Source organism: Symphalangus syndactylus, chromosome 15 (assembly GCF_028878055.3).
Source record: "Symphalangus syndactylus isolate Jambi chromosome 15, NHGRI_mSymSyn1-v2.1_pri, whole genome shotgun sequence".
NCBI classification, from domain to species: Eukaryota; Metazoa; Chordata; class Mammalia; order Primates; family Hylobatidae; genus Symphalangus; species Symphalangus syndactylus.
This window is the reverse complement of record NC_072437.2, coordinates 62,768,415-62,840,503: the sequence shown is the minus strand read 5'-3', so window position 1 is coordinate 62,840,503 and position 72,089 is coordinate 62,768,415. Positions and strand designations below refer to the sequence as shown.

Here is a 72,089-nt window from a genome sequence, read left to right as displayed (position 1 = left end):
TCTTTGTGAGGTGCCTTCATATCCTTTCTTGATGAAATAGGCACAATGGTTAATATCCATTGGAAGCTTACTATGCTAATATCTCTGTGATAAATTTTCCTGATATATTTTGTATTTATCCCTTCAACAGTGCTGAGAAGTTTAGTGTGATTATTCCTCCCCAGCCCTTTTCTTTGCAGAGAAGCCAATGAGCTCAGAGAGTTTATACGATGTGCTCAAAGTTACACAGCTAATAAAATGGCAGCATATGAATTTGAAGGCTATTTTATCTGAGTTAGGAGACAGTACCTCTTTGATAGACAGATTCTTTATATACCAATATCAAACGTCTTTCTTTAACCCATTTATGCCTTAGGTTGCAATTTTTTGAATTTTTGCAATCATACGTTGGCGATGACCTTGAGCAGTAGGATATAAATAACTCCCACATCCTTAGCGTTCAAAAAATGGAATGGTAGGCATAAATACATAAACCGTCAGTATCCATCTTTATTAATAAGATTATTTTCAGTGGCTTATATCTCATACCCTTTACAGAGAACAAATTTTAGCCAGAAGAAGAGCACTAAGGCATTTAAACCCTATCATGAGTGGATGGACAAGTCCATAAAGTATTATGTCTGATAATAATAGACTATCAACTGACAGTTGTGTTCTCTAGGATTTTGTTTCTCCTCTTTGCCCTTCCTCCTACCCACCCAAAGCTTCTATGTTACAGGAATCTGATTTTTAGTTTCAAAAATGTAAGCTCTGGGCCAAGCGCAGTGGCTCACGCCTGTAATCCCAGCACTTTGGGAGGCCCAGGTGGGCGGATCACGAGGTCAGGAGATCAAGACCATCCTGGCTAACATGGTGAAACCCCGTCTCTACTAAAAATGCAAAAAATTAGCCAGGCGTGGTGGCGTGCAGGAGGCTGAGGCAGGAGATTGGCTTGAACCCGGGAGGTGGAGCTTGCAGTGAGCCGAGATTGCGCCACTGCACTCCAGCATGGGCGACAGAGCAAGACTCTGTCTTAAAAAAAAAAAAAGAAAAGAAAAGAAAAAAAAGTAAGACCTGAAAGAGCACGTAAAATTTGTGTTACAAATAAAATATTTTCAAAAACATATGAAATATCACATTACTACAATCGAGGCTAGATAGAGTTCTCTTGACTGGGCAAAGAATAAGGACTAGAATACGGAAGACAAAAGGGAAGACGTGTAAATGGCTGAGTCTCCATAAAGAGTTCTTGTGCCTTGTTTATGCCTTGTCAAGATAGAGTTTTAATATGGTGGGTACTAGAAAGTTCAGACGGTTTGGCAAACACGTATCAGAGAGGACTCGCATAACCTAGCCTCAGAGGAGCACAGTGGAAGCTGAAAATCCCTCATCGTTTTTACATAGTCAGGACGATAAAATTTGGAAGAAATGTTTGCCTACTATGTCTGGATAAAAGCCTTTAAACAGTCGTCTAAAGGCTTCATGTGCTTCAGAGTGTCATAGGGCACAACAGAGTATATTGCCTGTTTCTGAAAGAATACACATGTGTTATAGATAACTGTAAGACAAGAGGAGGACTTTTATCCACAGCACAGTTACTTAGCATACACCTCCAGGGAATGAAATCCAAAGTCCAGTGAGGAACAAGAAAGATAGAAAAGTACAAAGACCAACTGCCTTCAATTCCTAGAAATTGACATTGTATAATTTACTAAGGAACTCTGACATAACCCAGCATAGGGGGTGGAAGAAGATCCTGAACTTTAAGTGTTCTAGTTCTCCCATCCTGAGGAAAAGGGGCTCATAACAGAAATTTAATTTCAGATGCAGAAAATAAAGTTACATTCTGTGCACAATTCTTATGATCTGAGATCCATAGCCATTTATAATTATTTCACATTTTAACTTTACTATTTCAATGTAAACCAATATTTTTAGATCTTGGATTTTAATTTATTCCATTTGAATAAATTAATTTTAAAAAACACTATAAAATGTGCGCATAATCAGCATTAAATGCTGATTCTAAACTCTGTGTCTATCTTTTTTATAGTACTCTTAGCAATGGTATATCACCATGGATATTTCCATGTGATCAATATGGATGAAAACATTTTAACCCTTTTTTGCATCTTCTTTAGAAAATTTTCCAAAGGGCTATGTATCACTAATGTTCAGAAAACTTGTTTTAAAATATTCTTTTCCCTTTTCACTCATTCAATTCTCTTACCAGTTTTGTTAATGTTTCAAGGTCTCTTCTTCTTCCAAACCAATCTGCTAAAAAGTGACTCCCCATGTTGTTCAGGCTAGCTTTTGACTCCTGCTCCCCTACCCACTTCAACTTCAGAATATACCTTTTGGGCTTTCAGCTCATGATGCTCTTTCTTTGTTTTGCTAATCTATTATTACATAATACCCACTCCAAAATTTAGTATCTTAAAACAACAAACATTTATCTGCACCCAGTTCTCTAATTTGAGCGGCATTTGGAAGAGATACTTTTTCTGTGCTCCTTGTGATGTCATCAATAGAAGCTCAAATGGAGCTGTAAGATCCACTTCTAAAATGACCCCACTCAGGTGTTTGCTGAATTGTGCTGGCTGATGGATAGGAGCTCTACTAGGGCTGTACTGTCAGAAGCTGTAGTTTTTCTCTACCTAAACTCTCCATGGGGCTAGATTAAATTCACATAATGGTAGCCTCAGGATAATTAGATTTCTTATATGGAGAATGGCTTCCCAAAAAGGAAAAAGGTTGCTAGGCTTTCTTTCTTACATCTTATGCTCAAAGCTTGAGAGCATTACTTCCAACACAACTTATTGATTATAAATTCGAAGGGAGTGGCTTCACAAGACCATGGTACAGCAGATGCTATGGTTCCTTAGGGGACATCAATGAAATAGTTTCTCATGCTCTTTTATCATGTCAGTCTCCAGCTGTTATGTATTTTAAAAATGTATGCATTGTTTTGAATTTTTCACAATGAAGACCAAGAATGGAGAATGATAGACATTAATCAAATAATAAAACAGCAATTGTAAAATTAGAAAAGGGCAAGGAAATAGCGTTCCAAGAAAAGAAAATAGCTTAAGTAAAGTTTCTTTGGTTACATGGAGACATGCTGTATTAGTCCATTCTCCCATTGCTATAAAGAGCTACCTGAGACTGGGTAATTTATAAAGAAAATATGTTTTCATTGACTTATAGTTCTGCAGGCTGTACAGGAAGCGCGGCAGGAAAGGCTTCAGGAAACGGCAGAAGGTGAAGCGGAAATTTACAATCATGGCTGGAGAAGGAGGAAGAGGGTGAAGGGGGAGGTGCCACACACTTTTAAACAACCAGATCTCATGAGAACTCATTCACCATCATGAGAACAGCCAGAAGGAATTCTGCCCCATGATTCAATCACCTCCAAGCAGACCCCTTCTCCAACACTGGGGATCATATTTCGAATTGAGATTTGGGTGAGGAAACAAATCTAAACCATATCACATGCTAAATATGAAGAAGCCCAGTGTGGCTGAAGTACAGAGAGTGAAGCCATTAGATAGACAATGCTAGAGAGAGAAGTAGGTCTTATAGAGCCTTTGGGCAACATTAAGAGAGTTTTTCTTTTATTTCAAGAGCAATAAAAACATTTAAAAGTTCTAAGACAGAAAGATAACATGGTAATTTGCATTAAAAAAATTACACTGGCTGATGTGCAGAGACCAGCTGGAGTGGAGGTGGAGATAGTGTCTATCAGTAGAACAGTTCAGAGTTAGATAGTATAGCTGATAAAAATGATGCCGGCTTATGCTAGATGGGATATGAGGGATCAAATGAAGAAATACATAGAAGTATAACAGGGAAGAGATGGTGGATTGCATATATTAAGGTGTGAGAATAGTGTGTTGAGAATGACTAGACAAGTGGGTGGTGCCATTTCCTGCAATAGGGAACTCTGGAAGAGATGGTTTGAGTTCCCTTTGAGATTTTTAATAGATATCAAGATAGTAGTTGGATGCATAGGACTGAAGCTGATAGAAAATATGAGCCATCTGTGTGTAAGGATGATAGAAATCATGGCATGAGTACAATTTCTTGAAGGAAATGCTTAAGCAAAATAAGAAGAGTTTCTCCATCTATAAAATTGGGACAATAATATCACTTACTTCATAATGTTTATTTAGCATTTAACCTAGCGCCCTACACATATTAAACAATAAATATTAGTTCTTCTTATTACTGCTATTGTTCCTATTACTGTGGTTTGTTTTTTCTAAGGGCTTAGACCAATATTTATATTAACAAAACACAATAAAAGTTAAGCCAGAAAGTCAAATAGTGAGGATATTGTTTGCTGGAGATGCAGGAATGGGAGAGAGGGGTTCTGAAGTCAGCCACATCCATTACAAAAAACTCGGCAGAAGAATCAAATGCTTCCTTTTAAATAATATGCTCACTCAAGCACACGGAATGCTTGAAATATGAGTAAAGTGGAACAATATTATGCTTCAGAGAGCCTGTCAAAGTAGACCTTTGTGGTGAAGCTCTATTTAGACAGGAGACATAAGAATGATACAGTTGGGCCGGGCGCGGTGGCTCACGCTTGTAATCCCAGCACTTTGGGAGGCCGAGGCGGGCGGATCACGAGGTCAGGAAATCGAGACCACGGTGAAACCCCGTCTCTACTGAAAATACAAAAAATTAGCCCAGCGTGGTGGCGGGCGCCTGTAGTCCCAGCTACTCAGGAGGCTGAGGCAGGACAATGGCGTGAACCCGGGAGGCGGAGCTTGCAGTGAGCCGAGATTGCGCCACTGCACTCCAGCCTGGGTGACAGAGCGAGACTCCGTCTCAAAAAAAAAAAAGGAAGGATACAGTGGACTTGGGGGATTCAGGGGAAAGGGTGGAAGTTGGGTGAGGGATAAAAGACTACACATTTGGTACAGTGTACACTGCTTGTCTGGTGGATGCACCAAAATATCAGAAGTCACCACTAAAGAACTTATTCATGTAACCAAATACCACCTGTTTTCCCAAACTTATTGAAATAAAAAATGAAATTAAAAAAAATGCATAGTGAAAACTGGCTAATGCATGCCCACACAGTACAAATCCAATCTTTCAGTCACATAGCCTGGTACCAGATGACTTTTCAGCATCTTCAATGAGTAGTGAGAACACTGTTTCACCTACAACGTCAGCAGCCCATATATGCCTTGCTCTCCCTTTGTAAGGTTTGCTGGTATTTTTGGTCATTTGCCTTAGTCATAATTACCTTGGTTTACCTTTCTGGTCTTCTCCAGTGACACTAAGTGACAGCATGAAGGAACAGCAACAGCAGAGGGGCAGATTTTTATCACGTGCTCTATGCCTGACATTTATTTATAAATTCAATATATATTCATTCATCAAACATTTATCAAGAGGCTGCTGTGCTTGACATTTTTCCAGATTCTAGCAATCCAGAAAACTGGCTCTCAGAAGCTTATGTTCTAATGATAAGAGGCAGAAGTAATGAGGATTTTAAAAGGTAAGAGAATAAATGAGAGGCAAAATTAATTTTCCTTAATTATTAGTGCCAACAGATACTACAATTAGTAGATATAGTGAAAAAATCACTGGGATGATGGAAATGAAAGTTAGATACCTTGTACTGAATGATGTAAAGGAGCCACACTTGACATCTGAGGCCTAGCATTTCAGGAAGAATGAACATTAAATTCAAAAGCTATAAAGGCATAATTAATAGTGGGGCATTAGAAGAACAGAAGAGTGGTCAGTGTTGTTGATTCATGGGGTATCAGCAGAGAGTGGTAAGGGAGTAAGTGAAAGAGGCAGGCAAGGGTCATAGTGTATAGTCCTGTGCCCATGCCGAGGGCTTTGAATTTTCTTATATGTGTAATGGAAAGTCATGGAATAGTTTTCAGCAGGGGAAATACATGATCTGATTTATGTTTGTAACTATTACTCCAGGTGCATTGTATTGAGCAGACAAGAGGGACCTAAGGGAGGCAATTTAGGATGCTGCTTGAGGAGAAAAATAAGGTTGTTTAGACCACAGAGGCAGAACTGAAGAGAGAGACAACTGAACATTAGATGCAAGACATACCTCTGTTAGAATGAGTAAGGCCACTGAATTTGTGGACAATTTTGGAGTGGAAGACTTGCAAAAAGTGAAGTTTATGATAACTAGCCATGTCAGTGCACAGGGATTGGCTGGAAACAAGAAGTATGAGATAGCATATGCACCCTTAGCATTGAAAGAATCTTATATAGTTTTAGAATGTTTAAAAATGGTTATGATGGAGTTCCCAAGAATAAAGATTTTTAGGCATTTCTTCTATGTGACTGTAGAATTTGGTAGTCTAATTGTAGGCCTGCCTTTACTAAAAGTCAGAGGTTTTTTTTTTTAATTTTAAATCTGTTTTGATGTAGAAGAGGGATGCACATAAAAAAAAAAAAAAGCCTACACGTCACTCCTGCTAGAAGTGGTAATATTCATTGGCCAAAAATATAGAAATATTGAAATGTTTTTCATCTTGGAATATTTAATACAGTGAAAGGGCCAATATTGATTACCTGAGGGACAATTCCTGCTTTTGTGCTTCTTATTTTCCTTGATGGAAATGATTTAATGAAAAGAAATCCAGACTGAAAGTCAATTGACATATTTTAGTTGAGCTGAGAATATGGCATGGGAGAAATTTTTCATTAATGAGCTGTGTGATAAGCTGCCCTGAGTATGTCTCATTTCCCGATTTATAGAGAGTCATGACGTTCCTTCCTCCTCCATGATTCAAAGATAATCATGCATATCATGTATAAGCCATTTAAGGGAAAAGCACATTTGAAATACAGTCCCTAATATTCTGATCTTTAAATGTGAAATTGAACCACTAAGTGATTTAGAGACTTGCCCTAAGTATCATACGTGCTTAGTAGAATAAACTGATTTTATATATTGAATTCTTTGCTGAAAATCCCTCATTCATGCCAGCAGTCAAACTGCTTTTTCAAAATGCATGTTTTAATAACCAAATCTTAACACTCTATCTTTAAATATCAATGAGTGGAGATTCAGGTACATTTCATATCTAAGAATGAATGTGATCATTCTTAAAGACTGGAACATTTGGGAAATATAAAGTAGTTAATAAAAATTAGACTATAATGTGGTTTTCAAAAGATTCATCTTTTCAGATCTTTTATATATAAAATTGACTGTGAATAATTTCTCATTACTAGATTTACAAACTTTTGTTTAATTTCCAAATAGCCTGCAGATAAAAACAGTAAAATGGTTAAGAATACATAAGAATTGCTTAAGTGCAATGACTGATCTTTCTTATTAGTGCATAAGTCATTAAAATGGCATGCAACCATCATACACATACGCACGAGTTCAAACCTCTAGGACTGGTATTTGGTATAATTCGATTCTCATATTATTATGAGGGGTATATTAAATGACCAGTTTTAATACATGGTGCACTTTGAATTGGTTGTCATGCTTCCCCATAGTGATGTATTCGGTTATACTGCAGTGGTTGTTTACATGAATGTTATTGATGTTTAAAGCAACTTGGCTCACAGGCTCTTTTAACAACTCCTGCTGAAGAAGAGGTAATAATACTGGACAATACTGTCATCTGTCATACAATACTTCAGAATGTTCCCATTAAGAGAGAACCACTCAGCAGTTTTTCCAAGTGTTACCTATCAGCTACAAATACCTCCTTATTTTCAGTTTTGCTCTGTGTCAACATAAATTAACAGTGGTTTTACAAGTTAATTTCTTTTACTATCCGATGCTTTCTCTGAGAGCGTGTAATGAATTCAGGAACAGGAGTGACACATCTCTCATATCTATAACAGCACTTTTACTTAACATATTTGTTTTGTCAGTTAGCAAGACATAAAATGATCTAACAAAAACCCAAATAAAATCATATAGGATACCTGCCCCCCATGCATCAGTACCTTGTAGAATATTGAGTTACAAGGACATGTAAATTGACGTAGTAGATAGAGGGCAATGCTGAGGAGAGAGTCCTTTACCATATAAAGATCCTTGTAAATATCATGTCTAACTCCTGTTAGCAGTAGGACCATGAACACACAATGAAAACTCTTCAATTCTCAATCTTCATCTTTAAACTGGGGATGATAGAGGTAACTATTTCAGAAGTTATACTACAGATAATATCCTTAATATATGCCTGGCAAATATTAAGCACCTGATACATTTTAGATACTGTTATTGATGCTACTATTGTAATTTTTAATATTAGAAATAATAGAAAATTAATAACATTTATATTTCTGTAAGGTTTTTTGGTGGGGAAGACAGGCTGGAGTGCAGTGGTAGGATCCCCACTCACAGCAGCACTGATGTCTCCGGCTCAGATGATCCTACCACTTCAGCATCTTGAGTAGCTAGGACTACAGGCTTGTGCCACCATGCCCTGCTAATTTTTGTATATTTTTTGTAAATATGGGGTTCCACCATGTTGCTCCCACTTGTCCTGAACTCCTAGCTCCAGTGATGGGCTGATCTTGGTGGATTGCCTGGGATTACAGGCGCCTGGCCTATTTGTGGTAGTTTTAAGCATATCAGCTAATTTTTTGACACTTCCGCTATCAAAAGGTAGAATTTAATCCTCCTCTCGTTCAATGTGGGCTACCTTAATAACTTTCTTTCTAACAAATAAAATGTTGCAGGTGTCAACATTTTAGCTGTTGATGTGTCAATGTGCCTTCATTGCCCATAGAATTCCCTTCTGGCTTTCTCTCTAGTGGAACACATACATTTGGCACTCTGCACAGCCATGTAGCTACTTTGCTGTAGAAACTACACAGAGCCAGAGAGATGACCAAGAAGTACAGCTGTTCCATCTTCCAGCTGTTTGATGATTGCAGTATATAGCAGTACCCACTGCCAGCTACATGATGATACCAGCCTCAGTAATGTCTGACTGTCACTATATGAGAGCTCCTGACACAATGCTATTGTTTCAATCCACTATTTGGGAACAGCTTTTAAGGCAGCAGCTGATTATCAGAACACTATTACTAGTTTATCTCATTCTGTTTTTCTGCCTTTGACATCTCTTCCTCTCAACATCTCAGTAGTTAATTTTTCTTTTCATGAACAGAATAAGAGTATTTATATTTAAACCGTGGTATTGAATTACTTAGAGGTCTGTATTTAAGACGTATGGAGAGTAAAAGATGGAAGATTATTGTCCAGGCCACAGATGTCCATAAAGTTAAGTTGTCTTTTATGAAAGAGAACACAGTTTAGTCTCTGTGGGCACAAATAGAGGCATTAGACAGCCGCACTATGCCATGTTTCTTAGACTGCAGAGCCAGTAAAAGGGGATGGATTTAGGAACATTGGCAACACAGTTGCCATCTTCACAGACACCACATAGCAGTTATGAAGCACCACTCTCCTCAAAGTGCTCCGCAAATGCACCTGTGGATATCCCAGATGTCACAAGGTTCATGCATAATGGAAAGAACCATCCAACGATTATCCACTCTGAGAGACTGGGTTAAATCATCTACGTCACATAATCTTAGAATATTAGACTTGACATGGACACTTTAGACTCCTTTACAAAATTTTCCCAAGGAAAAATCGGGACAAAAATAACTCGAACAAGCAAGCCCAGTCACCCCTGAAACCATTATCAATTTATTCTGAATTTCATTGCTAGTATTTAGTTAATTTATTAATTAAATGATGTAGCACATTGATGAATTTGTCCTATTTGTTTCACAGAACAATTATTAAACATTTCACTGAGACCACATTAAAAGTTGATACTTATTTTGAGGTTTTGCTTCAGGAAATTTCATGTGAAAGAACTTTTCGTAGCTTTTCTCACTTCATAATTTAAATTAAACACTTCTCTGTCTCCAAATTGAGTCCAATTACAGAGTCATTATAGGCTTGCAAAACTGTTAGTTTGTGGCAGAAATTTAAGCTTGCTATAGTTCCATTCTCAAGGTCCTGCACTCTTCCCCAATAAGACTGCAATTTTATGTATACAGAAAAGGTGAGACCCTCTCAAACTCAGGAGAAAGGTCAGTCTCCCATAGGAAACTTGGAGTTAATCTGCATTAAAGAAATGTTAGTTTGTAAGAGTAAACCTTTATATTGAACTTTTTTTTTTAACCTAATTTCTCAGTATCACTGCAACTTTCATCAATCAGTCATCAACATTGAAACCGTAAGCATTGCCCTCTGTTCCTGTTTCGTCAATCCGTTTCCCTGGTATGATTCTAATGTGTGAGACCTCCAAGGTTCAACCATTTGTGGATGGGAAGAGAAAAAGCAGATTTTTGTCTGCTCCCAGTGTTCTCTGAAATATGTGACAAGCCCTGCAGGAAATAACATTTTGGATGCCAAACTCTCATTACCACATTAATTGCCTCTGTCATGACAGTTTGGGCCTGAGCAAATGGCTGGGAACCTGCTGTGCTCCTCAAGAGAGCAACACAGGCCAAGGGAAAGTGGGTCTGAAGTTCCCCAAGCAGTCAGCTAAAAGGTGCTGTTATCAGAGCATAGTCTGGATTTGTCTTTAGGTCTTGAGTCACGGTTAAATTGGTGGGGGAGTGGCTCTCAAAAATCTTTGTTCCTAAAACTTATGAAAGTTATTCATGTAAACAAAGTAAAAATAGGGTTAAATTCTATTTTATCAGCAGGGCATTTTCACCATAAGTGATTGTCCAATTGACTGTCAAAGCAACAAAAGGTGAAGGAGGTGAGTGTATAGTCTAAAGATAAAAGCTCCAAATGGGCTTTCTGTGTCCCTTCATCTCCAAGCTGAATGAACAGGATGTAATCACAGCAGCGCATGAGAGGGCAATTTGAACACAGTGGATACTAAGTAACATTTGAAGTCAAAGCAAAATTCAAAAGAAAATTCACTTAATACTCCCTCCTCCCAATATAATTAATCTTAAAGTATTCTTTTTAATTAACATAATTAGAGGCTTAATTATTGAAAGTTGGGTTAAAAATGAAAAGTATCATATAATTAAAATAATTACTTTTCTTTAACCTCCAAAGGAAAACAAAGCACAGTTTTTCTTTCATAGTCATTTCAACTTCAGTAATATTTCCTATATAAAAGTAGTTATAAGATTTAATACAGACATTGGTAAAGGAGTGGGTGAATAGAGTTTGTGACAACTCTTATTGTACACAACGAGAAGATTTTTTTAATCTCTCTTTGGTCACAAAGGAGTTCAATAATTTAGGTTTTAATGATAGTACTATTGTCATGCACAGAACATGTCAAAATAAATTGGTACAATCTTTTCATAAAGTGATTTAAAAATAAAGGTTCTAAAAAATTCAAAATACACAATAAAAACTATGAACATATGCATCACAGCCTTACTCGTAATATGGAAATTCTGGTAAAAAATATTGCACATTATTGGCATAAAAACTATGCTACTGTAATGACAATGCCCTAAATACAGCTTGGATAAGAGAGAAGTTTATTCATGTCTTACACAAGAGTCTGGTTAATAACTCAGACAATTTTGTTCATAAGAACAGAAAGTACTGTTCTTAATAGACAGTTATGTTCTATAAGATTCAGAAACCTAGGTTGTTTTAATTTTCCTCCTCTGCTGCATCCATGTGTAATTTCTCTCTCTAGATAGTCAAAGCTGGGTCACTACCACCTCTGGCATTCAGCCTGAGGAAAGAGGAAGGAGCATGAGCAAAGATTGCTTTTTAAAGATTCAGGTTTGGGCTGGGCGCTGTGGCTCATGCCTGTAATCCCAGCACTTTGGGAGGCCAAGCTGGGTGGATCACCTGAGGTCAGGAGTTCGAGACCAGCCTGGCCAACATGGCGAAACCCCATCTCTACTAAAAATACAAAAATTAGCCAGGCGTGATGGCCCATGCCTGTAATTACAGCTACTCGGGAGGCTGAGGCATGAGACTTGCTTGAACTCGGGAGGCGGAGCTTGCAGTGAGCCGAGAATGTGCCACTGCACTTCAGCATGAGTGACAGAGCGAGACTCTGTCTCAAAAAAAGAAGCAAAAAAAAAAAAAGATGCAGATTTGAAGGTGCACACATCATTGTGTCCTTGGCAAGATTTAGTCCTCTAGAGACTGGAAGCTACAAGGGAATCTGGGAAATGTAGTCTTTTGAGTGAGTAGCCACGTCCTCATGTAAAACCTGGTTGTGCCTTGACTCCTATACTAAAAGCAAGAAAGAGGGTAAATATACTGACAATAGGTGTCAATGTCATCAAGTCTAACAATAGAGAGGTATAGAGGCATGTCGATATATTTTGAAGTATCTTTTTTGATGGAATAGTGTAACATCAGTGATACGGTTTGGCTCTGTTTCCTCACCCAAATCTCACCTCAAATTGTAATCCTCACAATCCCCACATGTCAAGGGCATGACCAGGTGGAGGTAATCGGATCATAGGGGCAGTTTCCCCTATGCAGCTCTCTCATGATAGTGAGTGAGTTCTCATGAAATCTGATGGTTTTCTAAGTGTGTGGTAGTTCCTCCTGCATTCACTCCTCCTTCCTGCCGCCTTGTGAAGAAGGTGCCTTGCTTCCCCTTTGCCTTCTACCAAGACTGTAACTTTCCTGAGGCCTCCCCAGCCATGCTTAACTATGAGTCAATTAAACCCCTTTCCTTTATAAATTACCCAATCTTGGGTAGTTCTTTATAGCAGTATGGACTAATACAGTCAGTGAGCGATTTTACCAAAAATTTGCAGCACAAAAAACATGTCATTCTTCTAATACACACACACAAACACACACGTATCTATATGACCATGCACATATATCTATATGAACACACATGCATATGCATGTCTCTCTGTGATGATTAATCTTATGTGTCAACTTGACTAGGTCATTGTACCAAGACAGTTTGGCAAATACTACTCTGATGTTGTTGTGAAAGTTTTCTTTTCAGAAATTAAAATTTAAATTATTAGACTGACTAAAGATAATTATCCTCCATAAAATGGGTGGGTCTCATTCAATCTCTTGAAAGCCTTAAGAGAAAACAAACTAATGTCTTCCAACCTAGAGGGAATTCTGCCTCAGACTGCTCTCTGACTCAAGTTACTATACCTGTCTTTTCCTGGTTTTCCAACCTGCCTGCCTGCACTGCAGACTTTGGACTTGCCAGCCTCAAAAACTGTATGAGCCAATTTCTTAAAATAAATTCTACCTCTATCTCTCTCTTTCTCAATGTGTGTGTGTGTGTGTGTGTGTGTGTGTATACACATATTCTACTAGTTATGTTTCTCTGGAAAACCCTAATACACTATACACACATATAAATTATATATTAAATATTATAATATAGCCTAAGAAGTTTTAAAGAAAGCACAGTCCTAAGTTTAGAATATTGAAGTTGATATATATTAATCAGATATCTTTGTAGATTATGTTGTTAAGATTTTATATATTTGGGCTTAACAGGTCTCAATTTATTCTGAATTTAGAGATTTACTAAAGCCTCATTAAAAAATGTTTTTCCTCTATCTCCTGCATTTTTTGTGTAACCAAATTACAGCCAGGCTATGTGATATATAGATTTTTTCATAATTGTTATCTTCATTGGATTTCCTTTTCCTCCCATATCCCATGCCTGTCTTCTACTGACAGAATTAGTCTATGGTATACTCTTTCTTACTGTTTAATCTTGTACAGTTAAATATACTTATACTTCTATCAATTCATTTGTCAATTTTATGTTATAATGTTTAATTCCAAGGGGCAATATGTAAGTTCTCAACTTTTCCTCTCATCCTTTTCTAGTATTTTTTGGTTCTTTAATTATGTTTAGACCTTATTTTGCCACTCTGGTCTACATTTTTCTTTAGAACTTAGTTTTATAGTTGAATGTATTTGATGCTTGTTATTGTGGCTTTGGCTAAATTTTCAACCACCAACTCTTGGCAGGCTGTATTCATTTTCTATTAGATTCCTCAAGAGATTCTTGGGAAAAACTATTTGTCTGTAGCTTTTATAACTGAAAGATCTTGGCTGGATATAAAATCTTTGGCTCAACCTTTATCTTCTTAAGAACAATTTAAGCCCAGTGTCTTCTGGAGTTGAATAATGGAGTAGAGTATCCTGAGGAAATGTTCATTTTATTTTATGTTTTTCCTTACAAGTAACTTGGATGTTTGCTTTGCTGCCAAACTATTTATTTTTTATTTTTAAATTTCAATAACTTTACTAAGTTATATCCCAATATTGACCATTATATTTCATTTTTCCTGGCACACAACACAACTTTCAACATGTAGATTCAAGGCTGCTTGTTATATTTTAAAATATTTATTCTGTCCCATTGCTGTGAAACATTCTCCTTTGGGTGTCTTCTAAATCTATAATTTTCTTCCCACCACTTTCTCAACTCCTTGATTATCTCTGTGTGTGTGGTGGTGGGGTATTTTCATGTAATTCTTAATTTATATCCTTCGTATTTCTTACTGTTTCCACATGGTATCTTTTCTTGTGCTTCAATCAATTTCATCTTAAATTCTAAAACTGTTTTTCTTCATTTTTTCCTGAATTTTGCTAATTCACAATTTTGCCAGTTCGCATATTCTTCTCTTATTCAGCCCTGTTCCCTGAATTCTTATATTTTTGTCTGTGTTTTTTACATGCAAAGTTTGTTAAAATATTGTTTTAATCTTCAACAACTTTATGACCCTTCACCACAATGTTGTTAGTAGTATTGTTGTGCCAGATCCCTTTTAATGACTTATCATTCAGAGTTGGGCTTTTCAGAACCAGTTGCACTATTGGTCTATTTTTATTTTTATTTTAGGGTGGTGGCATATGATGGCATCCAAGATTGCCCTCCAGGCTTCCTAACTCAAAGACTATTTCTTCTCTTGCCTAGATGACCAAATATTTTATTAAAATTTAGTGCCTTTATGGGTTTTCCTTTTGTCTTTCTGAAGACAATTAGATTCAGGATGGTTTCTGTTCCTAATACCTTGTGCCACCGTGATTACTAACACCATTGACTACTATAGCCAATCTTTGTTTGGCTCCAAGGTAAGTAAATTATGTGTGCTTAAGACATGTAATTTTGCTACAACCCCTAAGATTTGCTACCTAGGTCCCACCCTCACCCAACTTCCTTCACTGGGACCCTAACAAAAACATAATTTACATGTCTTCATGTTCAATCGTTCTGGGTGAGGGCTTTGCCTAATCTACTCTGTTACAGTTCAGTTCTCCAGCATGTGCAATTCGGGATGGATAATTGATCTTTGAGAAGACATTCTTGTAGGCTCTTTCTGGGATCTGCTGCTTGTTGGTCCCTCAGTGAGCTACTGTAAAAATGCCTACCATTTCCTATGTGATGTGCTCTGCCCCAAAGCTTCCTGTATGACATTGATCATTAACACGTTGTTTGTCTTATGTTGGCCCTGTTGAACTTTCTGTGTCTTATTGCTTCAATAAAAGGGGAGTTTGTTTTTTTTCCCCCTTTATGCAGAAGGCTTCTCAGGTGGTGAGCAACAGAGATTCATATCTAAGATGCTATCACATTTATACTTGCACCATTTCAGTTTCAATAAGAAAATAAAATTCACAGTGAGTAAATTACATGCTAGTATTCCCCTGCCAAGTACGAACAGAGGAGGTACTAGAATTCAGGTTCTTCAATTGCAGTCTAACCCTCCTTTGCCACACATACTTCCTTTATCCCCTCTGGTACCTATACACAACTAGGGATCATTTATGTTTTGCTATTTATACTTAACCTGATGGTAATAAAATTTTTATTGACATTACACAAATATTAACTTTTTACAATTATGGTTGTTTAAAATTTACTTAAATTTAATTGTTTCTTTGTTATGTCTTGTGCTGGTGGTCAGAGCTAGTACACATGAGGGAAGCCATACTGTTTATTGTTTGTACATTGTGCTTGCTCTGCTGTAGCAATTATTAACTATTTGAATATCGTGTCTGGTTTACTTTACACCAATGGACAATTAATGCAATTTGAGTGCAGTTAGGGGTTAGCAGTACAAATGCTTTGTATCAGGTCTGGATTATATGTATATTTTTATATATAATTGGTGTATATGCATATGTCTTATCTATTTGAACTGCTTTAAAGGAATACCTGAGACTGGGTAATTTACAAAGAAAAGAGGTTTATTTGGTCTCATGGCTCTGCACTATGTATAAGAAGCATAGAACCAGCATCTGCTTCTGGTCAGCTTCAGGGAGTTTCCACTCATGGTTGAAGGCAAGGGGAACAGCCATTACATGGTGAGAGGAAGGAAGGAAGAGAGAGGGGGTAAGGAGTGCCATGTTCTTTTGAACAATCAGCTCTCTTGTGAACTAATAGACTGAGAACTCATTACTACAGAGAAGGCACCAAGCCATTCGTGAGGGATCCACCCACATGACCTGAACACGTTCCATTAGACCTCTCCTCCAACATTGGGTATCAAATTTCAACTTGAGATTTGAAGGGGGATATGTATCCAAATTATATCAGCATATTTCTATAATTTTATATAACTAATATCATTTAAATTTACTTCTTCAATTGAGAAAGAAGAAAAGAAAGAGATCAGTGAGATGGAACCACTGAGGTGACCAGCAAATTAGGGAAGCCCTTAAGTCATATAAATTATTATTTTTATTTCCTACTTTCAAACCAGCTCAGAGTTATGGGAAATAAAGGAAAACAAAAAGTTAGAGCATACAGGCAAATTCCCCATCAGATGATACTATCTGGTACTACAAGGAGCTTTTACAGATGAAGAAAATGCCACAATCATTTTATAATCAGCATTCTAAACACACATTTGCCCTAAATATTGTAGAAGATGTCTCACAGCCATTTTTAACTTCAGAGGTTCATCTTATCTTGGTAATTCAGCAGTCTCAACAAATGAATGTTCAGAGAAATAATTTCCAAACCTCTAAGACCATAAAGTGAAAGAGATACAAATGATCATGTGGTTGAATTCACTTACTCTGTGGTTTTTCTGCAACAGTTTAGCCTACTAGATTTTTCATTGTTTAAGCCAGTTCAGTCTGAGACTGCAACAATTCCCATTCACCACCCAATATCTATCAGTGAGTATCAATCTAGGTGCTCAGCTTCAAAAAGATCTAGTGTTCTAATGACTGTGTGGCAGAAGGTGCTTGATAAGATTACTGAGGAGTTCACCCCTTGGTCTGTTTTTCTCCTGGGTTTTTCTTTCCCAATAACGAGGTCTGAACAAGCTGTGTGCCACCTGAGACGGACAATTTGTCTTATGTTGTGCGCACTTCTTTAATTGGTTTAATTCGAGAGTACATTTTTGTTGTTGTTGTTTTGAGACAGGGTCTCATTCTGTCACCCAGACTGGTGTGCAACGGGGCAATCTCGGCTCACTGCAACCTCCACCTCCCAGGCTCAAGTGATTCTCTTGCCTCAGCCTCCCAAGTAGCTGGGATTACAGGCGCATGCCACTATCGCCAGGCTAATTGTTTTTTGTATTTTTAATAGAGACAGGGTTTCACTGTGTGGCCAGGCTGATCTCGAACTCCTGACCTCAAATGATCCACCTACCTCGGCCTCCCAAAGTGCTGGGGTAATAGGCGTGAGCCACCACACCTGGCCGAGAACGTGGTTTCTAAGTGAGCAAGAGAATATAGAAAAAACATTCAGAGAGGACCACATATAAAGCCTCCATTAGCTATTTCTTATTGCCAGCCCGCTTTATGCAAATATAGCTTTCAACCAACAACTTAACATTCAGAGGAATACTACTCTTTCCTTAATAAAGAATCCCTTTGGGTAATATCCAATTAATAGGACATGCTATTTTGAATGCAAGCAGTTGCTTCTGCCAACTAAACCCTTGAAGGAACCACGCAAACTGTCCTCCAGAGGCTTGCTGAAAGATCAGCAAGGTCGCACCTGTCATGGCCTGAGTCAAGCCATCCATTCATGTGAGCTGAAGAAGACCATGCTTTGCATCCTCTAGCAGTTTGCTGAGCTGCTATATCTCTGGAATTGGATATAAAGAAATTAAATCCTCATTTAAAGAATGGCACAGACTTAAAGAATTGAAGTTAACCCAGAGAAGAGGCAAGAGACAGACTAATCTTCACAAAGTAGAGTCAGAAAATTTGAACCTGTATTTTCTTACTGGGACGTATTTTCCTCTCTCAGGAAAAGTCACCCCTCCAGTCATCCAGTCATTCATTAGCACTAACAACAACAACAACAACAACAAAAATGCCTGTTAGTGTAGAACACATAAGGTACGCAAATAAAAAACAAATTATTCCTTTTTTCCTCTTTGGCAATTCAAATTGGCAAACATTTGGAGATTGAAGAATAAACACTTCAGGAAAGTACAGATGCTGTCTTTCCTTGCTAGATAGAGTCTCGACATATTGGGAGTACTATGTATTCTAATTTTACAAACCTCAGAGGCATCTGATATATTATTATAAAAAGTATAAAGATGTTGTCCTTTTTTTCACATAAATATTCAGAGTTAACTCATGAGACAACTATTTCCCAGAACAAGGACTTGGTAAAATAATACTTGATTAATCTTAATAAGGCTCAGATGAAAACAGCAATGTATGTTCCTAAACTATTTAATATGGAGATTTTCAGAAATTTCATTTTTTAAGATAAAACAGAATGTAGTTGTCTCATACAGCTCAAAGTGAATTCTGACTCTACTCATTACTAACCTCTAATCTCAATCAAATTATGTAACATAATAATTCTATTTACTTACCTCCAGAGTTCTATTATTTATTCAGGAGAATAATCATGACCCCTGTATTGCTTTCCAGAGTTTGTTTTTTTTTTTTTTTTTTTGAGACAGAGTCTCTCTGTGTCACCAAGCTGGAGTACAGTGGCACAATCTTGGCTCACTGCAACCTCCACCTCCTGGGTTCAAGCAATTCTCCTGCCTCAGCCTCCCGAGTAGCTGGGATTACAGGTGCACACCACCACACCCAGCTAATTTTTGTATTTTTAGTAGAGACGGGGTTTCACAGTGTTGGTAAGGATGGTCTCGATCTCCTGACCTTGTGATCCACCTGCCTTGGCCTCCCAAAGTGCTGGGATTACAGGCGTGAGCCACCGCGCCCAGCCCAGAGTTCTTTTGATTAGCCATAATATCATATGTGAAAACACTTCTCAAGTTATAAACTTTCATACAAAGTTTTTTCCTTTTTATTTTGGTTGTTGCATCAACTGCTTTTGAAGACTTAATAGGGTAGGAGAAAGGAAAAAAATAAGAATCTTCTGCTACTGATTAGTTTATATATTTTGCCACTGAAGGATATTTTGCCAGCGTGTAGTGTTGTCATTTGCTTTTTAAGCATATCTGAGGGGGTAGATATTGAAATAAGTCAGCAAATTCTTTCCTTCAACTCAAATGTAAAGACATACAAAATCTGATTCACCAAAATATATTATTTATAAAATATCAGTGTAAATTCAATTTTCTTTTCCACCTCATTTAAGTCAAGTTAATGTATATCATCACTTTTAGTGGCCATAGTATCTATATGTGTCATCAGCTTTGAGAAAGGTACTTGAAACACTCTGCTATCTATTAGAAATGCCTGATATGTGAACTTGATTCATTTGTAATGATCCCCAATTCTATTTCCAGACTTCTCTGGAAGTAGAAGTCTTTGCCATGTATCATATTGATTTTTTGAATTCGGACGTATTTCTTTTCAGGAAACAATGTTAGAAGTGGTATCTCTTGTTCTTAATTCTAAACAGATCAACTTAAAATATGAATACATTTCCCTTGAACCCAGAATTATTTTCATAACACTGGTTAAATACTATGTTCTCCCTGAAACAGGAAGAGGTTTCACACTCCTATATAATGACAGCGGGGCAAATTTAATTCAGAATTTCTAACAACCTCATGCTCTTTCCACACACCTTTCTTCTCAAGAGACACAGAATGCATAAGGAAGAAGATATAGAGCTTCTCCCAAAAGTCAGCTCTCCCTATTGTCTTCTAAACCTTCTTGTAAGGCATCTATATGCTTAAATCATTGGAAGATAATTTTGTATTATTTATATAATTTAAATTGACTTTCAATTTTATATTACTTAAATTGACTCAGGATAAAGGAAACACACTCAGAAAAAAAGTAATGCCTGTAAATAATAACAATCTTATATTTCCAAAAGGCAGGACTAGTCCAAGTAAATTTGTAGACTATACACTCCCTGTATATCCACCCAATTAGCAGTAACAGAATATCCTTTGCATATAAAAAGTGCAAAAAATGCTTGTTGCTTAGTTTGTTGGGTGGTGAATTATCCTTCAAAATAGGAAAAAAGCAAACAATAAAAAAATCAAGATGTCAAATACTATTACTTATCTATGAATATGAATCAGTGCAAATCATCAGCAAAAAAGGAGATATATAATGTTTAAAATATTTTTAAAGGTATGCAACTGAAGAGCTTAAAATTTAAGTTGAAGATTATGACAGCAGCAGACTATTTATGTCAAACTTAAGGCAAATGTCTAAAATCCAAAATATTTTAGAAAATTATTGGGCCAGGCACAGTGGCACACACCTGTAATCCCAGCACTTTGGGAGGCCGAGGCGGGCAGATCACGAGGTCAGGAGATCGATATCATCCTGGCTAACACGGTGAAACCCTGTCTCTACTAAAAATACAAAAACAACATTAGCCGGGCGTGGTGGCAGGTGCCTGTAGTCCCAGCTACTTGGGAGGCTAAGGCAGGAGAATGGCGTGAACCTGGGAGGCAGAGCTTGCTGTGAGCCGAGATCACACCACTGCACTCCAGCCTGGGTAACGGCGAGACTCCGTCTCAAAAAAAAAAAAAAAAAAAAAAAAAAGAATTAGGTCATGTTTCTTCACCTCCCTCTTTTCTAAAGGCATTCTGTTCTGTCTTTCAAATCAGTATCATGATCTTGGTCTCACTAATTAAAATTAAAAACAAAACAAATATGAATATTAGGTGCATCAACACCACTGAAGAATTTTAGAAATAGGAAGCTACCCCAGAGTTAGTAATGAGGAGACACTGACCTGGAAAGAGGCTAAACAACTTTGTGGCAGAGCAGGGATTTGAAATGAGAACTCACAGCAAGTACAGCTCTCTTTCTCATATGCCAGACTGCTCCAGGGAAGCTCCACCAGGCAGTCAGTCCTGGTGGAGCTAGAGACAGAACACAAAGAGGTCTCTTTCTGCCCCTGGGCTTTTGCTTGTGCCATTCCTCCTGGAATGGCTGTGGCTCTCTGTCTATACCTGGTGTACTTTGAACCATTCTTAAATGCCAATTTCAATTCAACTTCTTTTCACCTGTGATGTTTTTTGCAGCTGATCTCCTCCCAAATACTTGTAATAATGTTTTTGTACCTTTCATGCTGACATCTATCTCCCTCTTCATGCTTTTAAATGTACATTCTTAGTTCTTTACTAAGATAAAAACTTTCCAAACACAAGGACTGTATCATTTATTCTTCTATATCCCAGCACAATGCTTTGAATTGGAGTTACTAAATAATGAATAGACACATAGATACAGAAAGACAGACAGACAAACATGATGAATGAAATAAATGGATACTTAGAAATTGGGAAACATTGACATTCACAGAGAAATTGACATTCAGATCAATGTTTCTCAAAATGTGGTTTGAGAGCAATCTGAATCCATATTAGGAAAGAAACAAACAAACAAAGAACAATATCAAAAACAAAAATGTGATGTCCTGAATGTAAAACTTTGGGTATGTGGTCTAGAAATTTGAATTTGTACCAAGCTCCTCAGTAATATTTGAATCAATTAAAATGTATGAAATACTGTGGGTGTGGAGAGAATGTAGATGAGAGATTTCCATCATGTGTACTTGCCTCACTAGTCATTTTACTCCTATCCTCCCTATTTTCTGTATTTTTCATAAACATTTGGCTAGTTCCTTGATTTCAGATGGTATTACTTGGAAACTCCAGGGATGAGACAATCTGTATTACAAGAGATTTGTGTTAGTTTTCTATTACTGCTATAAGTAATTACTGCATGTTTAGCCACTTAAAATCACACATATTGAGTATTTCACAGTATTCCTGGGTCAGAAGCCTGGCCACAGTATGGCTCTTTGGGTTGCTACTTAGGGTGTCACAGGGTTGAAATCAAGGTGTGAGCCATCTACATTCTTCTGTGGAGGCCTAGAAGCTGTATCCTAGGTCATTCAGGGTGTTGGTGAGAGTGGCAGGAGGTAGCCAAATGCTTAGGCAGATAGGGACAAGTCCCCGGTGAAACCCCACCTGTAAGCCAAAGACAGTTTAAAGCCTGAAAGCCAAGCTAAAAGTTATATCCTAGGACTGAATTAAGAACTTGTCTTGCAATTTGGTGCACTTTTCTCTGATTGATGCCCACCCTTCACCTATTTTACATATACCTACCCTTTCCTAATTGGTTTTCTGCACTGTCATGTCCACCTTTGAGTGGTGTCTTTGCTTTAACCTTTTTTGCATACTCACAAACCAATCAGCACACCCTCCTATTCTAAGTCCATAAAAGGCTCTGGATCCAGCTACATGAGGGACTTGCCCATATTCAGTTAGGGGGACTACCCCCACTTCCCCTCTCCACTGAACACTGATTCATTGCTCAATTAAAATTCTTTCCTGCTCTCCTCACCCTTCAATGTCCAGTGTATCCTCATTCTTCTTGGACATGGCGCAAGAGCTTGGGAACCACCTAACACAGGTACAAGCTATAACTCAGGCAGGCTAGGGCACGCCAGCGTGGAGGCTGAGTGGGACCCAGGCTAGGCGGGACCCAGGCTGGGCATTGCCAGCCGGAGGTTCCCGGCTTGCAAAGTGACTGAGAAGAAAAATCCTGCATCATTGGTAGAGCCCAGCTCTTTGCAGTTGTAGGGGTAAGGTATCTATTTTGTTGCTGTCAGACAGAGGCTTCACTTAGTCCCTAGAAGCCTCTCTTTGCTGTTTTCACAGAGACCTGTGCATCTTTGAGCCTTCTTAGGCCTGCCATCTCTCTAATTTGCCTATCTGTTGTTTCTCTCTTGCCTCTCATTTGAAGCATCTCTCTTGTACTCCAGGCAGAGAAAATTCTCTATTTTTAAGGTGTGATGCTATTAGATTGAACTCACCCAGATAATCCAGTATAATTCCCTCATTTTAAAGTTATAGCTGTAAAGTCTTTTTTGTCATGTAACATAACATTCACAAATTTCAGGAATTAGGATGTGGGTGGTTTTGGAGGCCACCGTTTGGCTCGCTATAGGATATAAATAAAGGTATTTAGTGCAAACATCCCTTAGCTTCCTAAGATATTCTCTGAAACATTTTTCTAAATTTATATCCAGTCTGTTTTATACTTTAGGGAATACTCAATACTCAGCATCAATCATGGTTTTAGTTCAGCTCCTAGCATCTCTATGGGTCCTGCTAAAATATCTTCCAATGCTACCTGTAGGGATAGCAGCATTTCATGCATCTATATAAAAATGTACAGTCGTATAGAACTTCTTGACATTTAAAATTCCTAAGACCTCTTTGCACATGCAGCTGCTAATCCTCAATCCTACCTGTATAGATGCAAATATTGGTAGTTGGAGTTTTGTTTCAAAAGACAGGCATGGATCTTTTTTTACTGTCCAATTCTGCCATGCTATGTGTTTGCAACTTTTCCAATGTCATGCCTTTCTGTTAAAATTAAGCCGTATTTCTTGAGTGGTCAGTTTCCAAAATAGTAGAAGAGAAGCATCAATAGGTAATGGGTTAATTTAGGCATTTTTAGCAAAGTAAAATAAAACAAGTTACTATTTAAGATAATAAATGGCTAAAGAAGAGAGTCTTTTATAAGAAAAAAATCTTTTCACTTTTGGTTTTAAAAATTAAGAAGTCATACTCACAAACATTGGCCTACTCAGGCATATTTGTTGGTTGGTTGGTTGTTTCCCTCTTCTCTTTCCAATTTCCATGAAAGGAAGCAATTAGGATTACACTAACTAACCAATGATTTAGGGAAACTGAATTCAGTCTTTTTTGGGTTGACTGACCTCAGGAACAAGACTATATTATTTGTGCTATTAACACCACAGTGGAGAAAGTTAAAAAAAAAAGCGGGGGCTTTGGAGAGGACCTGCAAAGCAAAGATATTTTAATATGAATCAAAGACTCTTGATACCAAGAACCATGGAAATTCTTTCAGGATTTCACAGGCTACTAGAACTTTACACAATTCAACTCATTTTATTTCATGTATACATTTTTCTTTACAATTTCAGATAACCAAGGAGGATGCAGTGAGAATGGGAATTTTTTTTTCTGAGTTCATGTAGCTTCTACAAAACTGTGGTTTATACACTGAGTGTGGTTCTTCAAAGTTTACAGTCTCTTTGCTCTAAAATGTTATATTTCCATAGATGAGCAAAAGTTTTAAAACTATTCTTTAGGCCGGGCGCGGTGGCTCACGCTTGTAATCCCAGCACTTTGGGAGGCCGAGGCGGGCGGATCACGAGGTCAGGAGATCGAGACCACAGTGAAACCCCGTCTCTACTAAAAATACAAAAAAATTAGCCGGGCGTGGTGGCGGGCGCCTGTAGTCCCAGCTACTCGGAGAGGCTGAGGCAGGAGAATGGCGTGAACCCAGGAGGCGGAGCTTGCAGTGAGCCGAGATTGCGCCACTGCACTCCAGCCTGGGCCACAGAGCGAGACTCCGTCTCAAAAAAAAAAAAAAAAAACTATTCTTTAAAGTTACAGAGAAAGGTTTAATATTTACAGCTAAAAAGGACAATGAGATTGGTTCCTTAAATTGCAATGTGTTTTTCATTCTTTAATTTCTGCTCAAAATTGTTCATTATTCTTCTTTACTTATTACATTTCTTTATTGAAATGGTAATGAAGTACCTGGTAAAATGGTTTAATAAATGATAAGACATATCAAACAGTACAAAATGGAATACTGCGTAAGGTCAATATCCCTCCCACCACCACCCACTAGCACTGTAAGTTTCATTTTTAGAGGCAACCAGTATATTTGATTCATTTGTTATGTATTCTCTTGGACACATGTAATGCTTATACGAGCAATCTAAGTATGTGTGTATGTTAGTTTGCACACAGACTCTGTGTATATTTTTATAAATATAGCATATAGAGAGATATGTTCCTTTTCTCCAGCTGGCTAACCTATTGTCTTACCTAAAAATATGTCTTGAAGATCATTTTTCTGTGTATGTATCAACCGATTGCCTCTATGGTTTTTTTTTTTTTTTTTTTTGAGACAGAGTCTCACTCTGTCGCCCAGGTTGGACTGCAGTGGCGTGATCTCGGCTCACTGCAATCTCCGCCTCCCGGGTTCAGCCATTCTCCTGCCTCAGCCTCCTGAGTAGCTGGGACTAAAAGCGCCCGCCACCAAGCCCGGCTAATTTTTTGTATTTGGTTAAGTAGAAACGGGGTTTCACCGTGTTAGCCAGGATGGTCTCTATCTCCTGACCTCCTGATCCGCCCACATCGGCCTCCCAAAGCGTTGGGATTACAGACGTAAGCCACCAAGCCCAGCCTGCCTCTACTTTTTAAAATAACTGCATATTATTTTCATATAGGTCCCTCAGTATTAAGCCAACTTCTTTTAATGAATATTCTTTTTTTTCCAGTCTTTATCAAAGAAAATGAAGTAGTTTACAGATGCTTGCATGCATTTTATATACACATGTCTGTAAGTGACATTTTTAGAAATGTAATTTCCTGGCCCATAAGTATGTGTGTCTAAATTTTTGTAGTTCTGCATTGCTTTCCAAAACCTTTCACCAATTTTCACTTTCATAAATAGCGTATGAAATGCCTTGTTTCTTCATACCTTTACGTACACCATATTGTTAAACATCTTTGATCTGTGCCAATGTGAAAAGTGAAAAATGGCATGTCATTATATGTTTAATTTGCATTTAATTATGCACATGATTGAGTATGTTTTCATATGTTTAAAAGCCATTTATCTTTCCTTTGTTTATTACAGTGCACAGCCTCTTCAGGCCCTGCCTGTTTTTCTCTTATGGTTTGGTCACGTTTGTCACTTTCTTCTTAATTTATAAATACACTTTTATAATAAAGAAATTAACTTTTTTCCCATCATTTATGCATTTTTTTTCTGTTTATCTTTACATTTGGCTTATAAATTATTTGTCCTGCAGAAATTTTAATGATGAGTCAAATTTACCTGCAATATTTTACTGTATTGCTCCTAGCTATTGTCTTATTTTAGAAGTTTTGATTCAATTCCAAGTTTATTTTTAAAACTATGCTAATGGTTACTTTTGATGAAATATATTTTCTTCCCTATTATAATTTTTGTTTCACATAGAATTTATTTTAGCATAATTAAGAATCCAATTTTATTTTATTTTTATTTACATAGCTAATCAATTATAACAACATGACTTTTATTTGAAACACTATAATTATGATATGTTAAATTTTATAGATAGGTAGATGCACAGATTCCTGTGTTTCCATTTTGTACTATTAAAATCTCTCTCCTTAATAGCGCTGGAAGGCAGAGTAGTACCTCCTCAACACAAAGACATTACTCATCAGTTTTCTTTCAAAATGTTCCTGAATATTCTTGCAAGTTAAATTTTTGTACAGAACATAGATACAGCTGGTCTATATTTATAAAAAAGAAAGTTGCCTGTAATTTGGGATTATATTAAATTGAAAACTAAGAATATTAAACTATTGAGTTATTCTTTAAATAAGTCTATTTTTATCATGTATTCAGGTTTTTTTTCTTTCATAGCTCTTAGGAGAGTTTCATATTTCTTTCATACAAATCCTAAATATGGCTTATTAACTTTATTCTTAGGTATTTTGATAACAGTTTCCATCTCAGTCAGTTCCGGTTGATATAGAAAATTACTATAAACTCAATGACTTAAGGAACAGTCATTTATTTCTTATAATTCTGAAGGGTGGGAAGTCCAAGATCAAGGTGCTGAAAGATCCAGTGTGTGGTGAGGATTTTCTCATGTGTAGACACATAGCACCAGAAAATAATTTTACACATTTAAAAAAGTTGTATCTCATTTTTTTTTTTTTTTTTTTTTTTTTTTCCGAGACGGAGTCTCGCTCTGTCACCCAGGCTGGAGTGCAGTGGCGCAGTCTCAGCTCACTGCAAGCTCTGCCTCCCGGGTTCACGCCATTCTCCTGCCTCAGCCTCTCTGAGTAGCTGGGACAACAGGCGCCCGCCACCACGCCTGGCTAAATTTTTGTATTTTTAGTAGAGACGGGGTTTCACCGTGGTCTCGATCTCCTGACCTCGTGATCCACCCGCCTCGGCCTCCCAAAGTGCTGGGATTACAAGCGTGAGCCACCGCGCCCGGCCGTATCTCATTTTTATAATTTTACCAAATTCCAATGACTTATTCTTACAGAGAAATGTTAAGCAATACTAGCAATATTGCTCATCATTTTGTGTTGCTGACTTAATAGACATAGGAATCTATTATCTTTAACTAGTTATACATTGATTTTTTTTGAAATGCCTTTTTAGGCATTTATATCAGCATTACATAAGCTATTTGCTGTATATATGATTTTCTCCTTTCAATTATTTAAATAAACTTTATGACATTAAACTATCACGGAATTCCTGGGATAAGTCTTTTATTTGATTTCTTTTGATTTTTGGCTGAGTTCTATTTGCTTTTTTTTTTTAGAATTTCTTCAGAAGTACTTATAAATCAAATTGTTTTGTGAATTTTCTTATTGTATGTTGGAGTATATATTTGGCATGTTTTAGGGCGTGTGCATAGATAGTGCTATACTTGCTTTATATAAAAGCCTTAAAGGTGTTTTGCATTTTATATGTTCTGAAACTTTAAGTGTAATTAGATTTGTCTGTGTCTTGAATGTTTGATATAAATTCATTCTGAAGATACCTATTATTGGTAATTTTTTTTTATTTTGTGAGATTAGGAACTTTTGGTGAGGAAGTAGACAAGAAAGGAGTTTTATCAAATTTCTTAGCCTTATCTATCAGAATAATTGCACCACAAAAATTCCTGTGCCTTCTAAGTTCAGAAATTTTAAGACGTTTTTGTATCCTGAGACTTTGCTGAAGTTGCTAATCAGCTTAAGGAGATTTTGGGCTGAGACAATGGGGTTTTCTAGATATATAATCATGTCATCTGCAAACAGGGACAATTTGACTTCCTCTTTTCCTAATTGAATACCCTTTATTTCCTTCTCCTGCCTGATTGCCCTGGCCAGAACTTCCAGCACTATGTTGAATAGGAGTGGTGAGAGAGGGCATCCCTGTCTTGTGCCAGTTTTCAAAGGGAACACTTCCAGTTTTTGCCCATTCAGTATGATATTGGCTGTGGGTTTGTCATAGATAGCTCTTATTATTTTGAGATACGTCCCATCAATACCTAATTTATTGAGAGTTTTTAGCCTGAAGGGTTGTTGAATTTTGTCAAAGGCCTTTTCTGCATCTATTGAGATAATCATGTGGTTTTTGTCTTTGGTTCTGTTTATATGCCGGATTACATTTATTGATTTGCATATGTTGAACCAGCCTTGCATCCCAGGGATGAAGCCCACTTGATCATGGTGTATAAACTTCTTGATGTGCTGCTGGATTCGGTTTGCCAGTATTTTATTGAGGATTTTTGCATCAATGTTCATCAAGGATATTGGTCTGACATTCTCTTTTTTGGTTATGTCTCTGCCAGGTTTTGGTATCAGGACGATGCTGGCCTCATAAAATGTGTTAGGGAGGATTCCCTCTTTTTCTATCGATTGGAATAGTTTCAGATGGAATGATACCAGTTCCTCCTTGTACCTCTGGTAGAATTCGGCTGTGAATCCATCAGGTCCTGGACTCTTTTTGGTTGGTAAGCTATTGATTATTGCCACAATTTGAGAGCCTGTTATTGGTCTATTCAAAGATTCAACTTCTTCCTGGTTTAGTCTTGGGAGGGTATTTGTCAAGGAATTTATCCATTTCTTCTAGATTTTCTAGTTCATTATTTGCATAGAGGTGTTTGTAGTATTCTCTGATGGTAGATTGTATTTCTGTGGGATCGGTGGTGATATCCCCTTTTTCATTTTTTATTGCATCTATTTGATTCTTCCCTCTTTTCTTATTAGTCTTGCTAGCGGTCTATCAATTTTGTTGATCTTTTCAAAAAACCAGCTCCTGGATTCATTAATTTTTTGAAGGGTTTTTTGTGTCTCTATTTCCTTCAGTTCTGCTCTGATTTTAGTTATTTCTTGCCTTCTGCTAGCTTTTGAATGTGTTTGCTCTTGCTTCTCTAGTTCTTTTAATTGTGATGTTAGGGTGTCAATTTTGGATCTTTCCTGCTTTCTCTTGTGGGCATTTAGTGCTATAAATTTCTCTCTACACACTGCTTTGAATGTGTCCCAGAGATTCTGGTATGTTGTGTCTTTGTTCTCATTGGTTTCAAAGAACATCTTTATTTCTGCCTTCATTTCATTATGTACCCAATAGTCACTCAGGAGCAGGTTGTTCAGTTTCCATGTAGTTGAGCGGTTTTGAGTGAGTTTCTTAATCCTGAGTTCTAGTTTGATTGCACTGTGGTCTGAGAGACAGTTGTATATAGTCGATTAGGGCATTCTCTCATCCTCTTCCAATTCATTTATTTTCCATTGTATCTGTAGTCATTTGTCAGTTTAATTTCCCAACTTGTATTTTTATTTGTTTATTTACATTGTCACCCCTGATTAGATGGCTGGTGATATATTTCAGTGTTTTAATTTTTTCAGAGACTTCCCTCTTGAATTATCTTAAGTTCTATCTTGACTGTTTTCTAATTTATTAATTTCTATTTGTTCTACCAGTGCTTTCCTTTGTCCTTAAGCTAATATTTGTTTTATTTTTCTAACTTCTTGAGTGATTTCTTAAATAATTAATTTTTGTTAATATAAGTGTAAATTTTATTATGTTTTATTCTGGTTGTATTCCATATTATGTTGCAAAATATTTCCATTTTGGCAATATCTAGATATTTATTTTATTTTATTTTCAAGTTTTTAAAAGATAATTTTTCATTAATACATAAAAGACGAGTTTAACTGCACATATGTGTGTAATTTAGACTTTATTTTCTGTAAATTAACTATTTTACTTTGAGATTATTTGCTTTCTTTTGACAGTATGAAAAAACTGTGTGCAGCAGAAATTAACCCTTTCTCTATCATTTGTATTGCAATTTTTCTCAGTTCTCATTATACACAATTTTATTATAAGTTGTTTTTTTCTTTTGAGATGTAGTGTCTCGCTCCTCGCTCTGTCGCCCAGGCTGGAGTGCAGTGGCGCGATCTCGGCTCACTGCAAGCTCCGCCTCCCAGGTTCACGCCATTCTCCTGCCTCAGCCTCCCAAGTAGCTGAGACTACAGGCGCCTGCCACCAAGCCTGGCTAATTTTTTTTTTTTTTTTTTTTTTTTTTAGTAGAGACAGAGTTTCACTGTGTTAGCCAGGATGGTCTCCATCTGCTGAGCTAGTGATCCGCCCAACTCGGCCTCCCAAAGTGCTGGGATTACAGGCGCAAGCCACAACGCCCTGTTATAAGTTATTTTGCCATACAAAATGATTACATTTTTGTTTAAGTACTTGCTTTATCTATATTTTTGTTTGTAACTTCTGAGTTTTCATTATTTTTAAGACAAATCTCTAGAATCTGGCACATACATATAAACTCCTAAATATTATTGCATTTTTTTATTGCTTTAAGTTTTGCATTTAATTTTTTGACCAATTTTAGAAAGTCACAATTTTAGGAAGGCTACTGACAGTGATTGTTGCAATGGAAGGTTCTGTGGAATTCTGGCTCTGCCACTTGTCATGTAAGAAAATTTGGGCAAATTACTTAACCTCTTTAAGTTCTAATTTCATCATTTGTAAAATAAGGACATTTATACATACTTCACAGGGTTGTTATAAAGATTACATGACATAGCATACACAAACTATTTAGTGTAGCACGTGCTCAATGTTCAAAAATGTCTTCAGCTGTCATCATTAGTATTTTTATATTTTTACTAAATTGCAAAACTACTGGATTTAATTCATTTTTTTCTTTGTAACTTTTTACTATGAAAACTTTAGGCAACATTTAAAATAGAATAATACACTGGAATAAATGACCTTGAAGTTCTTTATCCAACCATGTAACTTTTCTCTCTCCAGCAATGGATTATTATAAAACAGTTTTAGTCATCCTATCATTCAATCCATAAACTGTTTAGAATATCTTTCAAAGATCCTTTTAAAAATAGTATATTCTCAATATCATTCTCACAGCTAATACATTAACAATAATTACAGTATCACAAATGTCCAGTCAATGCTCAAATTTCCCTGGTTGTCTCATATTTTTTTAAAAAAATTGTTTGCTTTGAAATCAAGATCCAAATAATATTTGTACATTGAAATTGGTTAATATAATGTTTTAATCTGTTTTAGTCTACAGTCTATGTTTCTGTCTCTCTTTGTCTTGTTTAAGAATTGGGGTCTTTTTAAAATTTAAATTCAAAACTAAATAATGTTAACAGTCTGTCCTATCATCCATGTTATAACTATGAAGTAGTTTGTCTCTTGGTAATGGAGGTAAGTAATAGGTTACTAGTTTTTGACTGAGATGGGAGAGGTGGTAAGTGACTTCCAGTTCAATAGATGAGAAGCCTTAGGAAAGGGGGCGTGGTCCCTATGAGGCACTGTGGAGCCAGGGTGAAGCAGTCAGTCAGACTTAGCAGGAAAATCAATAAAGGCAAATTGTTTGCAGCTGTTCACAGAGCACTTCTTGATAAACAAGATTTTGCCATTAAAGAGTACAGAATAAGAGGTTGCTACAAAATAGTCTATGGCTCTCACCAGATAATCCCAAATGAGGTAATCACTTCACTTGCACCCTCTGATCCTATCGTGTTAAACCGTTAGAAAAAACTTCCTGGTATGCAGCAATGATTGAAGTCAATTTCCAAAACTTCTCACATATATTGTACCATATTCTCTGCCTTTTCTTTTTGAGGTAGTAAAGCAATAGAAATAGTGAACATAGAAGGAACAATGATGTTCATGTACAGATGTTAATTGGAAACTATAAAACGTAAATATTTCAATCTGTGGGAAAGTAATTGTACAAACACATCCTTTCCAGAAAATCATATTGAATGTCCTGGAGAACTTAGCCGATTAAGGGGGATGTGATTAAATTTAGCTAGAATACTAATTGTACAAGAAACAAGACAGAAACCTGCAGACTCTGTAAATTGAAGGAGAATTTTTTTTTTTTTTTTTTTTTTTTGAGACAGAGTCTTGCTCTGTCACCCAGGCTGGAGTGTAATGGCACTATTTCTGCATCTCTGCTCACTGCAACCTCCACCTCCAGGGTTCCAGTGATTTTTCTGCCTCCACCTCCTGAGTAGTTGGGACTACAGCACGCACCACCACACCCAGCTAGTTTTTGTATTTTTAGTACAGACGGGGTTTCACCATATTGGCCAGGCTGGTCTCAAACTCCTGCCTTCGTGATCCACCTGCCTCGGCCTCCCAAGAAGATTTTTTTTTTTTTTTGAGACGGAGTCTCGCTCTGTCACCCAGGCTGGAGTGCAGTGGCGCGATCTCGGCTCACTGCTAGCTCCGCCTCCCGAGTTCACGCCATTCTCCTGCCTCAGCCTCTCTGAGTAGCTGGGACTACAGGCGCCCGCCACCACGCCCGGCTAATTTTTTGTATTTTTAGTAGAGACGGGGTTTCACCGTGGTCTCGATCTCCTGACCTCGTGATCCGCCCTCCTCGGCCTCCCAAAGTGCTGGGATTACAAGCGTGAGCCACCGCTCCCGGCCTCCAGGGACAATTTTTAACAAGTTAACACGTATGAGTAAACTTGCGCTCCTTAACACCAAATGAACTAATGTTCCTAAAGTATAAGCTTGTAAAGGAACTAAAAGCATTTCAAAAATCTGAAGGTTTATCAATAGAAAGAATAATATACAAAAGCCAGAAGGACAAACACTCACCTATGGAGGGCATAACACTATGCCAGGGACTAAATATGCCACAAAAGATTAGGTACCTGGATCTGGCAATTGCTATTGCATGCCCCTGGGCAACTAATTTGGTTTTTCTGAGCCTCCATTTCTCCTTTGGTGAAATGGAGATAGAAAATGTCTAACTAGAAGAGGTATTGCTGTAGACTAAATAATGAAATGTATGTAAATTATCCATTAGAAGGCTTGTCACTTAATGGTATTTACAAAATTATACAAGTTTTCTTCACCAAAGTGAACACATGATTAGAATTAGATTTCCAAGTTTGTAAGGTTCTTAAAGTTCAACTGCTCTAATTACAATACTTAAAATTTGAAAATGGAAACTTTTATTATTACTAACATTGCTATTATTATTATATCTCTGTTACTTCTTTATAAAGGGTTTATTCAATTTATAATTATATGCTTCTAATGATGGAAGTCCATTTCCTCTTGAGTTTCACCAAAGTGTTTTCAAATACACATAATCACTGCTTGTGAAATGGGAATTTTGCTGCTGTTTCAATCTGAGCTAGGGACTGCTTTTTCTTTCCTGCTAGACATCCTAAATTAGGATGCAATTCACTGTGGTTTGGGAGGCTGCACCACGCATTATTGTCGAGCTAGGTGGAGACAAATGAATTTTAAAACCATAATTAACACAGCGTCCAATGTATAATATGTCTTCCTTAAATGTTTATTATTGGTGATAATGATAATAATAAACCTATTTCTGTTCTTACAGCTATCATTTTGAAACTGTTTCAAAGTTTTATGTAAAATTCTCCTCCTGTTGTGTCTTCAAAATATACAGCTGGCCGCCATTATCTCAGGCATGCCTCTGTGGCAAGTGTGTTTTTTGTATTATTGCTCATTTGTTTCTTTCTCTGCCTACTCATCTGTTCTCCTGGCTGTGACTTTTAGCCTCTCTTTTATCTAAGTAAGTATTGTCCTTGGCTACTTTCCTTCCCTCATTTCTATTGTTTCTTGCTTTCTGGTCACTTTGTTTGATGGCATCTGTTCAACACTTCGCATTCATTAATATCCTCCATGAGTTGCTTAATAATAGAGAACCCTGTTGTGTCTCTGCACAGTTAAGAAAAAAAAAAAACCTTCCAGCTTTTGAGAAAAGCCTGTACAACAGATTATTCTTGACTTGGGAAATTGTTAGAAGTTAATGACAGGGAAATAAAGGCAGATGCAACTGCTTAAGAATTTCTTTGAAATGTGTATGCGTGTGAGAGAGAGACAGAAAGAGAGAGAGAGATATTTAACTTGTTCACTGAAGAAAAAGCATGTGCATTTTTAAAGTATAGTTATGGGAAATGAACAATCTACCTATATCTAATCTTTAAAAATATTTAGTTTAAAAATGCTCAAGATGATTAATATTTGAGAAAACTTTTAAATAAGCTTAATTATGCAAACAAAGCCTAGTTTCTTTGTTGTATACATTCATATATTTCAAGTCAAATATCTCTTCTGTTATTTTATAAGACATGTAAATATTTTGACCATCTAAATGGTAAGAATGTTCTAAAATAGACATTTATTCATTTTCCAATGCTTCTCAGGAGAGTATAAAAATGGTAATTAAATATGCCATTGCTCAAGATGACCAACTTATCTAATCACTCTTTGACCTCCAAGTCCACTTTATCCTCTGATGCAGGCTAGATATTCCCTCTGTGTGTCTAAAGCTGCTGTTGGCTTTTAAAAATCTAGACTTTTCTGTGGGAACGGCTATTTAAAATCAAGAGCTCATATTCTATGGAGTTGCTGCATTAGTTATAACCTGTGGAGTAAAGAGCTATAAAAGATCATTTACAGTTCAATCAAGGTTTCTGCTAATGCAGTGGCTGTTAGGTACATGAAGAACATGTCAGCTAATATTAAGAATGACATAAAGACTGTGTTCACCCAAAACTTGAAGTCAGAGCACAAAGGATAATATAAAATTCTTTCATATGGAAATTAAACTTCATGTTGGGAATCCTGGTAGGAGGCCAGGAACTTTACTTCACCCACCAGTTCCCTGGGGTTAACGGGAGTTTGAAAAGAGGTTTGGGTTCACTCTGGGTTTCCTTCTTCTAAAATGGTAGCTATTTTCTAAGACTTGAAATATCTCCCTTGTTCAGATGCTGTTTCTTAAATTTCCTATTTTGAAAGTGTGCCTGGTTACTTTGAAATTTCTAATTAGTTCTTCCTATTTCTATTTCTCCCCCCTTTTTTTTTAACTTTGTTTTTTCTCAATTGTTTTAATAGCAGAACAGACTGTTCAGGTACTTCAAAGGATGAGAGTATTTATAAAGCATTTCATTACTGGAAAAATGAAAGTGGTTATGACATATCTTGATGATTCTCAAACACATACACATACACCATAGACTCCAGGGGTACCAATATCTGGAAAAGTGTACTTAACCCCAAGAATACATTACAGGTGGGACTGGTTGCCTAGAAACCAGCTCTCTATCCGAGACCCTAGGAGTGCTTGTCCCACTAAGAATGATTGAGGCTTATTAGCTCCATTAATTCTCATCTATAAAGTTTGTACCCAGGAACAGGATAAAACTGTCTTTCTAATCCTTGGTCTTTGGCAAAAATCATGTGTAGCATGTGCTGGATGCTTATTCCCTAGATTCTATTTTAAATCAGCTAATCTGCTCAGTACAATGTTTACTCAGGGGATATGTCTTCATTTGCCATGGATTTTGTTATTTTCACCACCCCAAATGAGTATAGGGAAAAATAGACAACATTAAAAATACACGCTGTTGGCCAGGCATGATGGCTCATACCTGTAATCCCAGCACTTTGGAAGGCCAAGGTGGGCAGATCACGAGGTCAGGAGATCGAGACCAGCCTGGCTAACATGGTGAGACCCCGTCTCTACTAAAAATACAAAAAATTAGCCGGCGTGGTGGTGGGCACCTGTAGTCCCAGCTACTCGGCAGGCTGAGGCAAGAGAATGGCTTGAAACTGGGAGGGGGAGCTTGCAGTAAGCTGAGATTACACCACTTCACTCCAGCCCGGACCATAGTGTGAGACATCTCAAAAAAAAAAAAAAGAAAAAAAAAATACACGCTGTTGGCTAGGTGTGGTGGCTCATGTCTGTAATCCCAGTGTGTCCGGAATTGGTGGGTTCTTGGTCTCACTGACTTCAAGAATGAAGCCACAGACCCTTGTGGTGAGTGCTACGATTCTTAAAGGTGGTGTGTCTGGAGTTTGTTCCTTCCGATGTTCGGACGTGTTCGGAGTTTCTTCCTTCTGGTGGGTTCGTGGTCTCGCTGGCCTCAGGAGTGAAGCTGCAAACCTGCGCAGTGACTGTTACAGCTTGTAAATGCAGTGCAGACCCAAACAGTGAGCAGCAGCAAGATTTATTGCAAAGAGCAAAGGAACAAAGCTTCCACAGTGTGCAAGGCAACCCAAGCAAGTTGCCATTGCTGGCTTGGGCAGCCTGCTTTTATTCCCTTATCTGGCCCCACCCATATCCTGCTGATTGGTCCATTTTACAGTGAGCTGATTGGTCTGTTTTACAGAGAGCTGATTGGTCTGTTTTACAGAGAGCTGATTGGTCTGTTTTGACCAGGTGCTGTTTGGTGCATTTACAATCCCTGAGCTAGACACAAAAGTTCTCCAAGTCCCCACTAGATTGGCTAGACACAGAGCACTGATTGGTGCATTTACAAACCTTGAGCTAGACACAGAGTGCTGATTGGTGTGTATACAATCCTCCAGCTAGACATAAAAGTTCTCCAAGTCCCCACTGGACTCAGGAGCCCAGCTGGCTTCACCTAGTGGATCACGCACAGGGTGCCACAGGCAGAGCTGCCCACCAGTCCTGCCCTGTGCACCTGCACTTTTTAGCCCTTGGGCAGTCAACGGGACCAGGCTATGTGGAGCAGGGGGTGGTGCTCATCCAGGAGGCTTGGGCTGTGCAGGAGCCCACCGGGACTGGGGTGGGGGGCTTGGGCATGGCGGGGTGCAGGTCCTGAGCCCTGCCCCACTGGGAGGCAGCTGAGAATTCAAGTGCAGCATGGGCGGGCTGGCAGTGCCGGGGGACCCGGCGCACTCTCTGTAGCTGCTGGCCTGGGTGCTCAGCCCCTCACTGCCCAGGGCTGGTGGCTCTGGCTGGCTGCTCCCAGTGTGGGGCCTGCTGAGCCCACGCCCACCTGGAACTCGTGCTGGCTGCGAGCGCCATGCGCATCCCCGGTTCCCTCCTGTGCCTTTCCCTCCACACCTCCCTGCAAGCAGAGGGAGCCGGCTCCGGCCTCGGCCAGCTGAGAGAGGGGCTCCCACAGTGCAGCGGCGGGCTGAAGGGCTCCTCAAGCGTGGCCAGCATGGGCGCCGAGGCTGAGGAGGTGACAAGAGCAAGCGAGGGCTGCCAGCACGCTGTCATCTCTCACCAGCATTTTGAGAGGCCAGGGTAGGCAGATCACTTGAAGTCAGGAGTTTTGAGACCAGCCTGGCCAACGTGGCCAAACCCCATCTCTACTAAAAAAAAATTACAAAAAAATTAGCCTGGCCTAGTGGTGCATACTTGTAATCTCAGCTACTCAGAAGGTTGAGCCATGAGAATCCTTTGAACCTGGGAAGTGGGGGTTGTAGTGAGCCAAGATGGTGCCACTGCGCTCCATCCTGGGAGACAGAGTGAGACTCTGTCTCGATAAATAAATAAATAAGCTACTTATACACCTCCCAAAGTTAATCAACTCATGTAGGCAAGTTGTCATATGCCAACTTTTAGGAAAAAGACAATGGACTCAAAAGAATGTTTTGCCTATTGGTAATTTTCTGCAAACATATTCTTTCCCCTCTACCTTTCACACCTCTGAATTACAACATTAAGTCAAAACAGGTAGGTCAGAGTTTTGGCCAGTGGGTGGTCCTGTTTAGGTTTATTTGACCCTGAATCTTGTACATTAAAAATATCCTTCATTGAGCAAGGAATGGATCCCAGTTTTATAGACAAAACACACTAACACACAACCTTATGGGAGGTTTTCAGCAGCCTAGTAATTGTGAAGCCATACAAGTTACAGTGTTCCTACAAGTTTTCAAAAGTTTCTGGGAGTCAGTATGGAGGCAGTTTCAATCTGCTGTATATTATCTTTGCTTTATTTATTTAGCTGCTCCAATGTTGAGTGCATATATATTTACAATCGTTACATTCTTTTGATGAATTAATCCCCTTATCATTATAGAACGACCTTCTTTATATTACAGTTTTTGACATAGTTTATTTTGTATAATGATTACATAAAATATCTTACAGTTGTAACAGTCTATTTTAAGCTGATAAATTAATTTTCAGAACACAAAAAATCTTCTAGACTTTTACTCCACCCCCCACATTTAAATTCCATTCCTTTCCTTTCCTTTCCTTTCCTTTCCTTTCCTTTCCTTTCCTTTCTTTCCTTTCCTTTCTTTCTTTTTTCTTTTCTTTACTTCTATAGAGATGGGGTTTTGCCATGATGCCCAGGCTGGTCTTGAAATCCTGAGCTCAAGCGTTCTTCCTGTCTCTACTTCCCATAGTGCTGGCATTACAGGCATACGCCACCATGCTGGGCCTACAATCTCTACAACCTGTGCTGACTGAGGTTCAAGGAAGAGTAAAACATCAGTAATGTAAAACTGCTCTTTCTATGCACCTATCTTTTATTATTGTGCTACAACCAATTATTTGATCTTTCACACAGTGTTTTAGTGTGCTGATTGTTGTCTAAATTGACGTTTCTGTAGGGGAAGGATGGGCAATGGAAAGTTCTATTATGCCATCTTGCTGACATCTGTCGCTACTGTATATCAGATAAATCCCATAGCTTTGTGAAATCAGACATGTTGGGAATGTTGATTTTTATATAACACTTTGCTTTGATATTGTTTAAGAGGAACTTAGAGGAGAAAAAGAGCTGTTCATGAAGACACTTGTATCAGTAGTTCTCCAAGTGGGGGTCAATGGATTGTATTAAAAATTCATGTACCCTTACCTCCTAAATTATTTGCAGAATTGTATGGCAGTGTGCATTTTTCTTCCAAGATTTATTTTTTCCAAGTATACTTTTACTATTTCCTAAAAAATAAATTTTATTTTAAAATGCCACAAACCAGCATTTTCACTGGCACATATGGACACTAATGCTTGTGATTGAAAGCTATATGTGTACTATGAGACATGAAAAAATATAATAGATTTTTTGGTATTCATATATTGTATGAGATAGATGTGCATGTTTCCATTTTGTTTAGCATTGTAAATGCTTTGAGATGAGTTTATAATGTTTAAAAAAATGTATTTGGCAGTAACATATAATTAACCATTATAACCTTATCTTTATCATTTCTAAAATGAACTAAATAAAACTTTCTATGGACATAAAGAAATACTGGCTTAAAAACGCCTACTGCTGTGAGAAAAACACACGGTATATTTACTTAGAAGATTAGTAATATTGACAAAAGAGATTCTTGATATTTCATAAAATGTGAATTTAATAATGTAGTATAGTTACAGTGCTTTCTTCATCAGAAAGAAAATTTTAAATGTTAGTGTGAACATTAATTTCTAGAGTGTGAGGCTTTTCACTGAACTCTCTGTAGCTAATCTGCATAAATCATATGCATGCATTGTTTTTGACTTCCTGTTGCACATTCCTGAAATGAAATGCAAGAGAAATAGCCTGAGTGATAATGAGCATTGACAGCCAATCATGAGGCAGGATTTTCATCTCTGCCATCAAATATTGAGGCCAGAGAACATGCATTAATCATGAAACGATTTCATGTGCCTTTATTGTATGTTTGTCCTAAAAGGTTATGGAAACAAAAATATTTGCAGAAATAATGTCTTTCCAATAAGCCACCTGAGAGAGCTATGTTTAGAAAGTGAAATGACAAAGAATATTAGGTTTAAATAGAAACTTAGCTTCACAACTGAAGAGTAAAGCTGTTGTACCAGTTCTCAATTATCAAGATCTAAAGAGGTAGAAGTAGTTAAAATAAATCTAGAAATATAGCTGTTGTAACCACTTTGAGAAGGTAGGCAAATAGTTAAATAATTTGTGAGTCAATGCTACATAAATATAAGGTGATAGGTATTCATTTGCATAAATCTAGAAAAACATGCTTTTATGTTTTAATACATTTTTAGATAAATTAATTGTTAAATATGTGTTGACCAAAGGAGCCAGGAGTCCATGGAGAATGGCTAATTCTTGCTGGGACAGGGAGAAGATAAGATGAGTATGGAGCAACCAAAAAGTTAAAAAAAATTGTTTAAAAATAAAGCAATGATGACATGTACAAGATACACAGGAGCTATTCAGAAAGAGCTTCCAATTGCCAAACCTGGAATAATTTAATCAATTGCCTAGTATTGCTTTATAACTCAAAGTATAAAATAAATATCCACAACTTCGTACCAATGTAAAAAATAAACGAACAGACAAATACAGAAAATCTTCTTTATTACAGAAAAATTCCAAATAATATGTAGACATTCTCCCCTCTAGGAAGTGAATAGAGACACTACCTGCCCCCTCCTTGACTGTTGGCCAGACTTAGATACTCACTCCCAAACAACAGAATAGGAAAAAGTAGTATCTTCACAATGAAGAAGTTTGGCAGATACTCATTTATCTAGTGGTCAAAGTTGTATCACTAATGATCTCATGTTGATGTCATGATATTATGTGATGAGAAAGGGAGTTCATCTCTATGGTAGTCTTCATAAAAACTGGAAACCTTAGTAGAATGAAAGAACATTAGACAAACCAAATATGAAAGCTATTCTGCAAAATATTTGACGAGTACTCTTCAAAACTCTAAAGGACATTTAAATAACAAGGAAAGAGTGAGAAACTCTCACAGACCAGAGGAGTCTAAAGAGACATGATGATTAAATGCAACATGGTATCCTGGATTGGATGTTGGAAAAGGGAGAGGACATTATTGAAAACACTGATGAGATATGAGGTACCATTCCATTCATTATGCTATTTGTTGCCTGTACACCTTGTTTTTCATTTTTCATTTTTGCTTTTTAAATTGTATTTTTGTTTTATAGGTCTTGTGAAATCTATGCTTTAACAAGGTTCTGTTTTGATGTGTTTTCAGAATTAGTTTCAAGATTTAGAGCTCCTTTCAGCAGTTCTTGTAGTGGTGGCTTGGAAGTGGCAAATTTTCTCAGCATTTGATTGTCTGAGAAAGACTCTTTCCTTCATATATTATGCTTAATTTTGCTGGGTACTAAATTCTCAGCTGATAATTGTTTTGTTTGAGGAGGCTGAAAGTAGGGCCCCAATCCCTTCTAGCTTGTAGGGTTTCTGCTGAGAAATCTGCTGTTAATCTGTTAGGCTTTCCTTTACAGATTACCTGGTGCTTTTGTCTCACAGCTCTTAAGATTATTTCCTTTGTCTTAACTTTAGATAATCTGATGACAGTGTGCCTAGCTAATGATATTTTTGCAATGAGTTTCCCAGGTGTTCTTTGTGCTTCTTGTATTTAGATGTCTAGGTCTCTAGCAAGGCTGGGGAAGGTTTCCTCGATTATTCCCCCAGATATGTTTTCCAAACTTTTAGATTCCTCTTCTTCCTCAGGAATGCTGATTATTCCTTGGTTTGGTAGTTTAACACAATCCCAGACTTCTTGGAGGCTTTGTTAATATTTTCTTATTCTTTCTCTTTGTCCTTGTTGGATGGAATTAATTCAAAGACCAATATTAACACTGAATGTAAATGGCCTAAATGCTCCACTTAAAAGATACAGAACCACAGAAAGGATAAGAATTCACTAACTGACTATTTGCTGTCTTCAAGAGACTTGCCTAACACATAAGGACTCACATAAACTTGAAGTAAAGGGGTAGAAACAGGCATTTCATGCAAATGGACACCAAAAGTGAGCTGGAGTAGCTATTCTAATATCAGACAAAACAAACTTTAAAGCAACAGCAGTAAAAGGGACAAAGAAGGACATTATATAATGGTAAAAGGCCTTTTCCAACAGGAAAATATCACAATCCTAAACATATATACACCTAACGCTGGAGCTCCCATATTTATAAAACATTTACTAATAGACCAAGAAATGAGACAGACAGCAACACAATGATAGTGGGGAACATCAATACTCCACTGTCAGCACTAGACAGGTCATTGAGACAGAAAGTCAACAAAGAAACAACGTACTTAAACTACACCTTGGAACAAATGGACTTAACAGATATATACAGAACATTCCATCCAACAACCACAGAATACACATTCTACTCAACAGTGCATGGAACTTTTTCCAAGATAGACCCTATAATAGGCCACAAAACAAGCCTCAATAAATTTAAGAAAACTGAAATTATATCAAGCAGTCTCTCAGACCACAGTGAAATAAAACTGGAAATCAACTCCAAAAGGAACCTTCAAAACCATGAAAATACATGGAAGGCCAGGCGCAGTGGCCCACGCTTGTAATCCCAGCACTTTGGGAGGCCGAGGTGGGTGGATCACGAAGTCAGGAGATCGAGACCACGGTGAAACCCCGTCTCTACTAAAAATACAAAAAAAATTAGCCGGGCGTGGTGGCGGGCGCCTGTAGTCCCAGCTACTCAGAGAGGCTGAGGCAGGAGAATGGCATGAACCCGGGAGGCAGAGCTTGCAGTGAGCCGAGATTGCACCACTGCACTCCAGCCTGGGCGACAGAGCTAGACTCCATCTCAAAAAAAAAAAAAAAAAAAAAAAGAAAATACATGGAAACTAAATAAACTGCTCCTGAATGATCACTGAGTCAAAAACAAGATCAAAATGGAAATTAAAAAATTCTTTGAACTGAACAACAGTAATGACACAACCTATCAAAACCTCTGGGATACAGCAAAGGCTGTGCTAAGTGGAAAGTTCAAATGCCTACATCAAAAATACTGAAAGAATACAAACAAACAATCTAAGGTCATACCTCCATGAACTAGAGAAACAAGAACAAACCAAACCCAAACACAGCAGAAGAAAGGAAGTAACCAAGATCAGAGTAGAACTAAATGAAATTGAAACAAAAAAATACAAAAGATAAATGAAACGAAAAGCTGGTTCTCTGAAAAGATAAATAAAATTGATAGACCATTAGTGAGACTAATCAAGAAAAGAAGAGAGGAAATCCAAATAATCTCAATAAGAAACAAAATGGGAGACATTACAACCAACACCACAGAAATACAAAAGATCATTTAAGGATACTATGAACACTAGAAAACCTAGAAGTGATGGATACATTCCTGGAAAAATACAACCCTCCTAGCTTAAATCAGAAATAATTAGATACCCTGAACAAACCAATAACAAGCAGCAAGATTGAAATGGTAATTAAAAAATTGCCAACAACAGAAAGTCCAGGACCAGATGGATTCACAGCAGAATTCTACCAGACATTAGAAGAAGAATTGGTACCAATCCTATTCACACTATTCCACAAGATAGAGAAAGAAGGAACCCTCCCTTCATTCTGTGAAGCCAGCATCACCCTATTACCAAAACCAGGACAGGACATAACCAAAAAAGAAAACTACAGACCAATATCCCTGATGAACATAGATGCTAAAATCCTTAACAAAATACTAGCTAACCAAATCCAACAACATATCAAAAAGATAATTCACAATGATCAAGTGGTTTTCATACCAAGGATGCAGGGGTGGTTTAACATATGCAAGTCAATAAATGCCATACACCACATAAACAGATTTAAAAACAAAAATCACATGATGATCTCAATAGATGCAGAAAAAGCATTCAACAGAATCCAGCATCCTTTATGATTAAAACTCTCAGCAAAATCAGCATACAAGGGACATACCTCAATGTCATAAAAGCCATCTATAACAAACCCACAGCCAACATAATACTGAATGGGGAAAAGTTGAAAGCATTCCCTCTGAGAACTGCAACAAGATAAGGTTGTCCACTCTCACCACTTCTATTCAACATAGTACTGGAAGTCCTAGCCAGAGCAATCAGACAAGAGAAAGAAAAAAAGGTCATCCAAATCAGTAGGGAGAAAATCAAACTGTCTCTGTTTGCTGATGATATGATTTTTTATCTCAAAAACCCTGAAGACTCCTCCAGAAAGCTCCTAGAACTGATCAAAGAATTCAGCAAAGTTTCTGGATACAAGATTAATGTATGCAAATCAGTAGCTCTTCTGTACACCAACAGTGACCAAGTAGAGAACCAAATCAAGAACTCAACCTTTTTGCAATAGCTGCAAAAATAAATTAAATACTTAGGAATATACCTAACCAAGGAAGCAAAAGATCTCTGCAAAGAAAACTACGAGACACTGCTGAAAGAAATCATAGACAACACAAACAAATGGAAACCCATCCCATGCTCATGGATGGGTAGAATCAATATTGTGAAAATGACCATACTCCCAAAAGCAATCTACAAATTCTAGGCTATCCCCATCAAAATATCACCATCATTCTTCAAAGAATTAGAAAAAACAATTATAAAATTCATATGGAACCAAAAAAGTGTCTGTATAGCCAAAGCAAGATTAAGCAAAAAGAACAAATCTGGAGGCATCACACTACCTGATTTCAAACTATACTATAAGGAAATAGTTGTCAAAACAGCATGTTACTGGTAGAAAAATAGGCACATAGACCAATAAACAGAATAGAAAGCCCAGAAATAAACCCAAATAATTATAGCCAACTGATCTTCAACAAAGCCAACAAAAATATAAAGTGGGGAAGGTACATCCTTTTCATTTTCTTTTTTTTTGAAACAGAGTCTCACTCTGTTGCCCAGGCTGGAGTGCAGTGGTATGGTCTCAGCTCACTGCAAGCTCCACCTGCTGGGTTCACACCGTTCTCCTGCCTCAGCCTCCTGAGTAGCTGGGAATACAGGTGCCCACCACCACATCCAGCTAATTGTTTTTTTTTGTTTTTGTTTTTGTTTTTTAGTAGAGACGGGGTTTCATGGTGTTAGCCAGGATGGTCTCAATCTCCTGACCTTGTGATCCACCCACCTTGGCCTCCCAAAGTGCTGGGATTACAGGTGTGAGTCACCACGCCCAGCCTGGGACACCCTTTCCAACAAATGGTGCTAGGATAATTGGCTAGCCACATGTAGGAGAAAGAAACTGGATCCTCATCTCTCACCTCATACAAAAATCAACTCAAGATGTATTAAGGACTTAAATCTAAGACCTGAAACTATAAAAATTCTGGAATATAACATTGGAAAAGCCCTTCTAGACACTGGCATAGGCAAGGATTTCATGACCAGGAGCCCAAAAGCTAATGCAATAAAAATAAAGATAAATAGTTGGGACTTACTTAATTAAACTAAAGAACTTCTGCACAGCAAAAGGAACAGTCAGCAGAGTAAACAGACAACCCACAGAGCAGGAGAAAATGTTCACAATCTCTACATCTGACAAAGAACTAATATCCAGAATCTACAATGAGCTCAAATAAATCAGAAAGAAAAAAATTAAACAATCCTATCAAAAAGTGAGCTAAGGACATTAATAGACAATTCACAAAAGAAAATATATAAATGGCCAACAAACATGTGAAAAAATGTTCCACATCACTAATGATCAGGGAAATGCAAATCAAAACCACAATGTGATACCACCTTACTCTTGCAAGAATGGCCATAATAAAAAAATCAACAAAACAGTAGATGTTGACATGAATGTGGTTATCAGGGAACACTTCTACACTGCTGGTGGGAATGTAAACTAGTACAACCACTATGGAAAACAGTGTGGAGATTCCTTAAACAACTAAAAGTGGATTTACCATTTGATCCAGCAATCCCACTACTGGGTATCCACCCAGAGGAAAAAAAGTCATTATACAAGAAAGATACTTTCACACGCCTGTTTATAGTGGCACAATTCACAATTGCAAAACCGTGGAACCAACCCAAATGCTCATTGATCAATGACTGGATAAAAAAAACTGTGAGAGAGATATATATATGATAGAATACTACTCAGCCATAAAAAGGAATAAATTAATGGCATTTGTAGTGACCTGGATGAGACTGGAGACTATTATTGTAAGTGAAGTAATTCAGGAATGGAAAACCAAACATCTTATGTTCTCACTGACAGGTGGGGGCTAAGGTATGAGGACACAAAGGCATAAGAATGATATAATGGACTTTGGGGACTTGGAGGGAAGGATGGGAGAGGTCACAAAGGATAAAAGGCTATAAATAGGGTGCAGTATATACTGCTTAGGTGATGAGTGCACCAAAATATCACAAATTACCACTAAAGAACTTACTCATGTAACCAAACACCACCTGTACCCCAATAACCTATGGAAAAAAAAAAAAGAAAGAAAACACTGTTGAGGCCAGGCACGGTGGCTCAAGCCTCTAATCCCAGCACTTTGGGAGGCCAGTGTGAATGAGTCACTTGAGTCCAGGAGTTTCAGACCAGCCTGGCCAATATGGCGAAATCCCATTTCTACTAAAAATACAAAATTTAGCCGGGTGTGAAGGTGCAGGCCTGTAATCCCAGCTACTCCAAAGGCTAAGATGGGAGGGTTGCTTGAACCCAGAGTTTGCAGTGAGCCGAGATCACGCCACTGCACTGCAGCTTGGGCAACAGAGGGAGACTCTGCCAAAAAAAAAAAAAAAAAAAAAAAAAAAAAAAAAAAACTCATGGGTGAAATTTGAATTAATTCTAGAAATTAGTAGATAGTGATGCACAGCACAGGTACACCTCCATTCATTGTGTTTTGCTTTATTGCCTTTCGCGTATACTGCATTTTTTGCAAATTGAGGGTTTGTTGAAACCTTGTGTTGAACAAGTCTATTTTTCCAGCAGCATGTCCTCATTTCATGTTTCTGCGTCACATTTTGGTAATTCTGGCAATATTTTAAATATTTAATTATTATGTCTGCTATGGTAATCTATGATCAGCGATCTTTGAATTTACTATGCAATGACACTCTTATAAAACAGCAAACAATAAAGGTGTGTTTTCTGACCGGCTATACCCCCTATATTCCCTCTACTCAGACCTCCATATTCCCTGAGAAATGCAATATTGAAATTAGATCAATGAATAACTTTACAATGGTCTCTAAGTGTTCAAATAAAAGGAAGAGTTACATGTTTTTACTTTAAGTGAAAACCTAAAAATGACTAAGTTTAGAGAGGAGGGCATGTCAAAAGTCCATATAGGCCAAAGGCAAGGCTTCTTGGGCCAAACAGTAACCCAAGTTGTAAATGCAAAGAAACAGGTCTTAAGGAAGTTAAAAGTGAATGCAGGAATGCTAAGAAAGTGAAATCAACTTATTATAGCTTATATGGAGGAAATTTAAGGGGTCTGGATAGAAGATCAGACAGGCTACAGTATTCCCTTAAGCCCAAACCCTAATCTAGAATAAGGCCCTTACTCTCTTTAATTTGATATTGGCTGAGTAAAGTGAGGAAGCTGCAGAAGAAAAGTTTGAAGCTAGCAGAGATTGGTTCATGAGGTTAAAGAAGCCATCTCCATCACATTAAAGTACAAGATGAAGCATCAAGTGCTCATGTAGTAGCTGTATCAAGTTATCCAGAAGATCTTGTTAAGGTCATTGATGAAGGGGTACACCAAACAACAGATTTTCAATGTAGATGAAACAGACTTATATTGGAAGAAGATACCATTTAGGACTTTCATCGCTGGAGCAAAGAAGACAATGCCTGGCTTCACAGCTTTGAAAGGCAGCTAACTGTCTTTTTGTTAGAGGCTAATGCAGCAATGCTCATTTACCACTTTGAAAATTTAGGGCCCTTAAGAATTATGCTGAATCTACTCTGCCTGTGCTCTATACATGGAAAAACAAAGCCTGGATGACCACACGTCTGTTAACATCAATGGTTTACTGAATATTTTAAGCCCACTGTTAAGCCTTATTGCTCAGTTAAAAAAATTCTTTACAAATTTTGCAGATATTACTTCTCATTGACAATGCACCTAGTCACTCAGGAACTCTGATGGAGATTAACCTTGTTTTCATGCCTGCTAACAAAACATTCATTCTGCAGCCCATGGATCAAGGATTCATTTTGAATTTTAAGTCTTATTGTTTAAGAAATACACTTCATAAGGCTATAGCTGCAAAAGATAGTGATTCCTCGCTGGATCTGAGCAAATTAAATTGAAAACCTTCTGGGAAGAACTCACCATTCTAGACGCCATTAAGAATATTTGTAATTTATGTGGGGAGGTCAAAATATTAACATTTACAGGAGTTTGGAAGAAGTTAGTTCCAACTCCCATGGATGAATTTGACGATTTCAAGACTTCAGCAGAGGAAGAAGCTGCACATGTGGTGGTAATAGCAAGATAACTAGAATTAGAAATGAGCCTGTAGATGTAGCTGAATTACCGCAATCTCATGCTAAATCTTTAATGGATGAGGAGTTGCTTCTTAGCGATAAGCCAAGAAAGTGGTTTGCTAAGATGGATTGTAGTACTGGTGAAGACGCTGTGAACATTGTAGAGATGGCAACAAATAATTTAAAGTATTACATAACTTTACTTAATAAAGCAGTGGCAGGGTTTGAGTATACTATCAAACAGCATCTCATGCTACAGAGAAATCTTTTAGTGAAAGGAAGAGTCAGCGTGGCAAACTTCACTGTTGTCCTTTTTTTTTTAAATTGCCATAGCCATCTCAGCCATCAGGAACCATCATCACTGATCAGCTAGCAGCCGTCAACACTCAGGCAAGACCTTCCACCAGCAAAGAGATTATAACTGGCTGACGGTTCAGAGGATTGTTATCTTTTTTTAGCAATGAATTATTTTTACATTAAGATATACACATTGGTTTAGACACAATGCTATTGCATACTTAATAGATTACAGCACAGTGTAAACATATTTATATGCAGTGGGAAGCCAAACTATTTGTGTGACTTGCTTTATTAGGATATTCCCTTTGTTGGAGTTGTTGGAACTGAACCCGCAATATTTTTGAGGTGTACCTGCACTAATATTGTGTTCTTAGTTTTGACAAATGAACTTCAATAGTGGAAGATAACAACATTAAATAAAACTGAAATTGGGTGAAAGTTATACAGAAAATATCTGTACAATCTTTGCAATCTTGCTGTAAATATATTTTTTGAACATAAAAAGCTTATTAAAACATATACTTATCATCAATCCTGTTGAAATTAACATTATGAATGCCAAAAAATAATGTATTTTTCTAATTATTACTTATGAGAAATCCAGGATGCTTTATTGTTTTCCTCCATGGTTTCTTCCAGCTGTAGTATTTTTTTTCTTAATGTTAGATGCTATTCTCAAAATTACATAGTCCATGAAATATGGTCAATATGTATTATTATCCCAGTTTTATTTATTCAGTGCTTAGGAAAAATCATATTGCCTACTACTTTAATTGCATGTTAGCAAATATAACACAAGCTGGGCAAAGCCTTATTTTAGTTAGATTTAGTTAATGACATACCACATAGTAAGTGATAGAGGATAGGATTCAGATATACATCATAATATTAAAACTTGATATTGTTGATGAAATCAACATATGGCTGAAGCAGTTTTATCTATCAATTCCACCTTGAATTAGCATAGGAGGTGAGAAGAGAAGGCTAAGGGATAACAAGTAAACATAAAAAAAATCAGTTCCTGAACCTGTTCCACAGGTACATAGTACTGAATGTTGTTTTCCCTTAAGTATCAAGGAAATTATGTTGTGCATTTGGATCAGCAACACGATTTTTGTTTTGTAGCCAATGAACTATTTTCTCCAGTTGGGATATGTGTGAAAATTGCCCAGAAGAAATGCTTGAAATGATGAGATTTTCAGATAGCTTATTTTGGGCCAAACCCTTTTGGTCTAGTTCCATTATATTCCAGAATTCATAGCACTGTTATGAACACACAGTTACAATTCCATCTAAATAGATATGGTAGATGCATAAGAACTGAAGAAGTGCGTTCAATACACAATTGCCTCACTCTTGCTCTGAAAAAATAGGAAAATGACATGAAAATGGATGCCAAGTGTTCACGTAAGGGAAGAAGAATTTCCCATTCCATTTTCCCAAATCATAGTCAAAATTCTCTTCCTAGACTCTCTGATTTCTTTTTAGAGATGGGGGAGGGGGAAATAAAGTAATAAAGCTCTTTATCAAGATTATCACACTTATTTTCCTTTTTGTCATGTGTCCTGCAAGCTTTTCTCATTTTCCAAATTGGTTCTTGATTAAACGATAAAAACAATGAAGAACATGGTGTGCAACCCATTTCGTTTTTGAACCCGTGGTTATAACATAGTTGAGTTTTCTTCGCATATGAAAATTTTAAAGGTATATGGCTCAATGAGGAAGTAGAACATAGTTGAAAGACAATTTACAATAAATTCTGCTTGTTTTCTATCCAAAATTTTGTGTATTAGAGCTTTTTTTTTTTTTTTTTTTGAGACAGAGTCTGGCTCTGTCCCCCAGGCTGGAGTGCAGTGGCACCATCTCGGCTCACTGCAAGCTCCGCCTCCCAGGTTCATGCCATTCTCCTGCCTCAGCCTCCCGAGTAGCTGGGACTACAGGCGCCTGCCACCACGCCCTGCTAATTTTTTTGTATTTTTAGTAGAGACAGGGTTTCACTGTGTTGGCCAGGATGGTCTCGAACTCCTGACCTCGTGATCCGCCGACTTCGGCCTCCCAAAGTGCTAGGATTACAGGCTTGAGCCACTGTGCCCGGCCTATTAGAGCTCTTTATAGTCCTTTGTGGATAAAGGTGCCTAGTTCTATGATATTATACTCTCTCCTAGTGTTCCTTCTATTCTGATAATTCTATCTATGAGCCTTACAGTTTGAAGGTGTAAGGGAATACCAATGAAATCTGACAGAGTACTGAAGTAGAACTCCTTCACAAAAGTTTTTACTTCCATACTACATTCCCCTTGCCAGAAAAGAATTTCTCAAATTTTTGCCTTTCAAGCATAGCATTGTTTTCTTTTAAGGCAGAACTATAATCTCTCTGTTAAGTTCAAAACAATTCTCTCTCTTCTCACTGTGTATGTATACAGCTATATTTAATGCATATTATATAGCTATAAGCACATGCCTATGTTTTTCTCTCCATTAGAAAGTGGGTTGGTTGACTCCATGAATCCATGTTATTAATCTAATTTTTCTACTGGAGCTTACAAAATGCTGTAGACATAGTCACTGGACATAAATGACACTTCTAACAAAATACAGACATTCCTTCCTACTGGTTTCTGCATGCAAATAAAAATAAGTCACGTCTGGCAATTATATATGCCAAATTATGTTGTTGCTTTCCACCTGAAGCATTCATTAGGGATATTTTGCCTTCCAGAAAGTTTTTAGTTGCACAATTGCCACAGTTAAAATTCTAGGTTCAAGTACCAATACCTTGACATTTGGCTGAGTATGGCAACTACAGAGAGAAAATATTTATGTGACATGATGAATGTGTTTTTACTTGGAACACTTTTTCCACCAGCAATGACATATAAATATACTTTGTCACTTCCAAGTATAGATGCTTAGTAAATAGTTTCATATCACGGTGACCCCATCCCTTTACCCCACAACATTTAGAATGTCAATGAGTAACTTAGAATTAAAACCTGTAGCTGCTCAAGACAGATGAATTAAAAAAAGACACATTTATGCCTCTGAGTGCACCAGAAGGTGCAAAGTTTATTGTTCTACCACATGCTGCAGACTTTATTATTTCTACAGTGAAATCTACAAACATAATGAAATTGAATTGAATATCTAAAGGTGGATATGTACCTTGAGGGCACTTCACAAATTCTCACACTGAGAGAAGAAAGAGCAAGCACATAAAGAAAAGACAGAAAAAATATATATAACCGAGATTGGAAACTACTGAGAAGAATAAGAAATAATAAGATTGGAGAATTGATAGAATAATGAACTGGAAATTCCTTTTTTAATCCAGACTCTGAGCAAAGGATTTGATATGCATATTTCATTGTTGAACAAAGTAACTGGAGTTTTCTTATAACATTATAAGTATTATACAGTTATCAATTTTATAACTAATGTATATATAGAAAATATATCTTGATCAATGTTGAATTAATTAGTATTAATCTTAAAAATACAATTGAATATTGAGCTTTATTTTCTTAACTATATTTTTGCCTGAATTATGTGGATAGCTTTTGAATCTCTATTCTATTTAAATACAAGTGAAACTTTTGATGAAGCAGAAAATAATATGAAATTTATGTTCAGGAAATGTGAGCACCGTGCTTTCAGGTGAGTATATAGGTGAGCAGGAACTAATGTTTGGCTGGTTATTAACAAAAGGTCATTTAGCTCAATTTTTGATATAAACTGGTCATTACTTGAGGAAGGATTTATCTATCAGGTCTGCTTATAAATAATTTTCAATCTAGATGTTTTCTAGAAATTCCTTTATTACTTTTAATCCCGATAGCCATTTATCACCTAATGTGTCCCTATAAAAATTTTGAATGTCCTATGGTTCCCATTGACTTTATATTAACATCCAACAGATGGAAGCACAGCAGAGATGTGTATAATGAGACAGTAGGACAACGTCATGATGGAGTTCTTTATTCCACATTAAAAAAACAACAACAACAACAAAAAACTATTCATATGATAGTCTTAAAAACCTGAAAAACATGCATGATGATTTTTCTACTGACATTGGAAATGTTGGTTTTTATTAAGTGTGATAAAGTTTCTAACAATGACCATCATTTTACCTGTTATTATTCATATAATATATAAAACAACATTCTCACATTTTCAATGAGTGGTTCACTACATGACATTTTCTATGCATAGGAGAGTGGCCAGAAAACAAATTAAGAAAGGGAGAGTTGATAAATAATCAATGCTAAGTATGTGTTAACTTGGTGTGAGAATTATCCATGAAGGTGTGTTATGTGTCAAAATGTAAGAAATCAGTAATTAAATATATAAACAGGATAAAGGATGATATAAACTTCCTTTGATGGAAAAGTAAACAATAGTAGCACACTAGAATTGTGGTTTCAAATAATTCCATTTTCTTTCCAGCAAAGTTAAAACATCAAGTGACAGATTTAACTAAACAGCATCAAAAACAGTAGTCAGATTATAAAAAGTATCTTCTTATTTACACCCAAGTACATAACATTGACTCCATGTACATTTATACATTAGAATCTTTTCCTCAACTTTCTATAATTTTGCAGTAATTCAAATACTTTTATCCTTTCATGGTACCTATTGTCAATACTAAAATGTCTGATAAAAACAAATCTCATTATGTAGACATATAATGGATTACCTCATTATTTAGATTATATATTATCTAAAGAATCTACCTGAAGAGGGCAATACTAAACCCAAAGTAATGAATCTCTAATGATAGACTGGCAGGTATTATGAAAACTGAGTAAAAAGACTATTTTACACCAAAAGCAATGGCAACAAAAGCCAAAATTGACAAATGGGATCTAATTAAAGTAAAGAGCTGCTGCACAGCAAAAGAAACTACCATCAGGGTGAACAGGCAACCTACAGAATGGGAGAAAATTTTTGCAACCTACTCATATGACAAAGGGCTAATATCCAGAATCTACAATGAACTGAAACAAATTTACAAGAAAAAAACAAACGACCCTATCAAAAAGTGGGTGAAGGATATGAACAGACACTTCTCAAAGTAAGACATTTATGCAGCCAAAAGACACATGAAAAAATGCTCATCATCACTAGCCATCAGAGAAATGCAAATCAAAACCACAGTGAGATACCATCTCACACCAGTTAGAATGGCGATCATTAAAGAGTCAGGAAACAACAGGTGCTGGAGAGGATGTGGAGAAATAGGAACACTTTTACTCTGTTGGTGGGACTGTAAACTAGTTCGACCATTGTGGAAGTCAGTGTGGCGATTCCTCAGGGATCTAGAACTAGATATACCATTTGACCCAGCCATCCCATTACTGGGTATATAACCAAAGGATTATAAAACATGCTGCTATAAAGACACATACACACATATGTTTATTGTGGCACTATTCACAATAGCAAAGAGTTGGAACCAACCCAAATGTCCAACAACAATAGACTGGATTAAGAAGATGTGGCACATATACACTATGAAATACTATGCAGCCATAAAAAGATGATGAGTTCATGTCCTTTGTAGGGACATGGATGAAGCTGGAAACCATCGTTCTCAGCAAACTATCGCAAGGACAAAAAACCAAACACCGCATGTTCTCACTCATAGGTGGGAATTGAACAATGAGAACACATGGACGCAGGAAGGGGAACATCACACACCGGGGACTGTTGTGGGGTGGGGGGATGGGGGAGGGATAGCATTAGGAGATCTACCTAATGTTAAATGACGAGTTAATGGGTGCAGCACACCAACATGTCACATGTGGCACATGTATACATATGTAACTAACCTGCACGTGGTGCACATGTACCCTAAAACTTAAAGTATAATTAAAGCAGAAAAAAAAAGATAAGAGATTTTTGAGTAAAACTACAGAAAAAGAGAGCGTTCTCTCCCTCCTAGTTGGCCTCATGCTGTCTTTATTAGGGCTTATTGTTTGGGAAGCTTAGTCTCCTCACTATCAAAGGGTAAGCTGTTTTGTATTATCATTTTTGCTAAATAAATGGCTATTTTATAGTGACCTGTAATCCTGTTTTGTGATGTCAAGTGTCTTAAAACTTTGATCTCTAACAAACTTTCCAGTGGCAAAATTTCAAGTTCTAAATTCAGTGTTTTTGACCTCAAACTAACTTTTTTGGGTATAAGTTTCCCTGAAGTTCAAGAGAGACATGTTAGGTTTATTCGGCTTATTTGTTATGTTAGAATTATGCAGGAGCATTGTCAATCTCAGGTGGTGTTCAGCTTCCCTTGGGTTTTATTTATTTATTTATTTATTATTTATTTTTTTATTTTTTAGATGGGTCTTGCTCTGTTGCCCAGGCTGGAGTGCAGTGGCACAATCTTAGCTCACTACAGCCTCTGCCTCCCAGGTTGAAGAGATTTTTGTGCCTCAGGCTTCCAAGTAGCGGGGATTATAGGCATGCATCACCACGCCCAGCTAATTTTTGTATTTTTAGTGGAGATAAGGTTTTGCCATGTTGGCCAGGCTGGTCTTGAACTCCTGACCTCAGGTGATCCACCCGCCTTGGCCTCCTGAAGTTCCAGGATGATATGAGAGTTCTAAAATGAATACATGTATTAATATATGTTGTCACAGTAATTATTATTATTATGTTAACTTGTATGCCACAGGAATAACAAAATACCCTTGTTAACTGTGCCTTTAACTATGGCTGTCTTAAAACTTTTGTCATCCACAATTGTAGTTTTGCTTTGATCCTTCTCAAAAAGTGACTTATAATCAGCTACAGTCCAGGGCTTTCTTCTTTGGGTAAGTTTATGAAAAATTCAACCTCTCGAATACAGTTTTCTGATAACTTTGTAGACTGTGCCATTGGATTAGAGAGAAAACTTCCAGGGCACTAATTGAAATGCAAGGCCAATTTACGAAAGCCTATGTGGACAGTAATTCTTGCTGCACTTTGTGAGATAATCAGGCCACGTTTATGGGACTGTTCCCTTTTTCTTGTGGAGAAGTTTTTTATCGGTTAGGAGTCGGCTCTATGTGGGAAGAGAGAAAAAGCTTGCTATAGCACTTTCTGGACTAATTGAAGAAAAATTTACACTACTTGAAAAATTTGGCCTTGTTCAAAAATAGTGTGAAGGCTATGAAGTAGAGTCATCTTTAGACGCTGCCAGCTTTGTGAAGGAGGCAACGGGAGCACAAAGTTTGGAGGCAACCTGTGAAAAGCTGAACAGGACCAATTCTGAACTGGAGCATGAAATACTATGTCTAGAAAAGGAGTTAAAAGAAGAGAAATCTAAACATTCTGAAGAAGATGAGTTGATGGCGGATATTTCCAAAAGGATACAGTCTCTAGAAGATGAGTCAAAATCCCTTAAATCCCAAGTAGCTGAAGCCAAAATGACCTTCAAGAGATTTCAAATGAATGAAGAACAAATGAAGATAGGAATACAGGATGCTTTGAATGAAAATTCTCAACTTCAGGAAAGCCAGAAACAGCTTGTGCAAGAAGCTGAAGTATGGAAAGAACAAGTGAGTGAACTTAATAAACAGAAAATAACATTTGAAGAATCCAAAGTACATGCAGAACAAGTTCTAAATGATAAAGAAAATCAATCGAGACTCTGACTGAATGCTTGCTAAAGATCAAAGATCGGGCTGCTATGCTGGAAGAAGACCTAATGGATGATGGTAAGTTGGAATTAGAAATGAATAGTGAATCAGAAGATGGTGCTTACTTAGATAATCCTCCAAAAGGAGCTTTGAAGAAACTGCTTCATGCTGCTAAGTTAAATGCTTCTTTAACAACCTTAGAAGGAGAAAGAAACCAAATTTATATTCAGTTATCTGAAGTTGATAAAACCAAGGAAGAGCTTAGAGAGCATATTAAAAATCTTCAGACGGAACAAGCATCATTGCAGTTGGAAAACACATTTTGAAAGTGAGAATCAGAAGCTTCAACAGAAACTTAAGGTAATGACAGAATTATATCAAGAAAATGAAATGAAACTCTACAGGAAATTAATAGTAGAGGAAAATAACCAGCTAGAGAAAGAGAAACTTTCTAAAGTAGGTGAAATGATCAGCCATGCCGCTGAAGAGCTGGAGACCTGCAGAAAGCGAGCCAAAGATCTTGAAGAAGAATTTAAAAGAACTATTCATTTTTATCAAGGGAATATTATATACCATGAGAAAAAAGCACATGATAATTGTTTGGCAGCACGGACTGCTGAAAGAAACCTCAATGATTTAAGGAAAGAAAGTGCTCACAACAGACAAAAATTAGCTGAAACAGAGTTTAAAATTAAGCTTTTAGAAAAAGATCCTTATGCACTTGATGTTCCATTACAGCATTTGGCAGAGAGCATTCCTCATATGGTCCCTCACCATTGGGTCGGCCTTTATCTGAAACAAGAGCTTTTCTCTATCCTCCAACTTTGTTGGAGGGTCCACTCAGACTCTCACCTCTGCTTCCAAGGGGAGGAGGAAGAGGCCCAAGAGGCCCAGGGAATCCTCTGGACCATCAGATTACCAAGGAAAGAGGAGAATCAATCTGTGATAGGTTTACCGATCCTCAGGGCTCCTTCTGACACTGGGTTCCTGTCACCTCCATGGGAACAGGACCGTAGGATGATGTCTCCTCCACCAGGACAATCATATCCTGATTCAGCTCTTCCTCCACAAAGGCAAGACAGATTTTATTCTAATTGTGCTAGAGGCTCTGGACCAGCAGAACTCAGAAGTTTTAATATGCCTTCTTTGGATAAAATGGATGGGTCAATGCCTTCAGAAATGGAATCCAGTAGAAATGATACCAAAGATAATCTTGGTAATTTAAATGTGCCTGATCCATCTCTCCCCGCTGGAAATGAAGCGACTGGCCCTGGCTTTGTTCCTCCACCTCTTGCTCCAATCAGAGGTCCGTTGTTTCCAGTGGATATGAGGGGCCCGTTCATGAGGAGAGGACCTCCTTTCCCTCCACCTCCTCCAGGAACCATGTTTGGAGCTTCTCCAGATTATTTTCCACCAAGGGATGTCCCAGGTCCACCACGTGCTCCATTTGCAATGAGAAATGTCTGTCCACCGAGGGGTTTTCCTCCTTACCTTCCCCCAAGACCTGGATTTCCCCCACCCCCGACCCCACATTCTGAAGATAGAGTGAGTTCCCTTCAGGGTTGAGTCTGCCTTCAAATGAGCCTGCTACTGAAGATCCAGAACCACAGCAAGAAACCTGACAATATTTTTGCTCTCTTCAAAAGTCATTTTGACTGTTATTGTCAGTGATTACACTTTTGCTCAAATTGAAACTTAATAGAATTATAATTCTCAGGATAGTATTTTGTAAATAAGGATGATTTAAATATGAATCTTATGTGTAAATTATTTCCATTTTATTCTAGATAGTATAACTTTTAATTTGGTTAACTAATCCACTATTATATAAACAATAGTGGGAGATTTATATATGTAGTCTTGCAGGTGGGGAGGCTTTACATTTTAAAGGCCATGGCATTATGCCAAGAACTGTATTTACTGTGATTGTAGACAAATGTGAAAGTTACTTTATACTTAATTAAATTTTTAGTTGATTTAAAAAAAATATATGGGTTGCATTATTCTTCAGGTATGGAAAGACCAACAGAACAAGAGTCGATTGCCACTGCAAAGATAGTTTGTTACTCACAGATCCAAGAGAAAGGAAAGTACTATGCCATGCAGCACCGAATAGGGAGGCAGTATGGTCAGTGAGAAGGCAGGAGTGATGGAAAAACATGGGCAAGAGCCTTTACGGTGGTTTCCATGGGAAGGAATAAGTGAGGCAAGATGAGCAGGGTTAAGTTTAGCTATTTTAGTTTGAGTAATTTTAGCAGGCTCTGGGTATAGGGGCTGTCCCTAGTTGTCTGGTACCTGGCCCTGGGGTGCTTACGGCAGAGGAATAGTGGCCTAGAGTGTGTGAGTCCTGTGGAAGCCTGATGAAATAGGTAACTGGGGGCATGAGCTCTGGACTGGTTAGTTGTGTGTGAAAAGCACGCTCATGGGCAAGTTGTTTACTGTCTCTAGGAATTGGCTAACCCTGGGAGGGACAGGCCTGCCAAGGTCAGCAAGGCCCTAGATGTCGAAGCATCAGAATACATAAAAACATATGGTTGATATGGTATCAGAGCCTCTGTCTTCATGTGGCCTCTCATGAAGGGCTCTAGAGTGAGCTCCCTTAGGGGATGTCAAAGGTCATTCAAGACAGCAGAAGCCACAAGGTGACGTAAAGCCTCAGTAATATCTAAAAGAAGATATTCCTCTTGATATCACGGTGGGTGTACACCCTGTGATATTATTTGTAATATCTAAAAGAAGATATTAGGAGTAATATCTCCCTTAGATATTATAAATCATATTTTCAAAGGATGTACACCCCTGTGATATTGGAGAAATACCTCCCTTAGAAAATACAAATAATATCATCACAGGGTGTACCCCCACTGTGATATTAGGAGTAATGTGTCCGGAAGTGGTGGGTTCTTGGTCTCACTGACTTCAAGAATGAAGCCATGGACCCTCGCGGTGAATGTTAAAGTTCTTAAAGGCGGTGTGTCTGGAGTTTGTTCCTTCTGATGTTTGGATGTGTTCGGAGTTTCTTCCTTCTGGTGGGTTCATGGGCTCACTGGCTTCAGGAGTGAAGCTGCAGACCTTTGCGGTGAGTGTTACAGCTCATAAAAGCAGTCTGAACCCAAAGAGTGAGCAATAGCAAGATTTATTGCAAAGAGTGAAAGAACAAAGCTTCTTTGTATAGATATGTAACTAACCTGCACATTGTGCACATGGACCCTAAAACTTAAAGTATATTAAGAAAAAAGGCTATTTTAGGGAAATAAATTTTGGATAAATTTCAAGTTCTAAACTTTTATTTCACTTGAACATCTTTGAATTCTTAGGTACTGTTAGGTAATAAGCATAGAAACATAAATAAAAAAGTGCTCTTTGGATAATGATTTTTTCTGCATATTTGAATTGCCAACAGACACATACATGCACACACACACACACACACACACACACACACACACACACACACTCACTCATGTATACAGCAACAAGTGATCCTCAGTCAAGAGCTGTAGTTTAATCATGAACCACTTTGGGAGATAATTTTAGTGCATAACCTTCTAGTAAGATGCAAAAACATTGGCTAAGTATAATACAAGATTTTGATTAGTAGTTTGATTTTTAATGTAATCATTTAATTTTTTTTATCTTCTCTGTTACCTTTTGTCATTGCTTGATTAATATGTGTCTTCTAATGCCAAGCTAAGATTCTAGTTTCCAAGATAACTGAATTAGAACCTTAGTTTCTCCAACACTGCTGAAATAGAAGAATTTGGTTGTTCGGTTATATTCAGAGTACAAGGCATAAAACACCAACATTAAAAGAAAAAAAGGGCCGGGCGCGGTGGCTCAGGCCTCTAATCTCGGCACTTTGCGAGGCGGAGGCAGAGGTGGGTGGATCACAAGGTCAGGAGATCGAGACCATCCTGGCTAACACGGTGAAACCCCGTCTCTACTAAAAATACAAAAAAATTAACTGGGTGTGGTGGCAGGCACCTGTAGTCCCAGCTACTGGGGAGGCTGAGGCAGGAGAATGGCATGAGCCTGGCAGGTGGAGCTTGCAGTGAGCTGAGATCGCGCCACTGCACTCCAGCCTGGGTGACAGAGTGAGACTCTGTCTAAAAAAAAAAAAAAAAAAAATTAGTCGGGTGTGGTGGTGGGCACCTGTAGTCCCAACTATTTGGGAGGCTGAGGCAGGAGAATCCCTTGAACCTGGGAGGCAGAGGTTTCAGTGAGCTGAGATCATGCCATTGCACTCCAGCCTAGGTGACAGAGTGAGATTCTGTCTCAAAAAAAAAAAAAATTAAATAAATAAAGGTAAAGCCATAGGGTAGAGATAGGCTTATGCAATTTAATATTAATCTATAAAATGTATTTAAGAAAATAAATATTATTACACACACAGCTTATCCTTTCTTTAAAATTTGTATATATGTATGTGTAGAATAGGTGTACATTTTAACTCATAGGAGAATTGAAAGCAAGTATGCGTGTATATGTAAATATGCATATCTATTTATGCATGATTTATGTAATTATATAGACTTTTCCAAACCAGAGATAACCTTGAATAATCTATTCATAACTATAAACACATACATACACACATGCACACATTCATTCACCACCACACATTATGGTCTACATAATGACCTCTATATGGTGAGAAAAAGAGATTGAATATGTTATTAAGATAGTTCATGTTTTTCTTCTGGATGATTTTCAGCTGTATATGTTTCATCGCCTTGAGTTTTTATTTTGAAAAGGCCAGTCACTAGGGAGGGATGGAGACCCTATTTCATAAGGGAAAATTTTTATCATTATTGACCTGCTCATGGAGAAAGAGCAGCCAGAGGGGAAAAAAAATACATACGCACACACACACACACACACACATACACACAATGTGTTGCATGACACACTTTGACTACAGGAACTTCTTTCTCAGTGATCAATTTTTTTGTACCTTGTAGAATTATGATTTGCATGTTGCCTCTTCAGTATGTGTCAAGCAATCAATGTAGCACTGCTATTTCTTCCACACCCTTCAGTTGTTTAGTGTCACCATGACCATGCACTCTTTAATTTCCAAATTGAATCTGGATTTCTTCCAGAGACCCCTTAAGGAAACTGATTTCTGAATGTAAGTGGCTTACACTGTGCATGATTTTTGCAACTGATGCTGTGGCAACCTCATATCATTGGAGTATAAACCTGATGGCATCTTTGCCAGATGCTTAGTTTCAGGATAGACATGTTTTCATTAACTCTTTAATGAATATTATAATTTCTCATTTGAATGTTCTAATTTTCACCCACTAATTTTAATAAATTAAGAGTCGATTGTGGATTTTGGTTCAAACAAGTAATCTTCAATTTTCTGCCAATGTTATAATTTATACTTTTAAATATGACTTTTTTTTGTATAATTAGATTTTGGTCATGTATTTCATAAAAACAGGCACTCAGTAGCTAAAGAAACTTTAAAATTATAAACAATTACTCTTGTAAAAATAAATCATTCACCCAGAATGATAGATTCTTTCTGCTTAAGAAGATGTTTTAGTTAATATACAATTTCTTCCTTTGATATTTTCTAATAATAAAGTAAAACAAAAATGTATTTTTTAGTCATTAACCAAAAATATATATAGCACTTTAGAATTGAATGGGTAGTACCTTGGGTCATCAAAGCATTATTAATCATCTTTTAGCAATTTCTAAATAGGTTTAATGCAATTAATATTGTTTTGAATTTCACCTAAATTGAAGATACTTTTTTTTTCTTTTTAAAATAATTTCAACTTTTGCTTTAGATTCAGTGAATGCATGTACAAGTTTGTTGCAGGGGTATATAGGATGAGGTTTTGGGTAAAAATGATTCCATCACCTAGTAGTGAGAATAGTACCCAAAAGGTAATTTTTCAGCCTTTGCCCTATTCCTTCTCTCCCTTCTCTAGTAATCTCCAGTGTCTGCTGTTGTAGACACTCCCTTCTCTAGTAATCTCCAGTGTCTTTATATCCATACATACCCAATGTTTAACTCCCACTTATAAATGAGAACATAAGGTATTTGGTTTTCTGAGCATGCATTAATTCACTTAGGATGTTGGCCTCCAGCTGTATCCATGTCACTGCAAAGGACAAGATTTTGTTCATTTTTATGGCTGTGTAATATTCTACAGTGTATATGTACCACATTTTCTTTATCCAATTCATAATAGATGGACATCTAGGTTGATTCCATGCCATTGCCACTGTGAGTAGTGCTATAATGACTATAAGAGTGCATGTGTCTTTTTTGTAGAATGATTTATTTTCCTTTGGGGTTATACCCAGTAATGGAATTACCAGGTTGAATCATAATTATATTTTAAGTTCTTTGAGAAATCGCCAAGCTGCTTTCCACATTGGCCAAACTAATTTATGTTGCCACCAACATTGTATAAACATTCTCTTTTCTCCACAGCCTTGCCAGCATCTTACAGCCTTTGATTGTTTTTTAATAGTAGCTATTTTGACTGGTATGAGATGGTATCTCATTGTAGTTTTGATTTGCATTTCCTTGCTGACTTATAATGTTGAGAATTTTTTCATGTTTGTTGGCTGCTTGTATGTCTTCTTGTTGAAGTGCCTTTCCATGTCCTTTGCCCATTTTTTAATGGAGTTATTTTTTGCTTGTTGATTGGTTTAAGTTTAGTATAAATTTTGGATATTAGATCTTTATCAGGTGCATAATTTGCAAGTAATTTTCTCCCATTCTGTGGGTTTTCTGTTTACTCTGTTGACAGCTTCTTTTGCTGTGCAAAACTCTTTAATTAGGCCCTACTTGTCAACTTTGTTTTGTTGCAATTGCTTTTGAGGACTTAGTCATAAATTCTCTGCCAAGGCCAATGTTCAGAATGGTATTTCCTAGGTTATCGTCTAGGATTTGTATAGTTTGAGATTTTACATTTAGATCTTTAATCTACCTTCAATTAAATTTTGTATATAGTAAAATGTAGTGGTCCAGTTGTATTCTTATGCATATGGCTAGCCAGTTATCCCAGCACCATTTATTAAATAAGAACTCCTGTCCTCAGTGCTTAATTTTGTTGACTTTGTTGAAGATCCGATGGTCATAGGTGCATGGCTTTATTCCTGGTTTCTCTATTCTGTTCAATTAGTCTATGTGTCAGTTTTGTACCATGCTGTTTTGGTTACTATAGCCTTATAATATAGTTTGGAGTCAGGTAATGTGATTCCTCTGGCTTTGTGTTTTTGGTTACAGTTGTCTTGGCTATCCAGGCTCTTTTTTTTGGTTTCATATTAATTTTTGAGTAGGTTTTTTCCTAATTCTATGAAAAATGACACTGGTATTTTGATAGAAACAATATTGAATCTATAGATTGCTTTTGGCAGTTTGGGAATTTTAACTTTTTTTAAAAATAATTTGTTTTCTTTTTCTATTTTTTTCAAAATGCACATTATATGTGTAAACCAAAAAGTATCCGAGAAGTTTCAGTCAATTTGGAAACTTATTTTGCCAAGGTTACAGACAGGCCTAGGACACAGATCTATGACTTTCTCCAAAGAAGAGTTTGAGGACTTCAATATTTAAAGGGGAAAAATAGGCTGGAGGAGAAAGAGGCGGGGTAGGGTAGGGGTAAGGTCACACTACTGAATTCACATGTTGCAAGACAAAAAGGAGTAGGGAGAGGAATAGTCACTTATGTATTCATCTCACAGGCAGTAAATCAGTATTTTACATAAGGAAAATGTAGAGCAGCTACCCGTGGAAATATTTAACCTTTTATCTGTAGCTACCTATCTATTTAGGAACAAAGCTAAAGGCAGTTTCTTGTATGACTCAGCTTTCAGCTCAATTGTTTTACTTTTGGCATAGCAAATTGGAGTCCCAAGTTTTTATTTTCTCTTTAAAATAGTTTAAAAATTGTTTTATTTTCTTTTTAAAATCTTTCAGAGAAAGCATTTTAGAAGAAAATGAGTCTCTGTTCTTGGGTTTTGTCTGGTTTTTCATGGCTAGGACAATTTATTCTCAGATGAATAGGTCCCACGTTGTTAGGAAAGCTCGTTTTTCACAGGTTGTGAAGTTCCTGTCCTGCAAAGAAAAAATTGAGGGAGGAAGAGAGAAAGAAAACAGAGGAAAAAAAGGAGTAAATAACCGAAAACAAAAAAAGAGAGAGAGAGAGAGAGAACAATCCTGGAAAACTGATACAGGCCATATAACTCTGAGATTAACTACTAGGAACTTAAACAAATTTACAAGAAAGAAACAACCCCATCAAAAAATGGGCAAAGTATATGAACAGACACTTCTTATAAAGAAGACATTTATGCAGCCAACAAATATATGAAAAAAAAGCTCAGCATCACTGATCATTAGAGAAATGCAAATCAAAACCACAATGAGATACTATCTCACACCAGTCAGAATGGCAATTATGAAAAAATCAAGAAACAATAGATGCTGGTGAGGCTATGGAGAAATAGGAACCCTTTTACACTGTTGATGGGAACATAAATTATTTCAACCATTATGGAAGACAGTGTGGCAATTCCTCAAGGATCTAGAACCAGAAATACCATTTGACCCAGCAATCCTATTACTGGATATATACCCAAAGGATATAAATCATTCTACTATATAGACACATGCAGGCATATGTTTATTGCAGCACTATTTACAATACCAAAGACATTTGGAACCAACCAAAATTCCCATCAATAATTGACTGGATAAAGAAAATGCGGTACATATACACCATGGAATACTACGCAGCCATAAAAAGGAATGAGATCATGTCCTTTGCAGAGACATGGATGAAGCTCGAAGCCATTATCCTCAGCAAACTAACACAGGAATAGAAAACCAAACACTACATATTCTCACTCGTAAGTGGGAGTTGAACAATGAGAACACATGGACACAGGGAAGGGAACAACACACACAGGGACCTGTCAGTGAGCGGGAGTGAGGGGAGGGAGAGCATTATGACAAATAGCTAATGCATGCAGGGCTTAAAACCTACGTGATGGGTTGATAGGTTCAGCAAACCACCATGGCACACATATACCTATGTAACAAACCTACACATTCTGCACTTGTATCTCAAAACTTAAAGTTTAAACAACAACAACAACAACAACAACAACAAAAAACAAACCGCAAAGAAAAAAGAAATGTCCTAATTAATTAAAAAACGCTTCAAAAATATATTTAAACTAAATAAAGTTAAACCATGTTCTCATACATTTCTGTTAAAAACGTAAATTGGCACACACAAATTTTGGGAAAGTGTATTAGCAATATGAAAGTGAAATCGCAAAAATGTGCATTGTCTTGAACATAATTTTTGATTCTGTAAATTACCCTAATAAAAAATCCAACAATTAGTAAAATGCTATATGACATAGGTATTTGTAAAAGTGAGATCAATGAGAAATAAAAATTGAAAGCAATCTAAATGTTTGAACCAAAGGACTAAATTAAGGAAACTTTTAAATAAACTTAGAACATGAGACAGATCATGAGAATAAAGGCTCTGAAGATGTACAGATGTGTATCAATACATTTAGTTTAAAATCAAGACATACCTATATATATACACACATATATATGTGTATATATATGTATTATGTTCACAATCATATAAAATTACAGTAGGAGAAATTTTTTAAAATAGTGGAAATATATCTGAATGTTTAATATTGGGTTACATTAGATGGCTTATTGGGTTAATTATCCAGGTATATCTTTTTTTTTGTTAATACAGTTTTTATTTTCTAATTTGGTAAATTTAGTTCAATATTAATATCTCATTACCTTTTTATATAAAAGATATAAATAATAAATGTCAACCTAGCTTTAAATGGACATAAAAATATACGAAATCTGTTATATCAAGGCTTCCATGTGCTGGTCTGTCTTTTTCTTTCTTTTTTTCATTCTCTCTCTCTCTCTCCTTTCTTTCTTTTGGATTCTCGCTCTGTCGCCCAGGCTGGAGCACAGTGACACGATCTCGGCTCACTGCAACCTCGACCTCCTGGGTTCAAGCGATTTCCTGCCTCAGCCTCCCAAGTAGCTGGAATTACAGGCATGCACCACCATGCCTGGCTAATTTTTACATTTTTAGTAGAGATAGGGTTTCACCATGTTGGCCAGGCTGGTCTTGAACTACTGACCTCAGGTTGTAGTTGATCCGCCCACGTTGGCCTCCCAAAGTGCTGGGATTACAGGCATGAGCCACCATGACCGAACGGTCATTTGCCTTTCAATTCAGGTTATTTTATAGGTTTTGCTATTCATTGATTGACACTAGCAATTGCAATGAAGAAAAACATATTCCCCCATGTCTAAGCCTCTTATTGATAGCTAATTATACATAAATATCTGTGATATAAGTGAGGGAGAAGGTATGGTAGAGAGAAGAAAAATAGAAAGTCTTTCATCCCCCTGACCCCAAAAGTGCATATACAATTATACAATTCCTTGGAAGTGACTAGGCGATTATAGGTAATGGATACCAATGTGTCCTAGTCCTAGTTTTATCAATGCATCCTTTTTCTTTTTTTTTTTTTTTTTAGATTTTGCAAATTAAACTTGAAGTCTATAATGTTAAAATTCTTATCTTTTGATATTTCTTTTTTACTAATTGGCAAGAAATAGATTTTCTTCAATTTTTATTTATAAACTTCATGTTTAATTAGTTACTTAACCTATCATGAAAAGGAACAAGTCAATCAGCTAACATTTTGCGTTTCTTTACCAACTGAATTTGAAAAGAAAATGGAAATGCTGAGCAGAAATTTAATCAGTTTAAAATAGCTTTTGTAATAGTTTATATCTTGAAAAAGTATCATTTCTTAACTTTTAATAAGAGAAATAACAAGGCTAACTCTTCGTGATCTTTATTATAAAGATTATTTTAAAATAATTTCTAGATTATTTTTTAAAGACCAATTATTCAGTCTTAAAAAATTTAATAATTATTTTCAGCTAAAAATCATTATAAGTTGACCTCTTTAGATGCCTAGCACTCTTCTCAGTCAACTTTCTTCTTATTACTAAGTATCTATATCTGTTAACAAAGTTACGGTATCTAAACCTTACAGAAGAGAGAAATTAGGAAAAATTATTAAGAATTTCAATAAGGCAAGGTTTGTGAGAATTGTGTAAATCACAGGGAAACAAGTCTCAGGTTTTGATACACCAGTTAACTCTCTAATGATGTTCAAAGGCCATTAGCTCCTAATACTAATAGTGCCTTTTTAATGACCTTTTAATGAACCCTCTTTGATAACATAACAAATAATTTTCCCACTCAGTGCTACCCACTGAGAAGTCATCAACGACCAGAAGGCAATGGGTCCTTATTCCTTGTGTAAATTCTTAAGATATTGGTATTCATTGTTCTCTGTCTCTTCTATAGTTACAATAAAAGTATACTTGCACTGCAAGGAAATAATAGAAGCAGTACAATATGAATTATTCCATATTTAAAATATCCATGTCTTAATTTGTATATTTATTAATTCATTCATCAAGTACTTACAGAATGTATACTGTATGCAAGGATTGGCTATGTCTTAGAAATCAAGCTTAAAAAAGACAAAATTCCTGTTCAAGGAAAGCTTTTATTTCTAAGGGAGAAGACAACCAAGAAAACAAATGCAAAACTAAATAATTACACATAATATAGTCAGGGTAAATATGGTAGAAATATAAACAAAGCCTGCCTACTTCTCCATTAATAGAAATTAATTGAGAGGCCATACTAGGCGAGTATCTTTATAGAATGATTTTGTTTTTTAATATAATCCTGTAAGAGCTGGGTAATATTATCTACAGAGATAAATAGAGTCAGAATAAGTAAATTTACTTAGACAATGCAGCTAGTGAATATTAAATCTCAGAATCAAACCAATGTCTAATTCTAGAGTCTCTATTCTTAAGTTAAATTCCAATGATGATTAATGTAAGTCTAGAAAGATGAGTAAGCCTTTTACAGGTAAACAGGGTAAGGGCGAAAAGCTGGTTTTAATCCACTGAAATTTGTTCAAATAATATTTTGTAACCCCATAAAGCAAAAATGTCCATTTCTCCTGCAAGGTTGATGATAGTAATACAGCAAAGCCATATGTAGCCCTAATATAAGTGCTTTATATACATAGTCATTTATTTATTTTAACAATCTTGTGAGGATCTACTGTTAGCTCTATTTTACCCTGGAGGAAACAGAGTGGTTAAGTACTTTGTCTAGAGAAACATGCCTGGTAAGTGTTGAAGCCAGGATGTGCAACCAGGCAGTAAACCATGAAGTGACAGGCAATCCTGCTTCCCTCTGAATGTTACAGGCTATGCCAGAGACTTGAGGTTTATGCAGTGGGTAAACCATTAGTGCATTCAATTCAATCTAGAAGTTTTTCCCTTCATGAATGGAAACAAGGATTATAGAGAAGGGACATGTTTGGGTAACCATCTCTTGTACTCTGAAAGCATCCTCTGTATTTATCGAAAATGACACTTATCACAATACTAGATGATTACATGTTTACTTTACTGTGTCTTCTTTACTTTCTCTACCACATTCACCACTTCCCTGGCTGCAGCTCCTTGATGGTAGGGTCTCTGCCTTATTCGCTGTTGGATCCACAGCCCCTGGTGGGTGGAGTGATTGCTACCTCCAGGCATGATCTTTGTCAGCTGCAAGACCAGTTAAGAGTTCAGAAAAAAACAGTACAGGCAGGAGATGATGAGGCTTAAACCACAGTCATAGCAAAGGGGAAGAGAACTAAGGAATATATTGCTGAAATATTTAAAATGTAATGATTGTTTAGATATCGGTTGAAAGAGAGGAAAAATATAGGATGATTTACAAGTTTCTGGTGGGGGGGTGGGGAATATGTGGGTGACAGAATGATTCATTAGGAGAGCGATTTTAGGAGTTAAGTGTGAAATATATTATAAGTCTGATTTGCCTGTTGTTAAATAGAAATGAGATGTTCAGGAGGCAGTTGGATACAAAAGCTGTGAATACAAATTCAGAGTTATCATTTATTACTGCCATTAAAAAATATAAAACTTCAGCAATTCCTATTTTTAAAAAAAGTCCCAAATCAACCATTGGCTACATTGCAAACCATATTTACTTTTAATCAGTGTAGTTTTTAACCTTTTAATTAGAAATTTTTAGATAAATGCTTCTATTCTTCTGGATATTTTTTATTTTGTGTATTTTAAATGTATTTTCAATTTTGACATTTTTCGATGAAAATCTATGCTTTGAGCATTTGCATCTTGTACTTTCTTAATACTTTAAATTTTAATTTCTACTTGCTATATCTTCTGATGGCATGTTGCTAAAAACCACTTATGTATGACTACAGAGAACAAGGAAGGCATTTCATAATAGAGTTTTTGAAGTTTTGCAAAAGCAGAATGAGAATAAAATATGGCTTGCACACCTTACAGGTTTATTTTAAGTATGAACAGAAGTAACATATGGAAAAATTTTCCCATATGTTCTTTATATTTTATTTTAGAAATATAAAGTGCAATGGAGAGACAATATTTAGTATCTTCTTTCAGAGATTCAGAAATCAGAAATCTCTTCTTCTTCTCCTCTTTCTTCTTCTTCTTGACTTTCTAATTACACCAAAATAATTTGTTACTTAAGAAGAGGAAAAAATAGATTGTAATTCCAAGGTCGAATATTCTTTTCTCGATTTTAGACTATTCAAGTAATCTCTCATTAACATCCTAAATTTGTTCCTAAGAAATACAATCTAAGTGAGTCTGAGTAACTAAATAAATATGGTGCAAAAATAATCTTATATCAAATTCTAAGTGTTGAGAAAGGCAGTCTCATGTACATGGTAATCTTTTAACTCCCATTCTATACCATGAGAATGGGCCTTGGGCCTGGAACACTTCTTTACCATGGAATAAAGGGTCCACACAGTCTGTAGAGAGCTCCTTGCCTTGTGTAATAGTCCCTGTTTCAGACACAATGTGTCCTCCTTTGTTCTGCTTCAGTGAGTAACCCTGAGACCCCCGACTTGCAATGTTTTTAGACTTCTTGGGGGAAGAGAAGGGGCTTTCTACTGCACAAGCGGGGTGCAATTCCCCTGTGTTGGCTTAATGGGGGAGAATTATGGGGAGACCCACTAGCCACGGAGGACTGGTGCATAATATTGGAGCTGATCTTCCTCTGTCTCTTCTCCATGTGATAAAAAGCCTTGTACCAGTGCTTGAACATATTGTGTTTTCCTTGGTGATTCCAATACTGTAGCGGACACAACCGTTTTGAACTTCTATTTCTAGTGATTGCCATAGTGAGGATTTTTGCTGTCCCTCAAGCAGTTTAGAGTCCGCCCCTGGCATTAGTAACTGGTGCACAGTGTCCTGCTCCACACTAATGTGCTGCTTTGTATTACCATTGCTCCCTTCATTCCTATATTCAAATAAGAGCTAGGAATAATTAGTCTATGGTCTCATAAGTCTACACCTCTTCCATTTGCTCAACTTCTGTACCTACTTATCCTATATGAAAATAAAAATGTAATATTACATCTCATGCACCTCATAAATATATATGCTTACTATGTACACACAAAAATTAAAAATAAAAAATTTAACATGTAATGTTATCTTCACAAGGTGATGATTTTTTCTAATCTATAATCAAATTTGTAATATGTATATTCCCAAGCATATATCTAGTATATATTTGTTTCCATTTAATAAGTAGAATGATTCAATAACATATGTGCTAGGGACATTGCTAGGCTATGTTTATACTATGATAAATAAACTAGACAAGGCCCCTACTCTTGTGGGAATTTTGCCTCATTTTGCTAGACAGAGTGTGGGCGATTATAGTATGGCAGCATATTTTTTGTATAATATCATGGGATATTTCTCTATTGCATCATCCCCTACCTCATCTCCCATGACTTAAACATATAGTTCCTACTTCCACTGTATCCCCATTTTATTTTTCCTTGCCTAGAAAAACTACATTTTCAAGTTCTATTAAAACTGCTTTATGTATGTTTTTTTCCATTGAAGAGGAAATAAGTTTCATCAACACTGTGTATGCAGCTACTAGCATTAGGTATCCATCCTATGTTGAACAAAGTAATAAGATGAGTGTTGTTCTAAGGAAGAACAAGATGCTCAATTAATTGCTGTTGAATGCAAATGCCAATGTACACTGAGTGTATTTACAGGCCAAAGGGTCTCACTCTTCTGAAAAATACAGCAGAAATTTTGAGGATGTCTAGTGATAATTTAATAATCATGTTTATATTTAGTTTTGTGTTTATCCTTTTTTTGCATTTTTCTTTTTGTCATTTTGAATCCTTTTAATAGAAAGAAACTCAAACTGTGCTGTATCACATGACAAAATGAAAGCCGGTTTCTTTCCTCATGTGAGAACTTCATATAAATTAAGTTTGCGTATCTAATTATAACCAGAATAAACAAATTTACAAAATGGTTGTCAAAGATAAGTTTCTACCTCCAGGATTGTTCTATTATATTTTCCTTCCCAAGCTAAACAAAATAATTAAGTTCTCTATTATAAAATCAAACAAGGCACCAAGCAATTTTTATCTTTGGTTATAGATATGACTAAAAATAATGTTTAAATAGGCCAGGTGCAGTGGCTCATGCCTGTAATCCCAGGACTTTGGGAGGCCGAGGCGGGTGGATTACCTAAGGTTGGGAATTCGAGACCAACCTTACCAACAGGGAGAAACCCCGT

At 36.9% G+C, this 72,089-nt stretch overlaps 1 protein-coding gene across 1 annotated transcript; it reads left to right on the top strand.

Annotated features, from left to right (window-relative positions):
- Positions 1–31,705: 31,705 nt before the first annotated feature.
- Positions 31,706–57,964, top strand: LOC129463743 (cTAGE family member 2-like). Its single transcript, XM_055244448.2, is given in 14 exon segments — positions 31,706–31,921; positions 36,932–37,310; positions 47,593–47,697; positions 48,263–48,405; positions 48,743–48,799; positions 51,709–51,766; positions 52,264–52,363; positions 54,837–54,892; positions 55,691–56,329; positions 56,332–56,647; positions 56,649–57,061; positions 57,064–57,292; positions 57,294–57,874; positions 57,877–57,964. Coding segments are annotated over 14 exon segments (3,369 nt in total). The 3' UTR covers positions 57,954–57,964.
- The last annotated feature ends 14,125 nt before the right edge of the window (positions 57,965–72,089 follow it).